General features: G+C 44.9%; 1 protein-coding gene and 1 long non-coding RNA gene across 2 annotated transcripts; one reads left to right on the forward strand and one right to left on the reverse strand.

Annotated features, from left to right (window-relative positions):
- Window positions 1-4,558: 4,558 nt before the first annotated feature.
- LOC121457585 (acyl-coenzyme A synthetase ACSM2, mitochondrial-like) lies at window positions 4,559-37,140 on the reverse strand. Its single transcript, XM_041666476.1, has 14 exons — window positions 37,005-37,140; window positions 35,088-35,275; window positions 30,595-30,805; window positions 30,163-30,370; window positions 28,079-28,222; window positions 25,632-25,788; window positions 22,570-22,649; window positions 22,275-22,398; window positions 20,265-20,345; window positions 13,816-13,917; window positions 11,528-11,655; window positions 11,320-11,419; window positions 10,201-10,320; window positions 4,559-5,269 (listed from the first exon to the last, which is right to left on the reverse strand). The coding sequence occupies exons 2-14, from the start codon at window positions 35,265-35,267 to the stop codon at window positions 5,165-5,167; spliced, it is 1,740 nt and encodes a 579-aa protein (XP_041522410.1). The 5' UTR covers window positions 35,268-35,275; window positions 37,005-37,140; the 3' UTR covers window positions 4,559-5,164.
- Window positions 35,404-42,255, forward strand: LOC121457586. Its single transcript, XR_005975775.1, has 3 exons — window positions 35,404-35,489; window positions 40,335-40,496; window positions 40,861-42,255. It is a non-coding gene; the product is annotated as an uncharacterized LOC121457586 (long non-coding RNA).
- Window positions 42,256-55,397: the final 13,142 nt, after the last annotated feature.

Below are 55,397 nucleotides of genomic sequence, written 5' to 3' on the forward strand. Positions count from 1 at the left end.
ATCTGTATGGATATTTTGCTTGCTTGAATGTCGGTGCTCCATATACACACTTGATACCTGAGGAGGTAAAACTTCAAATAAAGGAATCAGAGTTATGATCGGGTGTGAGCCACCATTGGGTTGAGAAGCAAGTCTAGGGCCTCTGAGAGAGCAGCCAGTGCTCTCAACTGCGGAATCATTTCTTTAGCCCCAATAGGAAGGGTTTGCTGGTGTGAATTTTTCGAGCATTTTGGGGAGCTATTAGAATGCTGCATGCTCTCCCCAACAGTAGAGTTCATTGTCTGTCCTAGCAGAGGAGGAAGCCCCATTCTTTGTATGTGTGTGTGTGGGGGGGGGGATATGAAAGTATATTATTACCCTGAGTGTCAGGGCTGCTTGCACAGGGGATTTAATGTCTACCTGTTGGTTGTACTGTCCCTTGAAGTAGCGTTAGGAGAGAGATATATATGGTTGCTAAAATAACATGCTCCAAATTCAACATGTACAGAAATTCAACAGTGGGCACCAGGCTCCATTTTCCCATAGACTCCATGACCTCTCTTAGCAATTGTTTGAACTGTTGCTCTCACAGTCTGTTTACAGGCCTCCACTCTTATTGGACTAAATACATCAGCAATGGAAAAGCAAATTAAATTCTTGGTCTGTGTGGCTATCAAAGTGTCAACCTAAAAATAGGTTGGATGACGGCCTACCTCAGAAAAAAACTGGGACAAAGCGATCACTTGACAACATCTGGAGATGTTCCTTAAATAATTTAGGCAAGAATGTCGTAATCAAGAGAATGTAACTCAGAGTCATAATGAATCATAACAAGTTAAGCCATTAAGGCCAGCCTTTCTCTCATCTCCCCTCTCTCTGTGACATTCCCTCTGTCTACTTCAGCTCTTTGAGCACTCGAGTCTCTCCTTAGGTGATGTCACTACCTCAGTGATGTAAGCTGGCTGTGCATCCCCCGAGGCTGGGCTGTTGACAAGTGGAATAAGTCTCCCTAAGCACAGAATTGGACGTTATTGCCTTAGCACAGGGCTACGCTGGGGAAAAAGTGCAGTTTTATAATGTGCCTTTGGCTTCTGTGACTCCCATGAAGAGGTAGAATTTCTGTCCCTTCCTCTAGAATCTGGGACAATATCAGTGAATGGTGGCCTCTCTGGCCTTTGAGGGTGGGTGGAAATTTGATCTTGTGTAGGTGTGTGCAGGTGTGTGTGGCAACCAGAAGAGAACCTCTGGCATTGTTCCTCAGGTGCTAGCCACCTGAGAGGGACAAGGCACCGCAGTAGCTAGGGACCTAAGTAAGTTAGGTTGACTGGTCCGTCAGTCCTAGGGATCTGTCTGTCTTTTCCAGGGTTAGGATTATTAACACGTAGAGTTTTATCTTATGGGGTGTCTAGGGATTGAACTAAGGCCCCCATTCTTGCAATTTCTCAGTTGAGCAACAATCCTACCATGATTTGATCTTAATTACCTATGTAGGTATGACATCTGAGACAACCACGTGAGGAAATTCTGGCCACATAAAAGGTCTCTTCTTTGTTATTCCAGTCCACTCAGGTTCCACGTGAGTGAAACCTTCTAGACAGGCTGGACACTGTTGGGCAACTGGAATACCAGAAGCTTCTTTTTCACAGTTCTGGAGTCTATGAAGTCCACGAGGAAGCGGGTAAATTATCTGGCTGGCTGTCAAGACTCTTGCGCTATGCAGACACCTGCTTCCTTGCTGTGTCTCACAGGATTGGGAGAGAATGATCTGGCTGTTAAGACTCTTGCGCTATGCAGACACCTGCTTCCTTGCTGTGTCTCACAGGAATGGGAGAGAATGATCCCCCCCCATTTCTTATAAAGCTGCTAATCCCACCACTTCCTCGTGAACCACCTTCATGACCTCCTCTTATCCAGGATAAGAAGGTTCAGTACAAATATAGTCAACATATGAATTGGAGGGGGGGCAACATATTCCCATCCATCAAATTCTCTCAACTCCTAAATCCTTCAACTGTAGGTCCTCAATGTATTGGAGCACTGACATTAAAACAACAACAACAACAACAACAACAACAACAAAACCTCACTGTTCCATTATTTTTTTATACTCCAAACCCACAGAATTTATAAGCATAACGAAATTGCTGCATTAATCTGCATTCCCTTAAGTTAATTTGTTATGACCTAGTGCACACTCAAGACAGGTTGTGTTCTTGTGCATGGTGGGGGCGGGAGTGGCTGATGCACCTGCTTTTGAAAAGGCGCTGCCAGGGCACTACAGGGAGAGAACAGAAGAAGAACAGAGGATGAGGGGGTCAAGCGCCATCATATGCTGGAAAAGATAAGGGCTGGCGACTTCTTCATAGCCCCCATACGCTAGCCTCTACTAAAGGTACCTTTAGTAGCAAGGCAAGGCTCATGCGTTGGACACAGCAATGGGATGTAGTAAAAATCATCCTCAAGATAGGAGAGCCAGCACAGAAAGTAAAGGAGCAGCATCTGCTTGCAACCCCAGTGTTAGGGAGGTGGGGACAGGAGGATCCCCGGGCCCCACAGGCCTGTCTAGTCTAGCCTAACTAAGTGATCTTCAGGCCCATGAGAAATTCTCCCTTAAAGGAGATCCATAGTGTTCCCGAGAGTGATAATCAAGACTTTCCTTTGGCGTTCACAAACGTGAACACTAATGTGCAAGCACACTTTCACACACACACATGCATACACACGTGGACACACACACCTGGACACACATGAACATGCATCCATATACACAGTCATTCTCACTAGGGGATAATGATAGTAGGCCACAGGTTAAGAAAGACCAGTCAGGATCAAGAGAAGAGCATGGGACACAAACAACTGCTACTTAGATCAGATAGCGTCACTCAGCTAAAACCGCCCAGTGTCCTCCACTAGGAGAAGCCTTTGGCTGAACAGAGAGTTTTCTCTAGCCCGAGTTTTCGTTAGATAAAATCCTGAGTAAGACCATTTAAGGTCTAAGCCTTCAATCACAATTTAGTATGAATCATAAGCCAAGAGTAAGTGCATCAAGAAAAGACTTTGGAGAGGAGGGAGAACAGAGGTGCTGGAGAAGGTCCAGGGGCACGTGCAAGCTTCTCAAGAGCTGGGCAGTTTGTGTCTAAAGCCAGAAGAAGCTAACCTTAGAGGTTGTCGAATGCCACCCTTAATTCTTTTGATTCTTCATTATTTCTCTATAATTATTTCTCTCTCTCTCTCTCTCTCTCTCTCTCTCTCTCTCTCTCTCTCTCTCTGTGTGTGTGTGTGTGTGTGTGCCTATGGAGGTCAGAGGACAACGGGCAGGAGTTGGTTCTCTTTTTCAACCTTGGAGACTGAACTCAGGTCGTCCGACTTGGCGGCACGTTCCTTCACCTGCTGGTGATCTCATGGGCCCCTTTTTCCTTTCAGAGATTTCTTCTAGGGCAGCATGTTGGGTACCTGAAGCCACGTTTGTGTCACGTGATGCCCAGACTTCATGCAAACAACTCATGTTGTCCTTTTGAGAATTAATCTGGGGACACTGACGTGGGAAGGTAAGAAGCTTAATGGGGTAGGAAATGAGGAAGGCTCATGTGTGACGCCACCCTCGATTTTCACAGTGGACAGCACGGTTGGGTGAGAGGAGAGGGACTGTGACCTTCTGCCCTCATGGAGGTGGGTGGAGTGGCTGCCTGCTTCCTTGACCTTCTAGCAGCTGCCTATACCTTCACAAATCCTTGTTGACAATTCAAGGAATTTCTTATATTTCGAAACAAAGTACCATTTCAAGTCTAATAGGATTATAATATGAAACCCAATGAGGCTCGATTAAAATAATATTTATGAGAGACCTAGACCAGGGCTCATTTCCAACTCTTACTGGCTAATTCGTAGATTATTTTTTTTTATCCTTGCTAATGTCATCTTTATAACGTTTCAGGACATGGCAATCACTGTGAAACCCGAATAAACAGCACGAGCCCCTGGCTTTTCTTTAACGCAAACATCTGGAGTATTGGGTTTTCACACTTTCATAGGGATAGAGAGTTTGTGTGTGTGTGTGTGTGTGTGTGTGTGTGTGTGTGATATGTGGGGGTTGACAAAACAAGGGGATTTAGTTTTAGTTTTGACTGACACAGACTGTAAAAGCCAAACAGACACACTGGTGGGCTAAGGGATGACGATCACGGCACAGGCCTTCTACAGAACCCGTCCCTGTGTTTCCCCCTCTGTGAAACTTCAGATGATGACTCTAGTTAAAGAGTGCCAGTAGCTAGCCCCTGGAAAGTGTTTGGTAAGCAGTGTTCTTTCACTGTCACTGCGTGTTCTTCAGAGGAGGCACTGGCTCTTGAGAACCTTCACCTCCATCTCCTGATTGCCCAGTTCCAAGAAGACTCATTTACCTTTGATCTCCAGGTTACAGGTGATACTCCCACCACCTCAACATCCTCTTGCACCTGTAGAGCTGCTGGTCAGGTAACTATAGTAACCGAGCCATTTACATCATCTGTCAGTCCTCTATGGTTTCCCCAGTCCATAAGCCGCTACAACCCCCCTCCTTCCTACCCAAAGAATGGCCGCAGAGTTTTGATTTGGAAACAATTTTAATATTGATTTTAGGAAGAGTAGATACAGTAAGAAATGTGAGCCACAGGGAGTGGCATGTTGGGAGGGGCAGAAGCTGAGCCTGCAGATGCCACATGTATGAAGCAGATGGCCTGTGACTTGTGTAGAACCATGCCTTTGTGCATGACAAATGTTGTGTAAGTGGCATTTCCTCCTCCTTTGGACATGATACTCCTAAGGATTGAAGCAACCTGAGAAGACTTTGGTGTCCTGCCCACAGTCTCCTCTTCTCCTAATTTCCCTCCAGTTCCATCTCTTTTCTTTTCTCCCCCTCTTCATCCTACTTTTCCCTTTCTTCCTTCCTCCCTTCCTGCTCACTCTCATTTATAATTGCTTTTCCTTGTTGTTTTAGATTTTTCTCACTTGATTTTTATTTTTTTTCCTGCAAATCTCTCATTCCCTCTTTCTTCTTTTAGCATCCCACATGCCATTGTTCTGTGTTAATAACTCAACAAAGAAATCACAAACACGCGTCTGTATGAGTAATCTTTTGTCTCCGTAGGAAGACTGAGAAGTCACAGGAAAGAATGGGGAAGACAGAACCCCAGTGAGGGCCTTGGGAGTCTCACTGGGCCTGGCCTTGTCTTGATGTTTTCCATTCTTCAGTTCGGAGCTTTGCTCGATTGATTTTCCCTGTGATGGTCTTGGGCAGGTTCGAGACAAACTCCACCTGGTGTGAGAAATCAGATCAGTGTGGGTTGACCTCAGTGGCATTGGATTTTTTTTTTTTGAGGAATTGCTGTAAGCATCAGCTCTTAAGGCTGGAGGGTCTAGATACATAGGGGGGAAGTATGGAGATGTTCTAACGTCAGCTCTGTCTGCTAGAAGCCTCAGAAGGTCTCTGGACACCAGGGCAGGAAGAAGATGGCTAGCCCAGAACAGGTAGGACCAGAGCACTGGACTTTATATGTAATCTTGACAAGAGAAGCAATAAAATGAACATGGTGTGGCCCAGAGGCAGACACCTGAACTTCCATAACAAGCTCTGTAGGCTTCAGTTCCTACTCAAGTCAACTTTGAAAGGTCCCTGGACGACTTTAAGACTCAACTATCAACTACACTAAGGGACGATATTATCCTTAGGTTGTTGTGGAGATATTAAGAGGTTGTTCATGGAGTGGACACGCATGAATGGCAGCTGTGGCCATTCATCTGAGCTAGAAGAGACATCTGAAATAGACATCTAACTGGAGACCTGGTTTTGAATTTTGTCTTAGGTCTTCTGTGTGGTTGGCCAACCTACACAGTCTCACTGATATCAGCGTTCTCTCGTTTGAAGTGAAGGACCCACTCTGATATTCCCGAGTATTAACCTGTAGATGTTGACAGTTCATTGAGACTTTCACTTAAGTGACTCCACTGGCTATGGCATTTATCCGGAGATGGGTTGTCTGCAGAGCTAATGAAAGGTGTTCACTGGGATTCTGGTAAAGAAAACCTATATTCTTGGCAGCTGCTGAGTGAATGCTTCCATAAGAATTGTTGAGAAAGGAATTTGCTCAAAGCACATTAGGAGGGAGCAGAGGCTGAAAAATGTGGGCAGAATACATAAGCATAGTCCCAGCCATTCAGTTAGTCCCTCTTCATCCATGGCTTGGATTCAGTCGGCTTCAATTACCTGTGGTCAACTGCAACCTAAAACAGACGATGTATATTCTAGAAATAAATAATTTGTAAATTTAAGTGAATTTTTAACATTAGGTTGTTCTAATTGGTTTATTTTATTACCTTTGTTGTTAATTTCTTATCGCCTTTAAATTTTAAACTGTATTTGTCAGAGGTATTCATATATGATGGTTAATCTTGTCAGTCTAATTTGATTGACAAGAGCCTAGGAGGTTAGCTAAGAACATCTCATAGGGATGACTAGGGATGGGTTTCCAGAGATGATTAGACCATGAAAGCTCTGTGTTAATGAATGCTTTAGCTCGTTGATGATTCCACAACACAGTGGTGTTATTAGGAGGTGGTGAACCCTGGAATCTGGGGCCTAGAAGGATGGAGCAGATCACAGGGAAGGACTGTCTCTGGAGTTATATATTGGCCTTGGCCCCTCTTGTGTTTCCTCTTTGCTTACTTTCTATGTGAGGGGCAGCCTCTTCCTCCACAGGCTGACACTACCATGTGTTCCGCCTCATGCTGGGGCCTGGAATCAACAAAGCTGAGGACTAAGAAGGGGAATCGCCCAAACCAACATAAGTTCTTCTTTGTATGAGGCTTTTTCCAGGCATTTTGGTCATAGTTTGAGAAAAGTGGCTGATACAGTATACATAGGGGAAAAAGCTCGCAGTTCACAAGAAGTTTGTTACTACTGACCTGCCCAAAGTCGTTCCATTTCATTCTTGTTGAGCTAGCTCTACCCGCCCACTCCCACCCCTTAGTGACCATACCCTGTCCAGCTGAACGTTTCCCTGCAGCTGCACTTGGAGGACCACTCTCTTATAACTTTAAAAAAAATCATTTTTATCAACATTTGGACCTTTTGAAGTCCTGCTTGCCTCTGGCGTGATGTGATTATGGTTTTTGGCTTTATAACTCCACCCTGTGGCAAAAACCTGCTCTTGATCTCTGGCCTATAAAGTCATGGTGGTCTGTAACTTTCTTATTTGTGGTGATTTCTTATCCACTGGTCACCCTGTTTTAGAAGGGACAGTGATATTGTTTCTGAGTGATTTAGCATTTGAAGGGCAAAATGGAATAATTGCAGCGAAGACCAACTGTTGTAAAATATCTACCATTTGGTACCCGGAAGACATAAGGAGTGGAAGAAGGCCACAAGGAAGAGTTCAGTTTGATGCTAAGAAGAAAGCTACCCTGTTTACCGTGAACAAGAAATAGAGGATGTGGCTGGTAGGGAGGGCACTGCAGGGGAAAGAACCTGCTGCCTTAGGGACTCTAGAGGACAAGAACAGGGCCAGTACTTGAGTGATACACTCATTCATTGTGTGTGTGGTGTGACTGGGTCCCCTTTCTTGGTCTTACAAAATGTCCAGTAGCGATCCAAAATCCCTCACATATGGCATGACTGGATATCTTGCTTCTTCTTTAAAAATTAAAAATAAAACCATTCATTTTTGTTATATGCGTATGGATGTTTTGCCTGCATGCTTTATCTTTGTACCGTGTGCATACATTACCTGCAGAGGCCAGAAGAGGGCGATGGATTCCCTGAAACTGGAGTTAGAGCCTTGTAACTTACAGTAAACAGCCTTGTGGATTTTGGGACTCCAGTAAAGAATCCCTGGAAGGGCAGCTAGTACTCTTTACTGCTGAGGAATCTCTCCAGCCCCATGGAACTTCTTTAAAACAACACTCATTAAATGTTTACTCTGTTCCAGCCACTCTTCTACATGTCCAGTGCTTAAAATCTTAACCGCTCTGCCCCCGTATCTAGAGAGGACATCTAGTTCTCTATTAACTCAAACCAACCTACAACAGATCAGAGTCCCACGCTAGTTCCCAGGCTGTTTCAACAACATGGCAGACTCCCCAGGTGCCTTTGTCTATCCCCCCTCTCTTATATACAATAAAAACCTCCCAGGTTAATCAGGGAGGCACCATGTCGGTGGTTTCTTTAGCAATAAAGAAACCCCTCACATACAGAAGGGAAAATCAACATCCTCCGACTTCATTTTACAGATGAGGAATCTCGGGATCAGAGAGGCTATTGGGCAACTAGCAGAAGTGGATTTTGACTCACAGTGTGACGCCTGAGACTGTGTGGTGCTGCCCCCTTTCGGTTTGAGGATGAAAGTCTGGTTGTGGGCTCTGATACTCAGCTGCGTCCCTTTGCAGGAATGGAGGACAGGACATAGCACCCCACCGACCCTTTCTAGTACCTTTTCGAAGGATTGTTGTCTTGCTAGGGTCATGTGCATTCATGCCTGTTCTACATGGGGTTATAACAGCCCTTTCCAGCTCCTCACTCCAACTCAGCACATTTCTGAAGTGACCTCTGAGCTTCCCGTGGGGAGGTCCAGGTTCCAGCTGAGACCAAAACTCAATATGCTTTCACTATGCCCTTCTCCCTGCCCCCCTTCCTGCTTCCTTTTTCCAGAGGTACATGTCCAACGTTTTCTTAAAACCCTTGCTTATGAGCATCCCTCCCTGGGGTCCGCTCTTAGAGTGCCCACCTATGACACTTAACCTGTAGTAAGCCACTGGGCATACAGGATACCTAAGAATTTAGTTGATTCTAAGTCTAATATGGTTCCTCTCACGTTCCATCCCAGCCTCAAAATATTTTTCCCCATTCTCTGGGACAAACTCCTGTTTTGTGCAAATTCCAGCATTGGGGTTGCTGTGGTTCGGACATGAAGTATCTCCTAAAGAAGTTCATGTGTTGAAGGCTCATACAGGGTTCAGAGGAGGAACTGTGAGGGTGTGATAGGCTCATTGGCCTCCTCAATGGATTAATTCACTTGTGAGTTCAGAACCTGGTGGCATCGTTGGGAGGTGGTGGACTCTTTGGGGTTCTGTCATGGGTTATCTCGTCCTGAGTCCCTTTCTCTGTTGGTTTGCTTCTTGACTGCCGTGAGGCGAACAGCTTCCCTCTCCCATGCCCTCTCACCATGGCCTTCCTACCTTGTCACACGTAGAAAACGAATGGAGTCAGCTGACCAGGGATTGCAACTTCTGAAACCATGAACCAAAAATACCTACTTCCTCCTTGAAGTGTTACTCGGGCTTTGTCTCGGGTATGCGAAGTTGAGCAGCCCCAGCCGAGCAGCCCCCGTCTTCCTGCCCTAGCAGTGCACCTGTCTTAGCGCCCAGAGTGAAAGTCCCTGGCAGTCCTCTGTGGTCCCTTTCCTCTATCACTCCCGTCTGCCGTCCCTTTATTCTGCCATTGCCAGAAGGAATATTTCCATTTTCCTAGGAGAACCCCCTATTCCTCACTCAGACCACATTTGGGGTGTAAGGAAGAACTCTCCCATCCTTCCTCCACTTTCTGCAAGGATGACCACATGACTCAGAACTGACCAGTCAGGATATCCCATTGTCCTAGTCACATAGAATGGTTTAATAATAGGTAGCTAAATTAGTCCAGCAAGAAGCAACTTCAAGACCTTCATTGGTCTTTGGGGGACATGCCTGCAATGTCTTTACTTTAGTTTGCCAAACTGCTAAGACTGTATACTTGGAGAAGATGGCACCTCAGAGAAAGAGAGAGCATTTCAACAAATGAAGCCGACCCAGAAGGCAAGTGAAGAAACGAAATAGAAATCTCTGACCTCATTTTCCATGCCTGGGACTCACCATGATGAAGGTCGTGCCCACTCACGGACTTGCCAATTATACAAGCAGCAAATTTAAGTTCTATTTCTGTCATTGCAACCGAAAGCTGTACAGTCCTGAATATTTTTTACAAAGCCCCACTCTGCAGAGTGAACTCCTATGAAAGCATTTGGCTCCTAATTCAGAGCGAGTTGAAGGCTGTGGCCACTCTTCAGGCACTAAGATAGTTGCTGGGTGGTTTGGGGGGAATTTCTGGTCACTGCAAGGAAGACTTTTAAGTCAGAGGCCTTGTTCTCATGCCAAAGAAGAGACACATAATAGGCGTTCTTCTGCAAGCACAGGGGACACGGCTGGTGAAGGCCTTACCTTCCTGGGGTACTTGTAGGGCGCTGTCACTGACTTCACGTGCTGCTGCAGCAACTTGGTGAGCTGGTCTGGGTCATGCGACAGGAACTCAGGGGCAAGGACCACAAATGCCTTTACCACCTGCAGCAAGGATGGAACCAAAGTGGGATCAGAATCCTTATTCATCTCTTGGGATGAAGCAAAATCAGTATCAAGACGGCCGCCACTGCCACAACTAAATGCCTGCATCCATTCAAACGTCTGGGCCAAAGGAAGGGAAAATATTGGAAGTGGGTGAGAACAGCCAACGGTCCAACTTGTCCTCCAGGGACTTATCTTTCGGAAGGAGACGTGAGGATAAGAGACCCCAGGCTCATCTCATTCACCTGTGATAGTAAGGACTCCCAGGGGGAAAAGGAGCTGCGGAGAGGAAGGACAGGAAAGCCAAGACTGGGGGCCTCTAACTTTAAATGGTTTGTTCAGTCTTTTCAAACTTCAGTTTACCCATCTGTAGGGTGGGATGAAGTTTTCACATTTAATTCATGGGAGGTAAAATAAAACCATCTGCTACTCAAAGCTCAGCGGAAGGCCCTTTTTCGTTCTTCCAGTGGCTGTTGTTATTTTATGGGCCACGCGGTCCATATCTGTCAGTCACACGGCATCACCAAGCTTGTGCTATGAAGAAGTGCGCTGGGACCTGCATCCACTCACCCATCTGAAGCCCTCTCCACACACACAGTGAGCTCTGCACAGTCCTGTCACCTCAGTGTTACAGGGTCCTCCTCCTGCCTCATGCCATGGTTCAAGGGCTGCATCTTCTAGACCAAGTTCTCCCCTACTCTTGTCAAGAAACAGATCCTTACAGCTGACTGTGTGCTATGGTGCTATGTCTGGTCCCCAGCACTTTGCAAATATCTACCACATTTCATGCTCATGAATATCTACCACATTTCATGCTCACGACAATCCCTCGTCTTACAAATGTGGAAACTGAGGAAAACAGTGCGTAAGCAGCTTGGTGAAGGTCATCCAGCTCATGGGCAGGATGGTCAATATTTGAACCCAAGCTGCCCAGCCTATGAATCTGTGTCCTTGACCATCATACAACACTGTCTCTGTGCTTCCCAACGGCACTGTCACCTCTCCTCTGGAAGGGTCCGGGCTGCTGATCACAGCTGTCTCAGCCACGGCAGGGTGCTCCATCAATGCGTTCTCTACCTCTGATGGTCCAATACGGTACCTGCAAAAGTACATCCTTCAGAGGAGGCAGGACGCCCAACCTCGAGGACTGAGAGTCAGGCAGACCAAAACCCAAGCTCACCCATCCTGGTCCAGAAACAATGCTCACCCGCTGGAATTAATGATATCGTCTGTACGCGCTAGGAAGTAGAAATACCCTTCTGGGTCCTTGATTCCCCTGTCTCCCAGGAGCCAAAAGTCTCCTCGAATATTGGCCTCTGTCTTCTTGGGATTGTTCTAGAGAAACAGAAACAAAAAGCTACTGTGTCTGCAAAATCTAAGACCCCTGGCCCCTGGCCCAGGACTTATGTGAACAGTTACTTCATTTGGTTTACCACGTGAGCAACTCTACGTTGTGTGGTGAGCCTGTCGCAAATCTACTGATCTTAGATCCCCCAGTCAACTTGAATCTTCTCCATTTTGTCCAGTCCTTCCAGTCTCTCACTACTACCCTGAATCTAATCTTATAGTTAACACTGATTTATTCATTGGTCCATTCATATCCTAGGGTGTCCCCCCTGTATGTTCTCTTTTCTCTTCCCAGACAGTATAACCCCTGGTTACTGTACAATACCACCCAAGGTTATTGAGTCCATTTGGCATTTTCTCCCTGGCTCTCTCATTATAAGTGAAAGGGCTAGAGATTGGCCAGCAGGATTCTGAAGCCTCAGCCAGTGTTCACACTTCTGCCATGGCTGGGCCCCTCCATTAAGCTGAGTCACAAACACATGGGTAATAGGGAGACTTGAGGGCTACCTGTTGTCTGGACATTTTTATAGCTTACTCTGGTATGGGAGCATGGGTTTTAAGCTGATGTCCAGTTACAAGGTTGGAATTCTTCACCTACCTCCAGCATTGGGGATGTCAAAGGATGTTCAAGGGGTTTGTCTGAAGCCAAACTGCTATTCTAAGTTATAGAACTGAGACAACAAGCCAGATTTCATGACCACAGATTTCTTGTAGTCACCATGCAGCTTCGGCTGGCAGTACCAACATGGCCTTAAATATATCTGTCAATGCGACTGCATCTGTTTCCTGTGTATTTGCTGGGGACACCCATGTCCTAGCTCCTTTGCTAGCATGTGAGAACACATGAGGAAAGCATGTGGGCCGTGTTTGGGGAAGAGTGCGATGTAGCTGTGTCCTGGTTGCAGTGCCTCAGTTTCCCCGTGGAGGTGATAGTTTGGACCTGTCATGGTTTCTTTATTTACTACACGTGTATGTAGCACAGTCCTAAGTGTAAGTGCTTCATAAACACCATTGCCTTTGCATTCCTAATGTGATACCATATGATACCCAACTCACCAATGAGGAAGTGAGACAGGGGGATAGATAACTTGCTCCGGTCATCCAGCAAATACCGGAGTAGTGTTTGATTTTAAGCAAGCTGGCTCTAAAAATTTTACATGGTGTCTAAGGACATTAAATATGTTAAAGGTGTATCAGGAGCTTTAAGAGTGCTGCCTTTGTAGTATATACTCAATAATCCTTCCTAATCCACCCTTTAATACAGTTCCTCATGTTGTGGCCACCCCCCAAACACAAAATTATTTTCATTGTTACTCCATAACTATAATTTTGCCCCTGTTACAAATCATAATAAAAACAAGTGTGTTTTATGATGGTCTTAGATGACTCCCATGAGACGGCCATTTGATATCAAAAGGGGTCATGACCCACAGGTTGAGAACTGCTACAATAAACAATAGGAAGAACATCATTGTTGACGAGCTCACTTATTATCCTGGGTACAAGCCTTCGTCACATCTCCAGAAGGTGTGTGTTTGAGGTTGTCTCTGACCTATTCCCAAGATTTGTAGCTTTGACCTGAGCCTATAATCTCTGGTTTCACCATCCCTACACGGTAAGAGAGCCTGTCCTACTCAGATTCTATCTGTGAGTGCTTTCGGGAGGTCTGAACCCTAGACGCTGTCAGTGCTACTGTGATTCTCGCTGTGGAGTTGCCCAGCATGGCTCTAAAGCTCCACAATGCCTAAAAGTCTGGGTCCAGGCTTTGTGGAGAGAGAAGGGAGCATGCTCAGAGGCAATAAAACCATGGGCACATTGTAGAAGGTTTTATTGTTACAAAGGCTTATGGGCAAAGGTGAGGTTTTTTTTTTTTTTTTTTTTGTGATTTCTTAGTACTCGGCTGAGGATGATGAGAGAGAATGGCCAGGCTTCTCCCTTCATAAAGTGCTCATTCTTTTTGCTTCTAATTTAACATTATTGTTGGTTTACACAGAATTAGGTGTCATTTTAAAGTGCCCATTCTTGAACCCTGAGAACTCTGATTCTCACCAATACCTCTTGAGGGGTCTCTACAACATTTGGCATCCCTCATCCTATGTGGTTCATCTCATCCTTACGGGGAAACAGAGGGAGAGCATAGGTCCTCACCACGTATCCAGAGAAGATGCCTACTGGCCGGATAGGCTTCACCCTGATGGCTATGTCTCCTTCCTTGCCAGGGGGCAAAACGTTTCCATGTTCATCTATGACCTGAAGGAAGAGGAAGATTGAATGGATGACCCATTGAAGAGAAGCTGGTCGAACAGCGGTGTGACGGCAGAGTTGGCAAGGGGAGACCGTTTTGCTCTCAACAGGAATCAGAAATCAAGAGGAGCCAAGAGGCTTAGGCTCGGATTCCTGGTGCACCTGCCTGGGTTTGTGCCGGCCAAGCCTCTCAGTATACTGGGCCAGAGGAACCTAGGCAGGTGCCGTTGGCTCTAAGAACCCAGGAGAAAACACCTATTATCGTCGAGAGACTCCCCACTTGCAGACCTAGAGACTGAAAATCAAATGCTGTTCTGCTACCTTGCCCACTGACTTCAGCTATGAGGCACTATGCTCGGATGCTGGCCTCTGTAAAACAGAAGTGCTTATGGTGAATGAAATAGAATACTAAAAATCATTTCTGTATAGTTGCCACAGCCAATTACATGAGAGATCATCACATATGATTCTGAATTAGACATAAGTTGTTATACTTATAATAAACAGAATTCTACATGTACTCATAGACCCATAAACATAAATTCAAGTTCTTAGAATTCAGCCAAAATCAATAAAAAGAGAAAACACTTTAGCTACAGTACAGTCACTGTAATGCTAACAAAAACGAGTGTCATCCACTGATATACAACAGAGAGTGGTGAAGTTCATTGTCTCATCGGTCACTGGGCTCTGTGCTGCAATGGGTACCTACTGACCTAGAAGGAAATGTGCGGGGTTGTCAAACTAGAAACCCGAGTTACAAAATATTATACCAAGCCACTTCTATTTTTCTTTCAAAATCACGTTTAGTGATGCAATTCTCCAGGCAATTTTCTAGATGAGCACAGTGGCTCCTGTTTTTCTCCTCCCCATCCTTCCCTTTGCTCTCCCTCTCCTACTGCCACAAAAACTAAAACTAAAAACGATTCATTCATTCGTGTGTGTGTGTGTGTGTGTGTGTTTGTGTAGATTGTGGTTTGTCCTCTCTTCCAACATGTGAGTTTCAGGGAATCAAACTCTTACACACTGAGGCAGTACACTGGCTCTCCTCCTCCTTTTAAAATAATATCTTAATATAGCAATATTATTTTTAAGTTTAAGCTTGTTATTTTTGGGAACTTCATACATTAATATTTTATTTACATCATTTTCATCCCCTTCCTCCACTCCTTATTTGTCTCTTTTCTCTCCTCTCAAATTTATGATATTTTCTTCTTTAATTACTGTTACATACATACATATGTAATAACCACACATACACACACACACCATGCTGAGTGCATTTACTGTTGCTCAGGTATGCTTGTGCTAAGGGCTTGACTGTTTGGGATTGAATACCCAGTTAGGAAGCTTGTCCCTGGAAAACTGGTTCTCTCGCTCTCGGTAGTCACTAAGGGCTTCTACTTTTTTTTTTTTTTTTTTTGGTTTTTTCGAGACAGGGTTTCTCTGTGGTTTTTTGGAGCCTGTCCTGGAACTAGCTCTTGTAGACCAGGCTGGTCTCGAACTCACAGAGATCCGCCTGCCTCTGCCTCCCGAGTGCTGGGATTAAAGGCGTGCGCCACCATCGCCCGGCTAAGGGCTTCTACTTTTTCATGCAGGTGAGAAGTCTTGTGAAATCTCCTCATTCATATTGGGCCAGGTCATTATGCAGGTTTTGTCTTGGCAACTGTGTTGTTGAGATTGCCTGGGAGCAGCTTCTGCTGTCATCTCTAGAAGATAATTGTCTCATAGCATGAACCCTGGTATCCTGGCTCTTGGTTTTCCTGACCCTCTTCCACGATGTTCCCTCAGCCTTAGGTGTGGGGTCTCACTAAAGATGTAGCAGTTGGGGTTGGTTGCCTCACTGCCAGTTGCTCTCTTTGTTTGGATAACTTGTGGATCTCTGTAGTGGTCTCTGTCTACTGCGGAGTGTGCGTGTGTAGGGGGGATAAGTTAGGCTTATCTGTGGGTAGAAGGATAAGTACGTGGAATGTAGTTAGAAATTATATTAGTTTAGGGGAATGGCAGTAGTGGGTTATCCTTTAGAATCCATGTCCTCTCCAGTCATAGGTTTATAGTGCCGGGCATGAATTTCCTCCTGTAGAGCAGGCTGTATATCAAATTTTGTTATCTCTAAGACAAAACTGCCATGATTGCACCATTGGGGATCTCTTGCTGGGACAGTACTTGTTATTAGACTTATAGCTGAGTAGAACTATTGATTGCTTTTCTCCTTGGTCAGCTTGCATGGCACTTTTCAATACTGGGTGAGTGAGGCCTCAGGAAGAATTTCAGGTCAGCTCCAGTCAATTTCTCCAAGTCTAGTGCCCAAAGTGTGTGGTGTCTTCATCAATAGGCTCGTATTTTCAGGTCCCAGAGGGCAACCAAGGGCAATAGCAATAGCCTCTTTTGTTTGGGAATCTCTCAGAGCCATACCCCTAGTCAACAATTCCAAGGGAGAATTCCCATGCCTGGCATTAGGGTTTTGTGTTTTGTTAATCTTTGGCTCTTGAGGGAAGCATTAGTACCCATGTTGTATAACTTCATTAAAACTGTATATTTACACAAACACACACACACACAAACACACACACACACACACACACACACCCCTATACATACATATTCATTATATATGCTCTTAAATAAACATAAATTAACATGCTTCCCTTTGGCTTTTTTCAAACATCCTTAGTGTTATTTGTCTCTTCATGTTCATGCCCCTCTCTGTATTACCCTTCACTCTCCTCTCCAGCCTCACCAGTTAAAGTCTCTCCATTTTTCTCATTTTCCCTTCATATCACTCGTTTTACTCCCTCCCCTCCCACCATTTCTTCTACTCTACTCTCTCCCCAATCTCTTCCTACTTTCTCAGTTTCTATCATTACCCCATGTTATGGACACAAACCTAAAGATTTATAGCTGGGTAAGACTCAAGGAAATAGTGGAGAGGGTGCTTGAACTGGCCTTCCCTTGTAATAAGATTGATGAGTGCCCTGTCATCATAGAACGTACATCCAGAAACTGAGGGAAGCAGATGCAGAGATCCACAGCTGAGCCCTGGGCGGAGCTCCCAGAGTCCAGCCACAAAGAGGGAGGAGCAATAATATGTGCAAAGGGGTCAAGACCATGATGGGGATATCCACAGAGACAGCTTGACCTGAGCTAGTGGGAGCTCACTGACTCTGGACTGACAGCTGGGGAACCTGCACAGGACCAAACTAGGTCCTCTGAATGTGGGTGACAGTTGTGTGACTTGGAAAGTTTGTGGGGTCACTGGCAGTGGAACCAGGATTTATCCTTAGTCCATGAGCTGGCTTTTTGGAGCCCATTCCCTGTAGAGGGATACCTTGCTCAGTCCAGATACAGGAAGGAGGGTTTTGATCCTGCCTCAAGGTGATGCGACAGACTTTGGTGACTCCCCATGGGAGGCCTCACCTTCACTGAATGGGGTGTAGGGTGGGAGGAAGGTGGGAAGAGAAGGAGGAGGGGAGGGAGAGGAAACTGGAATTTGTATGTATAATAAAAAAATGCTGTTTTTAAATAAAAAAGTAAATTTTAAAAAAGATTTGCAGCTGGAATCCTGAAATAAGAAAGAACACACAACCTTTGTCTTTCTGAGTCTGGGTTATCTCACTCTGTATTTTCCATCTATTCACCTGCAAAGCTCGGGAGTTCATTTTTCTTTACAGCTGGTTGTATCCCATAAATAAAATGTATGCACTCAGTGTATATGTAACATATATGTGTGTGTATGTATGTGTGTGTGTGTGTATGTGTGTGTATTAGATTTTCATTTTCCATTCACCAGCAGAAGAACATTTAGGTTGTTTCTATTTCCTGGCTGTGGTGAACAGAGCAGCAATGAACATGGCTGAACAGCATCTTTGGAGTAGGATGTCAAGTCCTTCAGACATGTGCCAAGACGTGGTATAGCTGGGGCACAAGGCTGATCTACCTTTGGCTTACTGTGAACTATCCGCATTGATGTACCGATTAGATACACCATTTCCCTATTTACTAACATCGAACAGGAGCTCCTCTTTCCTCATGTGCTCAACAGCATTTGGCGTTAGTTCTTTCCTTGGTCTTAGCCACTCTTACCAGGGTGAGATGACATCTCAAAGTAGATTTAGTTTTACATTTCCCTAATTGCTAAGGGTGATGAATACTTTTAAATATTTCTTAGCCATTTTTATATTTTCTTTTGAGAATTCTCTGTTCAAACCCACAACCCATTTTTGAAGTGGATCATTTGTTTTCTTGGCCTTTTGTTTCTGGAGTTCTTCGAATGTTCTGAGTAGTATTCCTCTGTCGTGTGTGTAGCTGGCCAAGAGTCTCTCCCACTCTCTAAGCACCATCTCCACTTGGCTGGTTGTTTCTTTCGCTGTGCAGAAGCCTTTTGGTTTTGTGAGGTCCCATTTGTCAGTTCTTGGCCTTAATCCCTGCATAAGTGGAATCTTATTTGGAGAGTCCTTTCCTGCATCTTTACCTCTTGCCCACTGCCTAGGCTTTCTTCCAGCGGTTTCAGAATTTTAGGGTTCACATCGAGTTCTTTCTTCTACTTTATTTTGGGGTCTAGTGCAATTGTCTACCTGTGGGTACTGGGTTTCCCCAGCACCATTTGCTGATTGCTGTCTTTCCTCCATTGCATATTTTTGACATCTTTGTCAAAGAGAAGATGGCTACAATTACATGCACTTACGTTTGAATTAATTTGTTCCATTCATCTGCACATCTGTTTTTATGCTGATGCATGCTTCTCATTACTGTAGCTCTGCAATATAACCTGGGATTTGGTATGGTAACCCCTCCAGTGCTGTTCTTTTTGCTTGGGGTAGCTTGTACTATCTGGAGTATTTTTTTTTCTTTTTTTTACTTCCATATGAGTTTTAGGACTTTTTTTTTTCTGTGAAGAGTATCATGGGGGTTTTAAGCAGAATTTCACTCAATCTGTGAATTGTTTTCAGTAGAATGGTCGTTTTCACAATATTAATTCTACCAATCCATAAACATAGGAAGTCTTCCCCTCTTCTAGTGCCTTTCTCAATTTCTTTCTTCAGAGAGTTAAAGTTTTCACTGTGAGAGACTTTCATCTTTCTCATTAGGTTGATTTCTAGATAAATCCTCGAGGGTACTGTGAATGAGAGTGTACCCATGGTCTCCTTCTCGGATGTTAGATGTTGGTGTATAGAAAATTACTCATGTTTGCAAGTTTATTTCGGATCTTGACACTTTGCTGGAAGTGTAGAACAGTTTTAGAAGTTTTCCAGTAGAATCTTTGGTATCTCTTATGTATAATTTCATATCATGTGCAAATAGGGATAATCTGACTTTTTCTTTTGCTATCTAATTTTGTTCTCTTCTTCATTTCTCCTGCTAATGCCTCCAGTACTCTATAGAAAGGGGATGGGGAGTCAACAGCCCAGTCTCATTTCTGAATCTAATTTGATTTCTTCAAACTTTCTTCATTTAGGCTGTGGGATTCTCATATATAACTCATTACACTGAGGTTTGTTCCCTCCAGTCCTGTTCTCTACAGAACTTTTACCATGAAGTTGGCTTGGATTTTTTTGTCAAAGGTATTTTTAGGCATTATGGAGATAATCATGCAATGTTTGTCTTTGAGTCAATTGATATGATTTATTATACTTATTGATTTAGGTATGTCGAAGCATGTCTGCATGTCTAAATAAACACAACCTGATCATCGTGGATGATCTTTCTTATATGTGCCTATGTTCAGTTTATAAGTATTTTATTGAGAATTTTTACATCTATGTTCACCAGGCATATTTTATAGTTTTATTTGTTTTGTTGTAGTGTGTTTACCTGGCTTTGGCGTTTAAGTTATTATGGCTTCACGGGTGTTTGAAGGTGCTCCTTCTGTTTACATTTTTAGAGTAATTTTAAAACTTTACTGCATGCATTGGCTTTTTGGGGATCCTGTTCTCTTTGGATGTATACTTTGCTCAACCTAGATATAGTAGGGAGGGCCTTGGACTTTCCACAGGGCAGGGTGCATTGCCCTCTCTTAGGATTGGAGGAGGTGGGGTGGGAGGTGTGTGGAGGGAGTGAGAGGGGAGTGGGAGGAGGGGAGGGAGTGGGAATTTGGATTGGCATTTTTTAAAGTAATAAAATAAAATAATAATAAAAAGTATTGTCTATAGTTTCTGTTTGAAAGGCTGGTGGAATTCTACTATGATTCCATCTAGATCTGGGTTTTTTTTTTTTAAGTCAGAAGGTGGGGACTCTGGGGAACTCACCCAGCTGGGCTGGCATACCTAATATTAGTTCACTCAATGAAAATATAATAGATGACTACATGACCACAAATTCATGTTTTCCCTCCCTCCTTATCGCCCTCAGCAAACCTGTACATCATAATGGGGAATGGCTGTTCCGAGGGAGCCTGGTTTGACCTTCATTGTCCTGGAAACTCTGCAGGTGAGTCCCTGTGAGGAGAGAGAGAGAAAACAGTGGGGCTCAGGAAAAGCTGCGCAGTCAGCGGAAGGAAGGGTTCAGTGATCAGGTCTCACTCCTACCCGAGTCATTCACACTCCTGTCTCCTCCACTCCCATCCTCCGGCTTTCTCCCTTTCCTGGAACCCCAATCCTAGTGGTTTCACCAAAATATTTGCTCAGAAGACAATCTGGTTTCTCCCCAGGGAAGAGAAATGAACAGCTACTCTCCACAAAGTCAGCTAGATGAGAGAAATAGGTTCTCATATTTTCCAGCACAGTACAGTGACTAAAATAAGCAACAATGGACCCCACATCTCCAAGCTGGAGAAGAAGGATAAATGCTTGAGTAGGTGGGTAAGCCTAATACCCTGAGCAACCATGATATGTGGTGCACAGATAGAGAAATATCACTCAGCAGGGGAGGGCAGAGCTCGGTGGTAGGACAATTGTGGGTCCCGTGCAAGGTCTGGGCTTGGTTCTCAGTTTCTCAAGAAGGAGAAGAAGAAGAAAAAGAAGAAGAAGAAGAAGAGGAAGAGGAAGAGGAGGAGGAAGAGGAAGAAAGAGAAGGAAAAAGGAATGGAGGAGGAAGGGGAGGAAGAAGAAAAGGATGAGAAGAAGGAGGAATTTTATGTTCAATTCTTATGTATCAATTAACTTTTTGAAATACAAAGCTAGCCATCTACAGTCCAAAAGACCCACAAGATCTTGAGGACAGTTTGCTTGAATCCTGAAATGAACCCTGCCCTCAGAGAGGCTGTGGGACAGGGAAACCCTTTCTGTACATGTTCTCCTCTGGGTGGATGACAGCCCTTACTAGGTGTGCACTCTGTGTACTGTGGTCCTCACCTGTATTAGCAAGCTCTTCTTGACTGCTCCATATCACAATACTGCCTCCAACCTGCTGGTGGGAACACTACTGGGGATCTAGTAGCTAGAAGAGGAAGATAGGTGACAGGGAAGGGAGCATAGGAGAGGAGAGAAGAGGAGAGGAGAGGAGAGAAACACTGAGGGTCAAGAGAGAGGAAGACGCTCAGAAAAGGAGCCAATAAAGCTCGGGGACAGACTCTCAAGGCTTTTCTGGTGAGTAGCACAAAACTGCAGATACATGCTGTACACACGCTGCCCATTAACTGCAAGACTGGCAGGGGTGGTAGGGATGCAACTGGCTTCTCCCCATCCTTTGCTTCTGTTTGACAGCTGAGTGTTGTGCCTGACACTTCTGAGACCTGCAGTTTCCTGTGAATGTGTGGCTCCATCACAGAGAACTTCCGTGATGGTCTTGTCTGAATGAACAGTTGACGATGCTGTGCTGGTGGCCATGTTGGGAGGGAGCCCCTCTAAGGTCCTAAGAGGACTCAGCACCTTTCTGATGAGACTGAGTGGTGGTTCCCTTAAGACTCCGTTAGTCACACAAGAATGGGTTTTCTACAAAGCAAGGCTACCCCTTGCTTTAGTTTGTTTGGTCCATGTCTGTTTTCCTAACCATTTTCATCATGAGTTGAAGCAGTATGGGGATGGGAGACGGAATGTATGAGTAGATGCCAACATTCAATCTTAGATTTTGCAGGCTTCAAAACTATGAGCCAAAGTATCTACTTTTTTTCATAAATCTCCTCGCCTCAGTTATTATGTTATAGCAACACAGAAAATTAAGTCTCTAGCTCTTGACTCTTTACCTCTTTTCATAGTTCTTTGCATTGCCTACCTTGGCATCAATTTCTTGATTTTCTGCCTTCCTCCCCTTCTAGACTGCAATGCTCATGAAATCAGGAACATTGTCATTTTGTTCCCATAGAAGATGCTCAATTAGTATTTCTCAACCAAAAGAGGGATACATTACTTCCCAATAACCTGATTAGCAAACATAATTTTTTTTTCTGGCAGGAGCATGCAGCCCATGGTCCCCTAGGGAGTAGATACCGTTTCTGTCTGGCCGTAGAATTCTCGGATGTCCAAGCCCGTCTTGGTTTTCCAGTTCTCCAGAGTCTCTGAGAGAAGGCTCTCACCTCCAGTGAAGCAACTATGCAGATGTGGGAACTTGTAACTAAAGAAGAGATTTTATTTTCCCTCAGCGTTGTTGAAAATGAAGTCCACTCAGGCTCAGAACTGAGTTCTGCTATGTGATGACCCTGGGTTTATATAGGTTCAGTGTGTCCAGATAAATAGGCATAGGGATGGGTGTAGATGCTCCTACAAGTCCCCAAATGTCCATCACCTGGAAAGATCCTGTTGCACCAACATCCGGTAGATGAGGGGGGCACCCACCATGCTGTTGATGGGATAGCTGGACAGCACCTGCAGGGAGAGAACCTTCTGAGACACTGCTCACTAGAGCAGCTGATAAACTCAGCAAGGCAAGCATTGCCATGACAGTCACGACTCCTCAAGTTGTAGTGCTACAGACTGAGATCCTGGTTTGTCTGTTGTGTTTGTTTCAGACTTAACAAGCCTCATGATTCTCATCCATGCTCACGACACCATGGAGGAACAAATGCATACAGAAAGAGGTACAAGATTTATTTGGAATACTTTTGTCAAAGCCTGACTGACTCTAACTTGACCCCAAGTTGGAGACCAGGGTTGTATTGGCTGGTTTTGTGTGTCAACTTGACACAAACTAGGGTCATCAGAGAAGAAGGAGCCTCAGCTGAGGAAATGCCTCCATGAGATCCAACTGTAAGGCATTTTCTCAGTTGGTGATCAATGAAGGAGGGCCCAGCCCGTGGTGGGTGGTGGCATCCCTGTACTGGTGGTTCTGGGTTCTATAAGGAAGCAGGCTGAGCAAGTCAGGGGAAGCAAGCCAGTAAATAGAACCCCCTCCATGGCCTCTGCATCAGCTCCTGCCTCCAGGTTCCTACCCTGTTTGAGCTCCTGTCCTGACTTCCTTCAGTGATGAATAGCAATGCTGAAGTGTTAGCCAAATAAACCCTTTCATCTCCAACTTGACTTTTGGTCATGGTGTTTTGTCACAACAATAGAAACCCTAATTAAGACAAGGGCCAAGAGGAAAATAAAATCAATCCCTGAACCTGTCCCAAGATCAAGTACAGAATCCCACCAATCCCTTAGCACAAAATCCCACCAATCTCCAAGCAAGAAATCCCTCTAATCCCTGAGCTTCAAGATCAGGCCACAGAATCCCACCAATCCCTGAGCTTGCCCCAAGATCAGGCCTCCTAATCCCTCCAATCCCACGTCACCCTGGAGATTTCCACCCTCCAAGAAACTATATAAACTCTGTCTTCTGCTCTGTTCTGTGCTGCTTCTCACCTGAGCAGAGGCAGCCATCCTCTTGGGATTTTCCCTCCCAATAAATCCCTTGTGTGAGGTTTGCTGTGTGGTGTGGCTTTGTGGTATTCCTTGGCTCCCAACTGCCAGGCTACCTTTCCCTTCAGAGATACAACACTTGCATTGGGGAAGTCCCCCCACCCTGCAGAGCATTTACACCTGATGCTGCAGCAAATGAGTTACATGAACTTGGCTCAGTGTCTTGACCTGCTGGAACTAGTTTTGTTATAGGCTCTTTCCATGAAACTAATAGTGAGAGATTATAGCGGTCAAAAGTGGCTAAAAGCATTCTACAGCAGTGTCCAAGGGAGGCCAGGAGCCGCATGCTAACTCCGCCCTGTCTTTCCTCCTGAAGTCCCCACAATGATCTCATGCAGCACGTTCTGTGATCCTGTGTATGGTCCTGAGCTCTGCGGCATTAAGTGGCTCGCAAGCAGCTGGAGCAGTCGGTGTTTGCTGCAGGATGCAATGCTGTTTCCCTCACCATGTTTGCTTTGTGCAGAACTAAACAGTGATAAAAGCAAATGTTTTGGGAAAAAGAACATTTGAGTATTACCCAATAGCTTCCTGTACGTGTAACTGATGACTCTGTCTAGTTCTGTAGTGTATTTTTGCAATCAAAATGAAAGCACATTTATTGCTTGTTACTATGCGGTGACATAGAAGATTTACTTGGTGACTACCTCAGACTCTACAGGGAAAGCAATCTTATTTGGTCTTTAGAATTCCTCCCAAACTGGACAGAAACAAAACACCCATCTGTAATATGATGGGAAAGAAATGGTGATACATTCTTAGAATGGAATACTATAGGACAATTTAAAAGAACAAACCAGACACATGCAAAAATATGGATTAACTTCCCAGAGAAATTTGCTGAGTGGAAACTAGACACAAAAGATAATCCATCCTACACTCAAATTGACAAAAAAAGAGAGAGAGAGAGAGAAGAGGTGAAATTTAAGCCTGTAGAAGTCAAGAGAGTTACTGACTTTTGAGGTGAGGGTGTGGCCAGGGGAGGTATGGGTGCCTCCAGTAGCCATGGAAACATTTTAGGCTTCCATCTGGTGTTGATTACATAGGTGTCTGATATGAGTCATACATCCATATGCTGAATGGAGCTCTAAGCTGGATCTCTAGGCCTCATGTGACTGGATTTGAAGATATTGATGCCAAGTACTGGAAAACCTGTGCCAATGGCACATTAGTGTTAGAACAAAAGGATGAGATTCTCTTTTCCTCCCTCCCTCCTTTCCATCTCTCCCTCCTCTGAGGCTATAGCAAGAAGGTGATCTCCTACAAGTCAGCATGAGGTCCCCCATTAATCAGGCAACTCCTCCAACACCTTGATCATCTTCGAATTCATGGGAATTCGAAGCTTCAGAAGCATGGGAAGCATCGGCTGTGAGAGCCTCCCCATCTGCAACATTTCTGGGTAGTAGCCTAAGCTGACCGAAGCAATGTCTAACCCAAGTGAATTCTTTTCAAACTGTACACTAGAATAGTGGCATTCCACACCTTTTAACCATCATCTTGTGTTACACTGCAAAGGAAGAAGGAAATAGGACATACACACACACACACACACACACACACACACTCATACATAGACACATGCAGGTACACAGACACCCATGCATACACGCACGTATACACACTTGTGTGTGAGGGAGATGTTATTACCTCTCATACATTTGTCTGAGATATGACAGCAGAAGAAGTGCCTCTTAGTTGAGAGAACAACCACCTAGTCCCATCTCTTGAACACATGCCACTCATCGAAGCCTGTGTCCATCTCTGTCCCTAGACCATGAGCTTTGTTAGGTGGGTGCAAACTTGCATCTTGCTTCCTGCTGTCCATTGCTCATTTATGTGGCTGGAATTTTTAGCAGAAGGTTTTTTTTTTATGAATTGAAATCAACTGCCATGACCTGGAGTGTGTAGACCCGAGATTACTCTGACTAACCAATATGGATGATTCTCTCTTACCTTTAGAACAGTCTTTGGGTCAAACTTTGGCAAAAAATAGATAAACGTGCATGCTCCTAGTGTCCAGGGTTCCAGAAATGCAGCTATTATGTTCACTATCCAACCTGTGTCCGAGATGGTCCATACGGTGTCAGAGACATCCATGCCTGTCCAGGAGCTGAGAACACAGAACACAGGCACACAGAGCTGAGTGCACACGGATGGGTGTGGTACTTGAGGGGCTGTGGGGGGAAGGGTGAGGTGTGGGCATGTCGTGTGTGTGAAGGGGCGGCAGTGCTTTTGAAAGCATGACCCTAGAAGACACAATTTAGCAGATAACTAGGTTTTGCTCTTACTTTATTTCCAATACTAGGACAGTGACTGGCAAGTGAAACCACCCAGGAAAAGCTTACTAGCAAAAGGTACCAAAGCAAACAATCGTGTGTGTGTGTGTGTGTGTGTGTGTGTGTGTGTGTGTGTGTGCAGGCATAGGCATGTATGGAGTGTGCAGATGTCTTTATCCATTACTTTCCAACTTAGTTTTTAAAAGTGTCTCTCACTGACCCTGGAGCTTACTGATTGGCTAGACTGGCTGACCAATGAGCTTCAGAGAGCCCCTGCTGGCTCTGCTCCTCCAGTGCTGGGGTGACATATATGCACCACCACACTTGGCTTCTTATGTGGGTGCTGGGGGATCCTCACACTTATGCAAGCATTTTGCCCACAAAGCCATCTCCTCAGCCTCCAAGTCAACATGCTAACGGTCTTGCCATGTCCAAAGCTTGGCTGAGTAGGCCTTTTTGGCCTTTGGTTCTCTTTGCTCCAAGCATCAGGGACTGCCCAAGCACAGCTGCAGTTTTCCTTGTACAGGAAAAAGCTTATTTCTTTTCTCTCTTCAGGGCAGAATAAGAGGCATCAAACTGGGGTTAAAGCAAAGATGTTGTAGGATAGACAGGAAGAACTTCTTGCAGCTGGGAGTGTACTATGGGATTCCCCTGTGTATGCTGTGAATATGTTTTACTACCATTGGTTAATGAATAAATCTGTTTCAGCCAATAGCTTAGCAGAGCAAAGTCAGGTGGGAAATCCAAACAGAGATATATAGAGAGTAGGCAAAGTCAAAGAGACGCCATATAACTGCCAAAGGGTCTGAGCAGTCGGGAAACTAGGGAGCAGTCTCTGCCTACAGGAGTGCCCTGCTATGCTTGTATGCACACACGCATACTGAAGATGATTGATCTCTTTAGGAAATTAAGCATATTGGAACTAATTTGGGATGGCAGGAGTGAAAAGTAATGCCTTAGTTTTAAAAGTAATCTCAAAATTGTACTTTAGTTCAGCTCATGTATTAAGTTATTTATTTTGTGTGCAATTGTGTGCATGTGAAGGCAGTGTGTGTTCAAGGGAAGAGAGCACACACACATACGTATGTGTATGTATGTATATGTCTGTTGAGGCCAGAGGTGAACATCAGGTGCTGTCCTCAGGTACTGTCTACCTGTATTTTTGAGACAGGGTCTTTCACTGCCTGCCTTGGGGTTTTTCAATCCAGCTAAACTTACCAGCCTGTGAGTCTCAGGAGCTCACCAATTGCCACCTCCAAGATTTAGCATTACAAATTCAGGTCACCAAACTCTACTGTTTAAACTTTTTAAAAGCATAAATGTCCTACCTCCAAGCCAACAGTATCAGCAAACTAAATTAGTCTAAATTAGGAGTGTGGAGTACACCTCGGAAAACCCTTGTCTCACAAGCTCGGGGACTTGAGTGTGGCAGGTCACCAAACTCTACTCTTTAAATGAGGATTCTGGGGACCACACTCAAGTCCCCTTGCTTGTGTGACAAGGCTTTTATTAGGCTGTACTCCGCACTTATAATTTAATATGTTTTTAACATTAAATATTTTCAAAGCTGATAATAGCATGATCATTGCAGGAAGAACCTATGGACAAAGAGCACAGAGGTCTTCAGTTATTAGTTCACGAAGACCTTGGCACTGTACCCTCTGGTTCCACAGGTCATGTTTACCCAGTAATGAAATTGGTGCTGGCTTGAAGCTTGTGTTCTAGAAACTCCAATAACTCTGTTTACTTCATTCCTCTGATGATACTTTTCTCAGAAATCAATTTGAAAAGTAATTTGTGGTTGACAAAAAAGATGTCCTCCTGGAATCTGGGTATCATTAAAGCAAACTGCCAGGACCCCAAAGATAAGGCAGAGAGTGTCAGGGAAGAGGACACCTGCACCTGTTGCTATTTTCACCCTACTAGTGTGGTTTGAAGCAAGGAAGAGGTCTTGAGACCTTGGGTTGTCTGAAACAGAGACGCCACTCTGAAGAGTCCCCAGTTCTGAAGCCTTGCCCTTTTAGCCTCTCTTCTCAAGTTGTCTTTCTAGAAGTCTCCAGGGCAAATCGGACCCGACTTCAGTATCATCACCCTGAGTCTACAGAGGGGAAAAGCTCAGCTTACTCAGCGTCCATCTTGGCCTTGATGCCCAGGCTGGAATGGGAGTGCTCTGCCATCTTGGGAGGGCCACTGGTTCCACTAGTGAAGTAGATGGCAGCTGGTTCATGGCTTCCAGTCTCCACACAGTGATGAGTGCTGGATGCATCCCTACAAGACCAGAAAGTCAGTGTCTCAGAGCTGGCCTGGATTCTGTGACTCAGCATTCCTCACTAGCCCTCAGGATGACCAGGGCAAGTCAGAGGACTTGTCTGTGAAGGGAAGGTCTCGAGTGGTAAAATTCCTGCATCCTGGAGTGAGTCAGGGTTAGCATTTGGTTAACCATGTAAGTATGTACAAGCTACTTTACTGCTGCGAGTCTCACTTTCAACATCTGTGAAATGGGCACAACACAACCTATCCCAGAGAGTTCAATGGGAAAATTAACTCTTCAACAAAGACAGAGAGCAAACATACTTAGCTGGGACTGAATGTTATTTGAGTTGTGCTTGGCCCCAGAATGATGGCAGAAGCATAGAAGGTGAGCAGTTAATTTTTCAAGAGCTTAAAAAATAACATGCATGACATGTATACGTTTCGTGTGGAGGTCAGACAAGGACATTGTACTCCCTGAAACTAGAGCTATTGATAGTTGTAAATTGCCATATAGGTGCTGGGAATCAAACCCAGGTCCTCTGGAAGAGCGGTCAATCTCTCCAGCATCCTACATGGTTTCTTGACACTCACTTTTATTCTCTGTAATAACCCACAAGTCTCTTAGAATCTTGAACTTGAATCTTTCAAAACTTTATTTTATTTCATTGTTTATTTTCATGGACATTATTTTAAAGATCACAGCAGTAGAAAGGAAAAAAAAAGCAACTTTATTGTCTCCCTCAATGTTTCCTAAGGCACATGTTTCTAATGGAAGGATTTTAGACATGCAGCAAGAATCCCGTTTATTCAGCCAGTCTAGCTATGATATTCTGGAAAGATCATTATTCCGGAAGGACCATTGTTCTGGATGGACCTCTGTTCCAGAAAGACCACTGTTCTAGAAGGACCACTATTCTAGAAGGACCACTATTCTGGAAGGACCACTATTCCGGAAGGACCACTATTCCGGAAGGACCACTATTCCGGAAGGACCACTATCCTGGAAACTACATCTAGGGATATGGAATGTGTGAAGAAGAGACTGGAAGTCAGTGCACCAGGCATCTCTTTGATGCTGCCTCTCATTTTTTCTATGACTGTGGTGAATGGTTCTGGATGCCTTTCGGCCCCAGGCAGATCAATAGCATGTTGCTGTTTCTAGCATGTGCAAGTGAGTCACCTTCATGCCAGGATGTATTTGTGTGTGTGTGTGTGTGTGTGTGTGTATGTACTTGTGTAATGTATGCATTTATATGTGCCTAGGTAGTGTATTTGTGTGTGCATGCATGTTTATATTATATATATGTGCCTTGCAGTGTGTGTGTGTGTGTGTGTGTGTGTGTGTGTTATTCATGTGAGTATGTGCTAAGCAAACATCTGTATATGAACATTCAAAGACCAAAGCAGAGTGTCAGGTGGCTCCCTTTACTGCTTCCCGTGATATTTCCTTGAACTCTCAGTGAACCAGAATCTTAGCTTTTTGACTAGGCAAGGCTGACCTGTAAACTCTTGGGATCTGCTTGTCCTCACCTCCTAATGCAAGAGTTCCAGGCATGTGCAGCCATGCTGGCATTTTACGTGAGTGCTGGAAATTTGAACTCAGGTCCTCATACTTGTTCTATGAGTACTCTTACCCGCTGAGTCTCCTGGGGTTCTCTTTTTAAAAATGTGTCCATGGCATGGGACTCTGGGCTGCATGTGTACAAGACGGAAGTGTGTGGTAGACAATGGCCCTTACAACCATCAACACATGAAGATGAAAGTATTTGCCAGTCCTTTGTTGGAAAATCCTGGGGGCACTCTGTCTTCTTCTCAGAAGGTTTCTGCATATCCGGCCCCACCCACCTTAGGGATGATTAAATACTTTTATCTGCTTTTCTTTCTGCATGGTCTCACTCTCCTTAGCCTTGATTTCCACTTTGGGTGAGAACCTAGCTAAGACAGAAGATACTCACTTCAGCAGTGTCTTGAAGTTCAGCCATCCTTCTCGCCTTTTTTCAGACACCAGCAACTTGACTTTCAGAAAAGGGCAGTCTGGGGCCACGGTGTCCACTTCCTGGGCCACTTCATCACCAGCCACAATGGCCCTGGCATTGGATGACTGCAGCCTGTAGAGTATGTCCGTGGATTTCATCTGGATGGTTCCAGGCATGAAGACAAGGCCTGGCAAAGACAAACAGATCAAAGGAATTGTCTTCTTCCACAGAGAGAGGCTGTGGACATCCTTGGGGGCAGGCAGGGAAGGGCAGATGGGGTGTGAGGACCAGTAGGAAGGAAGGACAGGGTGTTCTATGGGGGCAGTTCTTTGGGGGAGAGGAAGCTGCATTTCTCTGCCTTCCATTTCCTTTACAAGAGAGAGTGCCCAGCCTGTGTGGGCAGTTACTAACCAGTCCGTATGCAGCCCAGGGTTACCAGCCACCACTCTGGGACTTGAGAAAGGACCACCGCCACTCGGTCCCCACGCTGGAGGCCACAGGCCCCCGAGAGGACGTTGGCTGCCTGTTGACTGAGTTCACTCAGTTCTCGGAAGTTCCACTTCAGCTCTTGCCCGCTGCCACTCACCCACCACAGGGCTGGGCGAGGAGGTCTCTTGCCAGCCTGACGAAAGAGAAGACCTGGTGAGAAGACACACGTGGGGACACAGCAAACAGAACAAATTGCAAGTCTAGGGGTAGGCTTGTTGCTCTGAGGACATTCACACACTATTGCAAAGTGTTGAAAACCTTCAAAACTTTGATTTAACTGAGGGTTAGGTCTATCAACACTATATTAAAACAGAGACTTTTAATCTGCGTGCTTTAAAAATAACAATTAAAACCCAATCTATATTACTGTGATAGATAATTTTGATTGCTAGCTGGATTGGCTTGAGGAGGCCTAAGAGATGAGCAGAGTGCACCTCTGAGGTGAGCCACAGGGATTATACAGTCAGAGCACACGGACATAGACAGACCCACAGGACTATGATCTGGTGGAGAACTCGATTTGCAAAGCTTCGAGAACACTCCCCTTTTGGATAGTCACTGTCAGTTCTGTAGGAATCTTGAGAAATCATGATGTTTCTCCCTTCCATCATGGGATTCACCCCAAAATATCCCAGCAGTGTATAAATCATTCTTTAAGCCTGACTCTTCCTGTCTTGACAACTGTATGCCTTTCTCCACGCTGTGGGACCCTGGTGTGAGAGCATTCGCTCAGGCAAACCTTTGTTCTCATAGTCAAATCCACATAAAGCTAGACCCCCACAATTATCCTTATTGTCAGGACATACTGATGGGAAAGGAGCCCTGGGCAGGAGGCACTGAACAGAGAGACAGTGTGTCTGCTCTTACTCATAATAAGCAGGACTGAGTGTCCCTGAATTCTCTAACTGCCAACTCAGGAGAGTGTAACCTACTGTCCTTTGCTCTACCCTAACAAGCTATTAATATTCTGTACTAACCTTCACCTTTAATTTGACACAAGGCCTTAGTCTAGGAAATTCACTCTTTGTACCTTTACCCCTAAGATATATAGGAAAAAACCTTGGGCCATTAAAGCAGCCCCAGAGAAAGAAATTCCTTCTCACATGGGTACCAGTGAATATAGCACCAGGATGCTTAGCCTGGGAGGACAAGCTCCATCCTAATTCTCTCACAGCCAGGCCCCTTCTGACACATAAGGTACCTGCCTTGTTAGTCTTTTATTCATCCTGGTAGCCCTAAGAAATGCATGCTTGATATCACTGCTATTTACCAGAAAGCTGCCAACTGTCTGTGTGGGTATACAAACTGGGGACCTTGTGGGATAGGAAGAACAATGAAGAACAAGGAGGATCATCAAAAGGGGAACATCAAGAGAACAATAGAGAGAACATAGGAAGAATAAATAGGACATGATAAAAAGATTTATGTGGTCTAATTTATTTCGTTTACTCTCAGACCCTATTAGTTACGTTCTTGCCTGCTAGAGTAATCCTTCTGAATCCTGAGAGGTTTCATGGGGCTTAACCCCAATATAACCCTCGATGTATGCCTGGGCATTTCCAGAGATGATCGGATGATGTGGGCTCTGATCTAATCAATGGATTAATGGCTTGATGGATTCATAATGTGGCATTGGGGGACCGTGAAAAGCAAGAAGAGGGTCCTGGGTAGAGGAAGTGATTTGGGAGGCATCCTTGCAGGTGGATCTTCCCTCCAACCCTTTTCGAATTCTCGTCCTCGGATTCAGTATTTCCCCCTTGATTATTATTAGTTTCCAGTTCTCTGGTTTATGTAACTATTTCTTTCATGACCTGTAGCAGAAAGACTTTTCCTCAGTAGTTCTAGGAGAAATAACTTTAAAAAAATCAAGAAGCTAGCTGAGGAGACCACTCACTCAGGACAGTGCTGTCCATGGAAACTCTAGGACCTGAGTTCCACCCCCAGAACACACGTTAACCAGAACCAGTCCTGGTGACACACACTCGCCATTCATGCCCTGGGGAAGCAGTCAGGCAGGTGCCTGAGGCTTGCTGTAGAGTCAGTCTAAGGTACTTGATGAGCTCCCGGTCAGTGAAAGACGTTGTCTCAAAAACCAGAGTGGTGGGGCTGAGGAAGGGCAACTGAGGTTGACCTCTGGCCTCCATGTGCACCAGCACATACCAACATGTACACACATGTACTTTAGTCTATGCAAGCATACCTACAGGCATAGAAATAGATACTGTTTGTGTTGTTAACATCACCCTTGTCACACAGTTCCTTCCTCTGGATTGAAACACGCTCTTGTGGATGGAAAGGCGAGGCTCTGGGCTCGGGAACTGACAAAACAATGAAGTCCAAGTCCGCAAGATGCGCAAGGCATGTGAATCTTCTATAGGTCAGTCCAGGTTGTTCCATGTGTAGCGAACAGCTGCTGGTGCTGTAGTTGCCTGCCAGTTGTTCCAGGAGCATCACTGATACACGGAGAAGCTGAGGGCTTCTCAGAGGCACACACATCCTTGAGTTACTCATGCTCCTGTAACTCCTCACCCACACCCCACAATTTACTGTTTCAGGCTCATTGCTTCATCAGTCTTGACCTGGATCATATCAGCCCTTCCGTCTGTCATTACACTGTTTGTCTGGCACGGGCAGCAATAGTCTTCCTGGAAGAGGCACACAACAACCTCCCACCTTGTTCCGTCTTCAGCATAGAGAATGATGCAATCTCCAGGTGAAGGTCGTGTTGCGGAGCCAGGACCTCAGAACAGCACTGTCACAGCTGCCTCTGGGTGGTCCTGTTTGACGCCCCTGCTGGCTAAGTCTGGCCTTTCTCCTGCCTTAGCCCATGTGAGCTGGTCCATCCTCCAGAAACGGATTTGAGGTGGAGGCAGGTGGTGGGCAGGTAGCAGATGAAACTCAGAGATGGACAGGATCTTGGAAGTGTCTGCCTCTCCTCCCTCTCCATCTCTTTCGCTGAAGCCCTTTATTCCCTGCCAGGTGGGCATCTCACTTGCACACTTGGGTGTCAGAGACATGTGGCTTAGCTTTCTGAGAAGACTGGCTCAATCTTGAGTTGTCGCCGATTTCCTACTATAATCCATGCTAATCAGGCTGGCCATAACTGTGATAAACACCTTGATATGTCTCTTAGCTCCAGGGTTCAGAGGCTTTGATCATTATTGCTTGGACCCATTACTCTGAGCACATGGCGAGGCAGGGCGTCATGACAGGGTCTACTCACTTTGTGACAAGAAGCAGAGACCACAGACTAAGCAAAACCCCTCAAGTTATGTTCCCAGTGACCGAATTCATCTAATCCCACCATTTAAAGCCATCACCTCCCAAACCATTGTCCCCAGCAGGAGACCAAGTGTTTAAACTGAGCCTACTAGGGCACTATACGCTCAGTCCATGACAAGCTCACCCATCCCATCTGTGCCCCAGCCCATTGCTCTTTATTTCATGCTAGGAAGAAGTCACACTGGAGAGTGTGTTGTGGGATTACTAGGTTCTTCAACATGTCCCATGTGCCTAAGACCTTCTTTTAAAAAATATTTGGAGTAGCATGTATTAGTTATACACGATCATAAGTTTTATTACAATATTTTCATACATGTGCACAATGCATTTCAATCGTATTCATCCTCCTACCAGCCTCTTCTGTCACCTTCCCACCCTTTCCCATGTTTCTCGATCGCCTTCTTTCTCCCAACTGGAGGTGGGTATGATATATGTGTGTGTATGTGTGTGTGTGTATGTGTGTGTGTGTGTGTGTGTCTGTGTGTGTGTGTATGTGTGTGTGTGTGTCTGTGTGTGTGTGTGCCTGTGGTTCCCAGGAAGTTTTATTAGTGTTGCTTCTGGCTTTGTTTATAGAAACATGGACACATTTCTAGTGGTTACACTACTGAACAAAATGTCTCTCTGTCACTCTTTAACCTTTAACTGCATATAAATCCTCTGAGAGGAGTGGGGTCCCCTGAGCTTCTCCCTACTCCATGAAATCTAGTACAGGTAATTATTAGTCACTGTGAGTTCAAGAGTAACAGCCATCTCGTGCCCAGAGATCACATTTCACACCCCCACTTCCTACGTTCCTTCTGTCCCTTCTCTCATAGTACTTCCTGAACCTCCGAGAAGGTGATAGAAATGTCCTATTGATGGAGCATTCAATAATCACTGCTTCTCAGCCCACTGGCCAGCTGTGAGTCTCTGCAGCCACCACTGACAGCTGCATATGAAGCTTCTCCGACAGAACCCCAGAACTCTCCTGCCTTTCTTTCTCCCAAGTCGCCCTACACTGCTTCAAAGAAGATGAACATCCTGTTCACAGCTCTTCTCCTGTCTGAGATGTATTAAGCATCCTGCCAATCTCAACTGAATGAACTGATAAGTGAATGAAATTGACCCAGCTGTGCCATTCTTGCTCCCATTACCTTCTCCATGTTGGCCCAGTGGTCTATCACATCACTAGCGAAGTTGAACTTGGCAGGTACTTCTTCCTGGTTGCCCCACGGTATGGGTGTTAGTTTCTTGCTATTGATTTGGAATGTACGAATGGACATCTGAGTACCCCAAAGGGTACAATATCTTGGAATTTTCCACAGCCAATGCATGGTTGGAGCTGCAAAGGAAGGAGATGTAGGTGAACTCTTCCCTACTAGACTATGAGACTCGCCGTCAGCTAGCGAAGAGAGCTGTTTCCACCCGCCAGGGTTGTTTGGTTGTATTTGTAAGTGGAATGAACCGACACTGAGTGCCTGGTTCAGACTCCTCTGTGTGCCACTCCCCTACGGCACCACCCTCCAGTTCCTGCCGCAGTGGATGTCCAATCCCAGGTAACATACTATTTTAGCTTAAAGTATGAGTGCTGGATTATTTTGTGGCTCCCTGTAGTCAGGTTACGTCAGCCCACTCACTGCCAGTGCAGTGTGGAGGGAGAGTCTATAGTCTCCTGATATTGACTTCGGCTTGGTAGTGAGATACGCTCTGGTTAATAGGATCACTATGGGTTGGTCAGATTTGCATTTACACCCCCACCCTGTGTGTGTGTGTGTGTGTGTGTGTGTGTGTGTGTGCACTGTGTGCATGCACATTTACAGGTGTGCACATGAGCATGCCCGTGAATGCGTGCAGAGGCCAGAGGAAGACACCGAGTAACCTTCTCTATGTCCCCCCCCCCCACGTGACAGGGTATCTAATTGCATCTAGAACTTGCCATTTCCCAGGTAGGCTTGCTGGCCAGAACGCCCCAGTGATCCTTTTGCCTCTGATCCCCAAGCACTGGGCTCACACAGACCCAGTTTTTTACAAGCCTGCTCGGCTTCTGAATGTGGATTCTCATGCTACTGCTGTGAGTGTTCTTACCCACTGTGCCATCTCCCTAGTTCCATTTCTGGTACTTCCCATGAGAACTAGAGATCTCAGATGAGCACTACCCTTCTTCCTGGGTCCTAGAGTGGTGCCCTAAGGAACTCACCTAAGCCCAACCCGGCCATTTCCAAACTTCCATTATTCTTCAGCTAAGTTTGGTAGGCACATCCTAGATCTATGTTTAGAAGGAAACATGTATATATTTGAGCGCTGTGGAATGCTCGGGATGCTTGCCAGTGCACCAACTGTTGACTAATACATTAACGTTGGAGTTAGTTTTGATTGACGTGCCTGAAAATGTACACTGCAGGATCTAACATAAACAGCAACTTGCAGGATTATAGCTGCTGTTATTGTTTTCTACTATATTAGCTCCAGGGAAAGATGTTCTGAGTCTATATACACTGGTCTTTGAAGTCTGTCCTGTTTTCTTCTGCATGAGATTGCAGAATTTTAAACCCGATGACCTTTGACTCAGAGAATCCAGCCAATCTATCCCCTTGGCTGGATTCCCAGTTCCCTTGGTCTAGGCAGAGGCCTTGAGAATGCTCGTCTGTGGCACTTCCATGTTCTTTCCTGCATTCTCAAAGACGAGGTGAGAGTTTCCTTTCCAGGCATGGCCAGCCATACCTAGTGCTTTCCTGGTCGCTGGTATCTCCCTTTCGATGGCTGACTCCTCCTTATTTTCTGGCCTCACTTCTTCAAATAAGCATGTACTCCTTCACCCCAGATACCTCTTAGTTTCTGCCTATGCTTCTGCCCAGCTGTCTAGCTCTCTACTTTTGGTTCCCCTTTCCTCTATCCAATGTTGTACCCCTATGAAGACCCTGTGACATTCCCTTTGTGGCTCCTAGGGGTTTTAAGATCTTGTCTTCCATGGGGGAGTTTTCACCCTCCCTGACAACTGTTACTCCTCATGACTGGTCAGAGTCATCACAGTGCATGTGCCCCCACCTTCTGTCTCTTACAGGAACACTTACTTGCCAAGCTGCTTCTGGAACTCTCTCTGGAGGTAGTTTGGTCTACTTCCCTCTTGGGAAGTAGTTCCAGAGCTCCCGCAGCCCTGGAGGAGAGAATAGCACTGAAGCAGATGGTTCTCACATCAGATCCTCCGAGGGCTCAGCTAATCATTAATGGCGCATAACTGTGGGGTGCTGCTACTCCTCCCAGTAAAGTTTGTGTGTAGTGCAGTTTTTGAGTCTGTAGAGGGTGACTCTTTAACTCAAGGGATCAAAATGAGGTTTATTCTCATGATTGACAGCAAGCATTCTCTTACCGGGAAGAGAAGGGAATTTCAGAGGCTCTACACACTGTCTTGCTGCCTTTAATCATCTCACTTGTTTGGCTTCCACCAAGGGTCTCTTTCCCTGTTCTGCCCATGACACTGTTCATTCAGTGTCACAGCTTGGATCCAGGCCTCTTGTTAATAACTTACAAGTGTGTCTCTGGCCTGGATCTCTCTCCTGGGTGTTCATCTATTTGATGGCTCTACTTGGCTGTCTAACAGGTTTTTAAGAGTAAATGCAGATAATTCGAGGCATTCTAGCCCTGCAGCATCCACTGTACCGGCGGCCTTTACAAAAGGATGGCCACCCTGTTGCTCCCACTCTCTCTGCATGAAACCTCAGGCTTCCAACCCCTTATGCCTAGACCTGGGGTATCTAACAGCTCTGCCTTCCAGCTGTGACTGCAATCTGCCTCACTCTCTTCAGTGTTCCAAACCACCATTTCCTATCTGTTTTAGGGTTACCAGCACTGTGATGAAACACTGTGACCAAATGCAAGTTGGGGAGGAAAGGGTTTATTTGACTCACACTTCCACATTGTCGTCCATCATTGAAGAAAGCAGCACAGGAACTCAAACAAGGCAAAAACCAGGAAGTAGGAACTGATGCAGAGATCATGGAGGCGTGCTGGTTAGTGGCTTGCTCAATCTGCTTTCTTGTAGACCCCAGAACCACCAGCCCACGGATGGTATCACCCACAGTGGGCTGGACCCTCCTCCATCAATCACTAATTAAGAAACTGCCCTACAGCTGGATTTTATGGAGGGATTTTCTCAACTGACCGTCCATCTTTTCAGTTTACTCTAGTTTGTGTCAAGTTGACGTAAAACTAGTCAGCATACTGTCCAGAGGAGCATTTTTGTGTTTTCTTTTCCTTTCTTCTTGCCTCTGCCCTTGACCCTCAAAGTCTGTTCCCAGAATGAGTCTGACTTAAGTCAGTCAGACCATGGAGCCTTCTGAGTAAAATACCAGGTTCTTGCTTGCTGTTCTCTACAAGGTCATGACCTCAAAGACTTCCCAGGACTCTTCCTCCCGCTTCCCCAGTCCAGTCAATGGGCCTCTTTGTCTTCCTGTCCCCACCAGACACACTCCCGCCTCAGGCCTTTGTGAATATTATTCTCTCTGCTAAAATCCTCCTCCCTAACATTCCGATGACCTGCTGACATCACATCTTTTCTGAAAGTCATCTGTGCTTGATAGTTTTTTGTCAACTTGACAAAGCTAGATTCATCTGGGACGAGGGGACCCCGACTGAAAAAAAAAACCACATCCATCAGATTGGTCTATAGGCAAGTCTGTGTAGCATTGCGTTATGCATAATTATATAAACATTCTTGATTAATGGTTGATTTGGGAAGACCCAACACACTGATGCGGTATTACCACAGGTATTACCTGAGTTGTATACATTATTTATAACATATTACATATACAAACATAAATTATGTATAAATATATAAATAAACACCATATAACTACACACACACACACACACACACACACACACACACACAATTTCACAATTTCCTGAGCAGGACATGGGACTGAGCCAGTCGGCAGCTTCCTTCTATGGCCTCTTGATGGAGGAAGGTCATTGGCTAATAAAGGAACTGCCCTGGCTCATTTTATTGGTTAGAGGATAGGTGGGAGGAGTAAACAGAACAGAACGCTGGGAGGAAGAGGAAGTGAGCTCAGAGACTACACAGCTCTCTCGGGAGCAGACGCCTCAGAGAGAGACGCCATGCCCCGCCGCCCCTAATTACTACAGCCTCTGCTTCAGTTACTGCCTCCAGGTTCTTTCTGTGAGTCCCTGACTTCCCTGCAACTGTAAGTTGTAAGATGAAATGAACCAAAGTATTTTCTTAAATATTTACTTTTGTTTGTTGTTGCTGTTGTTATTTATGTGTGTGTGATATGTCTGTGTGCAGGTTTCCAGGAAGCCCAGAAGGGAATGGCAGATCCCTGGAGCTGGAGTTACAGATGGTTGTGAGACGGATATGGATACTGGGAACTGAACTCAGGTCCTCTGAAAGAGAGCAGGACATGCTCTTAAACACCGAGCCATCTCTCCAGCTCCTTAGGGCATCAGCATGTGTCCTTTCTGCCTACTTGACCTAACATCACAGACTCCATCTTCTCTGCCATATTTCTTCTCTCTGACCATATAGATCTCATTATGCATCTTTTCTTATTGTTTGTTTTTCTTTTTAGCTTTTACACACATGCTCTTGAGGGAAGAGATTCTTATGTTCCATGATTCTTGTTTCCCAAAGCTCCAAAGCAGTTACAGGTCCCTATCCATGGACACAGTAGCATGTCAAATTAATTGTCTTTCATCCTCAAAATAACCCTGTGAAACAGGGAATTACTTCTCCAAAGTCTCATTTGTATATGTATGTACACACACACCTTATCATCCTTATGTCCTTTTTGACAATTCATACATACATAAACCATGTTGTGACCATACTCACCCTGCACTCTCTGTGCCCCCGACACCTGACTGCTCATATTCACCCTGCTCTCTCTGTGCCCCCCACACCTGCTGACTGCCTTCTTATTCCCTACAGGTTGACTCCTTTTATATCTTGGGGGGGGCTTGATTTTGATCTTCTCTGTTTGATTAGGGTTTCTTGTATCAGCATGGATAGGGCATTATATACTGGAGCAGGAGCACTCACCAACGTCTAAGCTGCTGAAGAAAATAACACCTACTTAGGATTGGTGCCAGACAGGCCTTAGAGGTCACACTGTCTTCGAGGCAGAGGCAAATAAGACTTCAGTAGGGGGTGAAAAGTATCAAATAGGGGAGGGAGGGACTGGAGAACTCAGAGAGATGGCCACATAGTTTTAGCTCTGTCTTTCATATGCCCTGGGGGATGAAGGTTAATGTCTTCAAAACTCACCTTCTTATTTATCCACAGGAAATAAAAGGAACCCCTGCTTACCACCCCCTTTCCTCTCCAGGGCCCTGTGGCAATTTTCAGTTGTTTGAAGTTTGTTCTTGTGACATCCTGTTTCCAGGGACCATGAGAGTTTCAGAGTGACCATAAGCCTTTGGGCATGCTTTCTCGATTTTGATGAGCACTGACCATTCAAGATTCAGCTTCACCATCTGTTCATAGGACAACAGTGACATCTCCAAGTCTGTGTGAAGATGCGTTGGACTGATTCTTACAGAATATGGTAAAGAAAATAGCTGGCATCTCTGTCACTGTTGTTTGACTCCCTCATAAGATCAGAAACACAAAGGTGAGGCAGGGGAGATGGCTCGGCGTATAGAAGTGCTTGCCATTCATGCCTAAAGTGTGGTGGCATGCATGTGCAATCCTAGCACTCCTAAGACATTGTGAGGCAGAGACAAGGGAACAATCTGGAAGCCTGCAGGACCAGCCAACCTGGAGTATGCTTCACAGCAGCAGAAACAAGGGAGGCCCTGCTCAACAAGGTGTTAGGAACCAATGCCCGCAAGTGTCCTCTGACCTCCAAACCCATCCTGTGGTATATGGTACAATCCAGCCCTGAAAGGTGTCTATCTTCCTTCTTCCAGACTTCCATAATAGATATTCCTGATTGCCTTGGAATCATGCAGCCATGAGCTCTTCTGTGCACTTCTGGATAGTCCTCTATATTGACTTGAAGCCCATTTTGCTGTTACTTCCCGGGGACCGATCACTGTCAGCCCACAGAATGTGGAGTCAGCTAGACTGTTCTCTGTCTTTTTCATACAGTGCTTTTAACCCATATCTAGACAGAGGGCCAACCCTAGCACAGCTCTAAAAATGAGGATATTGATGTCAATGGCACATATGATGTTGAGAATAACACTTACATGGTACATTTCAAGTCTGCTGGGCATGCGCTCAGGGATAGCATATGTAGCTAGTGTTTGTGATACCTTGGGTTACATCATTGGCGTAACAAAAACAAGCAAACAAACAACCCAAAATAGTCAAAGTCAGTTGCTTCTGGGAAGGTGAGATATTTGAATTTTGATTGAACTTAAAATATTTCTTATTTTAAATTTAATTATTCAAGTTCAAGTTATTTACATATCTAAATCATAAATAAACAATAGAAATGTAGTAACTACTGCAAACATCTGAAAAATTGAAGTCAGTACAGTTTGGAATAGGAGATTTGGAAGGGACATCTTGAATCAAATCTAAACCCCTGTATAGGTGAAGGCTCTGGGGTTCATGCCTGATGATCTCATGCATGGGCAAGATTGGAGAGGCACAGTCCAGGGAATGGCAGACAAAATCACATACAATCAAGAAAACACACAAAAATTTTATTTGTTCTCCTAGAAAATGGGGCAAAAGGGCTTACAGAGGTATTTGCTGTGATGCTTTCAGGTAGATAAGCCATGGAACTCTGTCCTCACAGGGATATCTGTCTCTGCCAATTTGTCAGTAAATATTTATGAAAAAGACACAGACATGATCAAAACATATTTCTTCCTATTTGAAAGAAGAACAGATAATAATGTATAAAATGATTTAACTAATTTTAGATACTGCTAAGCACCAGTCAGAAGTCAGATCACGTCACATTTTCATTGAAAACCAAACAGTGAATCTTAATATAAAATAGACATTTGAGTTTTGCCATCATCATAAAAGGACCACGTTATGGAATATTAGTTTAAAATATGTTACATTTATTTGCACTGTGGAATATTTGTTTAATGATGTGTTGCATTCTTTAATGTTGTATTTTTTTAACTCTGAAACTGTTATTTTGCCTCCCTAAAACATCTGATTGGTCTAATAAAGAGCTGAATGGTCACTAGCTAGGCAGGAGAGGGAGGGGTAGGTGAGACTGCCAGGCAGAGATAATAAATAGAAGGAGAAAAAGAAAGGGGGGGCAAGTAAAGGAGGAGAGAGGATGCCAGGGGCCAGCCACCCAGCCACACAACCAGCCATGGAGTAAGAAGGAAAGAAAGGTGTACAGAATAGAAAAATGTAAAAGCCCAGAGGCAAAAAATAGATGGGATAATTTGAGAAAATCTGGCTAGAAATAAAACAAGCTAAGGCCAGGCGTTCATAAGAAAGGACAAGTCTCCGTGTATTCATTTCAGAGCTGGATGGTGGGCCCCCAAAGAGCAAAGGTTAAAAAAAAAAACCAGCTACAGGACTGCCACTCAACTCAGTGCTGGCTTCCCACCTCTTCACACCCCTTCTAAAGCTCTCTCAACCTCAGTAGGGCTGCTTCCTGCCTGCTCCTTGAAGGCACGCCCGGCCCAGCCTTTGTACAAATGACTCTCTCTTGTCAGATTGCTTTTCTCCAGATTTCTACTTGAATATCCCCCTCTAATCTTTCAAATCTTTGGCAGATTTTTTTTTTCACCATCTCAGTCATCTCAGTAAAGCTTACCTTAACCACCTACCTACTTAAAACCGCAAGCTGCCTCCAGACTGGTTCTCCTTCCCTCCTTTACTCTATTACCAGACTCTATGCTCCTTAATCCTAGTCGCTTTTAACTTTATAGAAAAAAATTTCAAACATTTTTGCTTCTGTCTTTGTTCCCTAGGACTTAAGCTTTGTTAAGACAGAGATGCTTGCCTGACTTGTTTATTGAGTTAGCTAAAGAGCTTAGGATAGATTCTATCTCAGAGAATTCAGTGAATACCTGGTTATATAAGTTAGCACCATCAGGAAAATAAAACATTTTGATATTATAATGGACACGGCTGCCTGAAGTGTGCAGCTGCACAAATGACTGCTTCTGCTATGTATGAATGTGCCTGTGTATGTCTGTGTGCACAACTGTTAGGAATGTCGGAGCGTCTGGTTCTATGTATGAGTGCACATAGCTGTGTATGTGTGATTGCTCATGTGAATTTGTGTGTATGTGTGCATGAGAGAGAGAGAGAGAGAGAGAGAGAGAAAGGGAGAGAGAGAGGGAGAGAGGGAGGGAGGGAGGGAGAGAGAGAGAGAGAGAGAGAGAGAGAGAATTTGATTTGGGATTGGCTAGGAAACACTCCTCTGGGAAAGTCTGTCAAGTTGATTGATTCCAGAGATATTTAGTGAGGAAGATTCTCTTCCATGTGGATGACACCACACTGTGATCCAGGACATCAATAAAAGAGGAAGCAGCATGAACACCAGGGAGCATCTGCCTCTGCTCCCTGACTGCACACAATGTGACCAGCTATAACATGCCCCTGACTACATACAATGTGACCAGCTGTAGCATGCACCCTGACTGCATACAATGAGACCAGATGTAACATGCTCCCTGACTGCATATAATGTGACCAGATGCAACATGCCCCTGACTGCATACAATGTAACCAGCTGAAACATGCCCCTGACTATATACAACATGCTCAGCTGCCACATGCTTTCCCCACCACGAAGAACTGTGCTCCTCAAGCCACTGGCAAGCTTGAATTATTCCTTCTTAAACTGATTTTTCTCTTTTTTCATTTTCTCTTTTCCTTTCCCAAGTTGCTTTGCTCTCAGGGCACTGGGACTGAGTTAGACTGTGGATATGGGCATGATTTCTCACAGGACTGAGTTAGACTGTGGATATGGGCAGGATGAGCTCACGGGACTGAGTTAGACTGTGGATATGGGCATGGTGAGCTCACGGGACTGAGTTAGACTGTGGATATGGGCATGGTGAGCTCACGGGACTGAGTTAGACTGTGGATATGGGCATGATTTCTCACGGGACTGAGTTAGACTGTGGATATGGGCATGATGAGCTCGCAAGGCAATGTTAGACACATGGTCTCATGTTCATCGTTATTGTGACATGTATTAAAAGGAAGATGGCAGGTTTGTCCTTTCAGGAGTATTATATCAATTGACATGAAGTCAGCTGAGGAATTGCACAGATGGTATAAAGTTAGACCTATAATCATAACCGTGCAGTGCAAGTCAGGAAAAGCTGGGAGAAGCCTAGGTAAATGACGCTGGACATAGAGTAAGTTCTTGGGGACGGGGTAGAAATGGTCATCACTGCGGGGAACTACTAGGTCTGGTGGGGAAGAGTGGCCACATGAGCGGTAGAATCTGGTTCCTAAAGACCACACGGTGACTGGGAATTTTGTCCTTTTCCTTTGGGAGCTGAGTTGGGCTGAGGTCACTTGAGAGGAAGCTGGTTGAGGAGTGGGTGTCAGCAGGGAGCTCCAAAACATGAAACACCAGGAAAACAAACAAACAAAACCATTAAAAATGGGCCATGAAACCAGAGATCTCCAAGGATGAACTATAGTGGCTGAGAAATATTTTAAGAAGTGTTCAACATCCACAGCCACCAGGAAAATGCAAACTAAAACTGCTTTGAGATTTCATCTTACCCCAGTCAGAATAAGTGACATTTTAAAAAAATGGAGACAAATGCTAGCATGTATGTGGGGGAGGGGAGGGGAAGACTTCTTTACTGCTGATGGGAGTGCAAACTGGTCCAACCACTACTGACAGCAGTGTGGGGGTTCCTCAGAAAGTTAGAAATAAGCTTACCACATGATCCAGTCACACTACTAGAAACAGAACTTATATATATGGGATATAGTGAAATGACTTACGGGTTGTGGCTCGTCGAATCCCACAATGGATGCCTATGAGTGAAGATCCAAGGATCCAGTAGGTGTTCAGTCCTGGAGGCTGGACATCTCAGCTGGTCTTCGGTGTTCACTGGGATCCTGAAGAAGGAGGCTCTAATGCCAGTGGAGGAATGGACTTGAGAGGATGAGAACGAGCAGGCAAAGACTGAGGGAACTCCCTTCTTCTATGCTCTTTATATAGACTGTCAGCACAGGGATCCTGATGAAAGATGAGTCTTCCCACGTCAAAGATCTGGATTAGAGGTTGGTCTTCCCATCTCAAAGATCCAGATTAGAGGTGCGTTTTTCCACTTTAAATGTTTAAGGAAAAAATCCCTCAGGGGTGTGCCCAGTCATTTAAGTTTTTGTTAATTAATTAGTCAAGTTGACAAGCAAGAATAGCCATCACAAATCAATGCGACACAATCGTATCTCCATATGTCAGGCTGCCTTTGTTGGAATTACTGTTGCTGTGATGAAACACCACAATCAAAGTAACGCAGTTCTGCAAGATAAGGGTTTATTTGGCTTACACTTCCATATCACTGTTCATCATCAAAGAAAACCAGGACAGGATCCAAACAGGTCAGGAATCTGGGAGCAGAAGCCAATGTGGAGATCATGGAGGGGTGCTGCTTAGCGGCTTGCTCAATGTGGCTTGCTCAGTCTCTTTTCTTATAGAATTCAGGACCACCAGCTCAAGGGTGGCACCACCCGCAATGAGCTGAGGCTTCCCCTAACAATCACTAATTAAGAAAATGCCCTACAGCCCTAACTTATGGAGGCATTTTCTCAACTGAGGTTCCCTCCTTTTAGATAATTTTAGCTTGCATCAAGTTGACATAAAACTAGTCAGCACAGATACTTAATTTCCAAATGAAAATAACAATCAGTTCTTAATTACACCCAAATATGATATAACTATTCCATATACAATTACAAATGCATTGTATATTTCACCAGGTCATAAACATTCCAAATACAATTTAACTTTCCTTTGTACAAGCACAACCACATTATAAATTTAGAATAGGTGTCAATGTCTCTTGAGAGACATTCTCTTTGTAACTCAAACTTAAATATGATAACCAATTGATATCCTCACAATTGACGTTACATCACATGATAAAGAAATTGAGAAAAGAAAACACAAATGCATTCTTTTTTATTGATTTTTATTGAACTCTACATTTTTCTCTGCTCCCCTCCCTACCTTTCCCCTCCCTGCTTATTCCCTCTCCTCTTCAGCTCTCTCCCAAGGTCCCCATGCTCCCAATTTAGTGAGGAGATCTTGTTTTTCTTCTACTTCCCATGTAGATTAGATCTATGTAAGTTTCTCTTAGTGTCCTCATTGTTGTCTAAGTTCTCTGGAATTGTGGTTTGTAGGCTGGTTTTCGTTGCTTTATGTTTAAAAACTGCCTATGAGTAAGTACATGTGATAATTATCTTTCTGTGTCTGGGTTACCTCACTCAAAATAATTTTTTCTAGCTCCATCCATTTTCCTGCAAAATTCAAGATTTCATTATTTTTTTCTGCTGTGTAGTACTCCATTGTGTAAATATTCCACATTTTCCTTATCCATTCTTAGGTTGAGAGGCATTTAGGTTGTTTCCAGGTTCTGTCTATTACAGACAGTGCTGCTATGAACATAGTTGAACACATGTCCTTATGGCACGATTGAGCATTCTTTGGATATATACCCAAAAGTGGTATTACTGGGTCTTGGGGAAGGTTGTTTCCAAATTTTCTGAGAAATAGCCACACTGACATCTAAAGGGGTTGTACCAGCTTACATTCCCACCAACAATGCAGGAGTGTTCCCTTTCCCCCACAACCTCTCCAGCATAAGTTGTCATCACTGTTTTTGATCTTGGCAATTCTTACAGGTGTAAGATGGAATCTCAGAGTTGTTTTGATTTGCATTTCTCTGATGACTAAGGATGCTGAACATTTCCTTAAGTGTCTTTCAGCCATTTTAGATTCCTCTGTTGAGAGTTCTCTGTTTAGGTCTGTACTCCATTTTTTTTTATTGGATTATGTGATCTTTTGGTGTCCAATTTCTTGAGTTCTTTGTATATTTTGGAGATCAGACCTCTGTCTGATGTGGCGTTAGTGAAGATCTTTTCCCATTCTGTAGGCTGTCGTTTTGTCTTGTTGATCATGTCCTTTGCTTTATAGAAGCTTTTCAGTTTCAGGAGGTCCCATTTATTAATTGTTTCTCTCAGTGTCTGGGCTGCTGGGGTTATATTTAGGAAATGGTTCCCTGTGCCAATGCGTTCAAGTGTATTTCCTATTTTCTCTTCTATAAGGTTCAGTATGGCCAGCTTTATGTTGAGGTCTTTGATTTATTTGGACTTGAGTTTTGTGCATGGTGATAGATATGGATCTATTTTCATTCTTCTACATGTTGATATCCAGTTATGCTAGCACCACTTGTTAAATATGCTTTCTTTTTTCCATTTGATATTTTTTTGCTTCTTTGTAAAAAATCAGGTGTTCGAAGATGTGTGGATTGATATCCAGGTCTTCTATTCAGTTCCATTTGTCCTCTTGTCTGTTCTTATGCCAGTACCAGGCTGTTTTCAATACTGTAGGTCTGTAGTAAAATTTGAAGTCAGGGATTGTGATGTCTCCAGAAGTTCTTTTATTGTCCAGGATTGTTTTGGCTATCCTGGGTTTTTTGCTTTTCCATATGAAGTTGAGTACCATTCTTTCGAGGTCTGTGAAGAATTTTGCTGGGATTTTGATGGGCATTGCGTTGAATCTGTAGATTGCTTTTGGTAAGATTGCTATTTTTACTATGTTAATTCTGCCTACCCAAGAGCATGGGAGATCTTTCCGCTTTCTGTTGTCTTCTTCAATTTCTTTCTTCAAAGATTTAAAGTTCTTGTCATACAAGTCTTCCACTTGTTTGGTTAGAGTTGCTCCGATATATTTTATGCTACACAAATGTATTCTTAACAAAATCCAACAGCAACACTCATGTCAATTATAATCCTCTTTTCTGCAACTAGTTACCTGGCCTTGGCTGACATCTATAGCTACCCTCCCCTCCTACCCATTCTGTATTTCCTCCATCCTCAGCAAGTACTTCAGCAGGTCTTGGCTCTTTTCCTGGAAGAATGACTTTACCTTCATTCCCAAATGGTCTGGATTAGGCTGTTGTAGTTTCTCACCGACTTTAATCACAGGGCATTGAAACACCAAGAGATGCCCTAAAGGCTCTCCTGCATTCAAGACATAATTCTTCTTACCTCCATTATGGAGAGGCAACCCAAGTTCTTTCTTAGTAATCTGGATCAATCATCCCTTCTAACTCTCTTATTACTTTCTTAGCCTGTTGGCTTAAAGGCATTAGCAGCCCAAAGTGACCAGGAGGAAGTGTGAACTTCTAGTTCAATGGAAAGTTTGCTGTGTCTCCTGGCAAGGAGCACTCCCCTCTCTAGAGAGGCCAGCATAACTGAAGGTTATGGGAACAGGAAACAAAACATTTCTTAGAAGGTCACTAGGGGTAAGAGTGAGTGTAACTTTTTCCTTCCTTACCCTTGACTCCTGGACCCATGGATCCTGGTTATGGAAGAAACTGTACCATAATCAAATGTTGATTCAAAGCATATACCACCTTCTGGAAAGCCCTGGCCCTAACTTCCACACTGCTGCCTCATAATAGGGCAGCACCTGTATTTTCAAAAGGCTATTCCATCTGTCTGTCAGGAGAGCGGCTTCAGAATGGTAGGGAACATGGTAAGACCAGTGGATTCTATGACCATGGACCTCACCATCACACTTCTCTGCCTGCCAAATGAATTCCTTGGTCAGAAGCAATACTGTGTGGAATATCACAATGGTCAAGAAGACATTCTGTGAGTCCATGTACGGTGGTTTTGGCAGAAGCATTTGTGCAGGACAGGCAAATTTATAGCTAGAATACATATTTACCCCTGTAACTGTCAGAACATGGTCCAAAGAATGACCCTTGATGAAGAGTGGATTGGGGAACTCTGATACAGGCTCCAGGAAAATAGGCAGAGTGCTTTTTACCTCAGGTGCATTTTGTCCCCTGGATTGTTCTTGGACGTGATTTTGAGCCTCCTGTGACATGGTCTAGATTCGATTACTAGGGCATGTTTATTCACGTTGCATGTCAGAACATAGCTATAGAACCCAATCTGGTTAGTGTACCCCAAATCTGGACACCTTGCATTAGTGCTTTCCCAGATATAATCGACAGTACATGCTTAAACTGGTCTGTCCCGAGGGAGTTCTGGGAAAGGGCTGCTCTGTTAATATTGAGTGTGTGCTTACTGACCTCTATTTACATGTTTTCCGATCACGCTTTCTGAACTCAAACAACCTTCCTTGGGTCATTGCTTTCTTTGTTACATTTGTGTATAAAGAACACTGAAACTGAAGTAAGCCTGTCTACAGCATTAGACTGTAGTCCGCCCCTTTCTTTCAGGTCCTCAGATCCCAGGTCCAGCAGACAACATCTGCCAGGACTGCAAAAGTGTACAGAAAGGACAAAGTGTTGTCCTTTCCATGGAGGAAGTGGTCCAAGGTAACAAACCTGCCACCAGGTCACAGGTTGGTCACCCTGGGGAATCGTGCCATATCTGGGGCTCAGTGTTGGTCTATGCTTTTGGAGACCTGGCATTCAGTAGCAGTTTTAGCCAGATCAGCTTTGGAAGTCCATATTGTTAAGTCCATGCATAACCCTGTCTCTGCTACCGTGGGTCCATGGGGGAATGACAGGAGTAGCTGGGCAAAGAGGCTGACTTCCACAAAATGGGTGATCCTATCTACTTGATGATCCTATCCAAAGATGTGTTGCTGTGATTGGTGTAATAAAAAGCTGAACGGCCAATAGGTAGGCAGGACTTCCAACCAGAGAGGGAACTCTGGGAGGAAGAAAGGTGGCTTTGCTAGCCAGATATGGAGGAAGCAGACTGTGCAGTTCAGCGATGACTTAACAAGCCTCATGGAAGAGCATAGATTTACAAATATGGGTTAAGCCAGGCAGTGGTAGCACACGCCTTTAAACCCAGCATTCAGGAGGCAGAGGCAGGCGGATCCCTGTGAGTTCAAAGACAGCCTGGTTTGCAGAGTGAATTCCAGGACAGGCTCCAAAGCTACACAGAGAAACTCTGTCCTGAAAAATCCATACATAAACACATATGTATGGGTTAATTTAAGTTATAAGCACTAGTCAGGAATGAACCTAAGCTAAGGCCGAGGTTTCATAAGTAATAATAAGTCTCTACATTGATACTTGTGAGCTGGCATTCCAAAGAAAATTCCAACTAGAAATGGCACCCAACATCCGGCATGTAAATCTTCATAGGCCCTGAAAAAGTGGACTCTGGGGTAGGCTCAGCATACAGAGCACAGCTCTTTTAAGAGGCCCTGCTGTGCAGCTGGGCACTTGAGCAGCCAGCACTGGGCACAAACTCGTGCTGTGGGCAGACACAACAAATTCCCAGAGCTGGGGCGGTAAATGTGGCTCTGAGGAGATACCCTCTGGCATGAAGCTAGGCTGTCATGAAAACTGAAGGGAGAGGAACCAGCTGCCAGTGCCATTCCTTGGCAGTAGAGTTTACTAGAGTTTCACATTGCTCTCCTGCAGTCAGAGACACTGCAAACACATGGCTGCAATGCTTAAAATGTCAGATCCAGACACAGGGAACCTCAACAAAGGTACACTATGCTTTAAAAGGTGTTTAGGTTATGAAGAAAGAAGAGAAAATAGGTATGGACAGTCACAGAAAAAACAGATTAAAAATAAAAGAGTAAGTCTTTAAAGAGAGAGTAAAAGTAAAAGAAAAAATAAGTCACGTGGCAAGAACAAGCAGGCAAAGACAAAGCGCTTTGCCCATGGAGTCTATAATTGGTGAACCTAAAGAAGCTAAATAAGAAGGTGAACCCAAGGAAAAACATATAGTTATCCTCTTGGCTATGGGAAGTAGACAAAATTGCCGGGGAGAAAATTGGGATCTTGGGGGTGGGTGGGATGGGGGTAAGGGGAGATGGGGAGAGAAAAGTGAGAAGGGGAGGATGGGGGGAACTTGGGGAAACAGGATGATTGGGATAAAGGAAGATTGGATAGGGGAGCACAGAAGCACAATTCTTAGTTAAGGGAGCCACCTTAGGGTTGGCAAGAGACTTGAACCTAGAGTGGCTCCCAGGAGCCCAAGGTGATGTCCCCATTTAGTTCCTTGGGCAGCTGAGGATAGGGAACCTGAAATGACCCTATCCTATAGCAATACTGACAAATATCTTGCATATCACCATAGAACCTTTATCTGGTGATGGATGGAGATAGAGACAGAGACCCACACTGGAGCACTGGACTGAGCTCCCAAGGTCCCAATGAGGAGCGGAAGGAGGGAGAACATGAGCAGGGAAGTCAGGACCACGAGGGGTGCACCCACCCACTGAGACAGTGGGGCTGATCTATTGGGAGCTCACCAAGGCCAGCTGGACTGTGACTGAAAAAGCATGGGATAAAACCGGACTCTCTGAACATGGCGAACAATGAGGGCTGATGAGAAGCCAAGGACAATGGCACGGGGTTTTGATCCTACTTCATGTTCTGGTTTTGTGGGAGCCTAGCCAGTTTGGATGTTCACCTTCCTAGACATGGACGGAGGGAGGAGGACCTTGGACTTTCCACAGGGCAGGGGACCCTGACTGCTCTTTGGACTGGAGAGGGAGGGGGAGAGGAATGGGGGGAGGGGGAGAAGGGTGGGAGGAGGGGGAGGGAAATGGGAGGCTGGGAGGAGGCGGAAACTTTTTTTCCTTTTCTCAAAAAAAAAAAGAAAAGAAAATGGTTAAGAAAAAATTAAATTACAAAATTTGCAGGTAAATGGGTGGGGCTTGAAGCAATCATTCTGGGTGAGGTAACCCAGACCCAAAGAGATAAATGTCACATTTTCTCCCATTTCTTGTCCGATTTTAAATCTTCAGATCTGTGTATTTTATTGGAAAAATCTCCAGAGGTTAGAAAACTAGTAAGGAGTTAAAGTGGGGAGGCTTGCACTGTAGGGGAGATAGAATGCAATGGTTTGTAGGGAACAGGAAGGGGAGCTAGAATGCAATGGTATAGGAGGGGGGACAGGAAGGGGATCTAGAATGCAATGGTATAAAGGGGGACAGGAAGGGGAAATAGAATGCAATGTTATGGGGAGACAGGAAGGGGAAATAGAATGCAATGGTATGGGGAGACAGGAAGGGGAGATAGAATGCAATGGTACAAAGGGGGGACAGGAAGGGGACATAGAATGCAATGGTATAGAGGAGTACAGGAAGGGAGATAGAATACAATGGTATGGGGGGACAGGAAGGGTTAAATTGAGTAGGAACTATGAGGGTGAGGGGGTGAAAAGAGGGTAAGAGACAGAAGCTGTGGACAAGCAGACTTTTCCAGATGCAACGGGGCAGCTGCACATCTGAACACACAGTCATTGGGACAGCATGCTCAAGGTCTGGGCAAGATCCAGGCTGATTCATCATGGAGAAGGGGTGGAGGGGGATGGGAGAGGTGGGGTAATCCTACCCCTAGCTGAGAGCTACTGGGAACTGACAGCTGCTGGGAGGAGAGTAGCATTTCTCCAGCACCATGTCTGCCTGCATGCAGCCATGTCCCACCATGATGATAATGGACTGAACCTCTGAACTGTAAGCCACCCCAACTAAAGGTTTTCCTTTGTAAGTGTTGCTGTGGTTGCTCACCTGAGCTGGTGAGAGCTCACTGACTCTGGATTGATGGGGGGAACTTGCCTAGGACTAAACTGAATACGGGTGACAGTTGTGTGACTTGGGCAGATTGTGGGGCAGGCAGTGGGACCAGGATTTATCCCTAGTTCTTGAACTGGCACTTTGGAACCCATTCTTTTTGGAGGGATACCTCGCTTAGCTTAGATTTAGGAGGGAGGGCCTCGGTCCTGCCTCAAAGTGATGTGTCAGACTTTGTTGATTCCACTTGGGAAACCTTACCTCTCTGAGGAATGGATGAGGGTCTGGGGTCGGGGGAGCAGGAGGAAAGGAGGGAGTGGGAACTGGGATAGGTATGTAAAATGAGAAAAGATTGTTTTTAAAAATAAATTTAATTAAAAAAAGAAAAAGAAGAATTGCTGTGATCAAGGTATCATTTCAGAACAATAAAAGCCCTAACTAAGACAGTAAGGCAAAAAAAACAAACAAACAAACAAACAAAAAAACAAATTCCTTTAACAAATATGGCATTCTACATTGCTTTAAGATTTTATTTTCTAAAATGATGTCTATACTTCTAATATACACAAAGACTCAACACCTAAATTAAACCACCCTGAATTACTCATGACAGTGAAGCAATGGCCGGTTGACTTTGAATTCTAGCTCTGGGAAATACCAGCTGTGTGGATGTCAGCTTATGGCTGGGCCTACCAGTGCCATCTCTAAAGTAGGATACTATTAGTATCTGCCCACAGGAGGGCAGGCATGGAAGCACTGTCTGCTGCCAGGGCGTGGCAACTGGCCCAACCTGGGTGTGGCTGGCCCAACCTGGGTGTGGCATGCTCCTGGCAGCATGTCTGTTCTTTCTACCTCGCCTGCATCCTTTGTCCAGAGGATGCACTCTTTCTCTTTACCCGTGTCCGTGTTTCCTCAATCCCAGCTCACCGGAGACTTCCCTCCCTGCCCCACCTTTCTTGGGCGTGTGCATCACCTGCACATATAAATGCATGTTTTTCTACATTTGTGGAGACACACGCATGTGTGGAGGAGCGTGTATGAACTCTTGTGAGGCTATGCATGCACACGTTGTGGGGCAGGGGTTGCACATGTATGTGGAAGCCTGAGTTTAATGTCAGAACCGTCCTCCATTGTCCTCCCACCTTACTCACTGCGGCAGGATCCCACAGTCAATCCCCAGGGCTGGCTGATGTTTTGTTTCTCTACTCAGCTTTCTCCAGGGATCTCCCATCTCTGCCTTCCAGGGCTCGACCACCACACTCCATGAGCATTTACATGAGTTTCTGGAGATCTGAATTCTGCTCCTCATACTTGTACAGTAAGGTCTTTAACTGCTAAGTCATCTCCCCAGCTCTACCAGAGGGAGCTTATGCAAACTTCCGTGCACCCTAAATCCCCCAGAACTGTCACTCACTGTGTGCTTTGTGGCACTTATCACAGTCTTGACCTTATTGCTTTTGCTTCACAATAAATAATAGCTGCCTCTCCACTAGCCTAAACTTTGTAAGCAGTGTTATGGGTTGAGTTTATTTGTTGAAATCCTAACCCTTAAAACCTTAGAAAGTGACTAAAGGGTCTTGGTTGTTTTCTTGCTTCCTTACTCCCTTGCTTTGTGTTATTGAGGGTTGAATCCAGAGCTGTACACGTGTTAGGCAAATGTCCAACCACTGACTATATCTCCAACCTTTCTTTTTACTGACCTAGTTTGAGACATTAAATCACTCAGGCTGGCTTTGAATTCACTCTCTCGCCCAGGCAACCCCCGGAGCTTGCAACCCCCACCCCCTTACTCAGAGTCAGTCTTTAAAGAAGTAATCAAGTTAAAGTAGGTTCTGAGCATCCAAATGCCCTAATGCAGTAGGATGGGATGTGTGTCTTTAAAAGAAGAGGAGGCTGAGATGAGATGCAAGTATGTGTGCACCTTTTGCATGTATGGGAGGAGAGCGTTAGAGGCATAGGGCAAACACAACACTTGCAATGTGAGGAGAAGCCTCAGGAGGAGCCAACTTACTAATACTTTGATATTAGAGTTGCCCCTGGAACTGAGGAAACAAATCTTTGCTTTGAAGCCACCCCATCCTGGGACTTGCCTGGAGCAGCCTTGGCAAACTCATATAGGTTGACTCTGGTTATTATCATGTTCACAGGCTCTAACACTGAGTCAGTGCTCAATAAATACATACTAGCCAGTGGGGAGAAATGCTGGGATTTGGAAAGAGGTCCCAGGTGTTGCTTTGAGTTTCCACCAGTTTCTTCCTTTTGTGGTTAGTCTCAGTCATCTGAAGCCATGCCTTCTAGATTCCCGAGCCTAGAACTTGGCTTCTTGCCACTGTACCCTGGGATATTTACTGTTCTAGGATAGGCATTGATTTGTGAACAGAAAGCTAGACATGAGGCATGGGAGGCTAGAAAATTGTTTCTTTTGGAGGCTACTTATATGTGTATAGTGTAGTGTGTGTGTGTGTGTGTGTGCGCGTGCGCGCACTGTTCATGGGTGTGCACATGCTTGTGGGGGACAACAGTCAATGTTTTACAGTCTTCCGCTCTTGTTCTCCACCTTACCGTTTTGAGAGGAGACCTCTCATTGAACATATAGCTCACTGGTTGGCCAGACTGACTGGCCAGCAAGCTCTGGGAATCCTCTTGTCTTCCTGTTGCCCCAAGACTGAGGTTATAGATGAGCATAACCACAGCTGACTTTTACATGGCTATCAGGAATCTGAAAATAGGGCGTTCATGCTTACACAACAGCTTTATGATCAGCGCTGTCTCCCAGGCCCAGGAGAGAAGATTGTT

This window comes from Microtus oregoni, unplaced genomic scaffold (genome assembly GCF_018167655.1).
Source record: "Microtus oregoni isolate MIOR12 unplaced genomic scaffold, Mior012 000016F_ref0000370, whole genome shotgun sequence".
Classification (NCBI taxonomy): domain Eukaryota; kingdom Metazoa; phylum Chordata; class Mammalia; order Rodentia; family Cricetidae; genus Microtus; species Microtus oregoni.

Excerpts from the sequence above, each read along its gene's own strand:
- LOC121457585 (XM_041666476.1), bottom strand. The coding sequence starts at position 35,267 with ATGCATTGGCTGTGGAAAATTCCAAGATATTGTACCCTTTGGGGTACT. Across the intron at positions 30,806-35,087 it reads ACTGGGCCAACATGGAGAAG|GCTGGCAAGAGACCTCCTCG; the intron begins GTAATGGGAGCA and ends CTCTTTCGTCAG. Across the intron at positions 10,321-11,319 it reads CGGACCCTTCCAGAGGAGAG|GTGGTAAAGGCATTTGTGGT; the intron begins GTGACAGTGCCG and ends TCCTTGCTGCAG.